This window comes from Rana temporaria, chromosome 2, assembly GCF_905171775.1.
Source record: "Rana temporaria chromosome 2, aRanTem1.1, whole genome shotgun sequence".
NCBI classification, from domain to species: domain Eukaryota; kingdom Metazoa; phylum Chordata; class Amphibia; order Anura; family Ranidae; genus Rana; species Rana temporaria.
Genome location: NC_053490.1, coordinates 117,812,193 through 117,884,281, shown reverse-complemented (window position 1 = coordinate 117,884,281; position 72,089 = coordinate 117,812,193). Strand labels below are relative to the sequence as shown.

Below are 72,089 nucleotides of genomic sequence, written 5' to 3'. Positions count from 1 at the left end.
TGTAAATCGCGGCCCGAAATCGCAAAAAGTAGTACAGGAACTACTTTTTGAAATCGGTGCAGCCCTGCAGATACGGCGTCGCACCGATTAGGACAGTGTCATTGCCGACAATCGCATCTCAAATCGAAGGAAATCGTACCCAGTGTGAACCTGGGCTCAAAGACAGAATTTTCTGTGTTTCAAAGACAGAATTCTGTGTTTCAAAGTCAGAATTCTGAGATTAAAAGTCAAGAATTCCGAGTTTTAAAGTCAGAATTCTAATTTTGAAAGACAGAATTCTGTGTTTCAAAGTCTGAATTCTGTCTTTGAAACACAGAATTCTGTCTTTGAGACACAGAATTCTGTCTTTAAATCTCTGAATTCTGACTTTGAATCTCTGAATTCTGACTTTAATCTCAGAATTCAGACTTTTAATCTCAGAATTCTGTCTTTGAAACACAGAAAATTCTGTCTTTGAAACACAGAAAATTCTGTCTTTGAAACAGAAAATTCTGTCTTTGAAACTCAGAATTCTGGCTTTGAAACACAGAATGCTGACTTTCAAACTCAGAATTCTGACCTTTAATGTCAGAATTCTGACTTTGAAACACAGAATTCTGACTTTGAAACACAGAATTCTGTCTTTGAATTCAATTTTTTTTTTTATGATGGCCCCAGGGCTCTTCCATAGAAATCTCCCCAATGGATAAACAGACATTGGGGAGACACAGACAGGTATAAAAAAAAACACCTAGACAAAAGTTTAAGATCTTCTCCAATAAATTTAAAAGTTTTATTTTTTTGTTTTGTTTTTTTAATCTCTACTTCTAATCTCTATCTCTTTTGAACAATTCTGCTCCCTTCCTATCCTAGAGACTACACAGGAAGTGAGTGGAAACCTATAAAACAGACAGCAGTTTAGACCTGATAGGAGTCCCTACTCCACCATCTGAAAAAACTAAGGCCCGGATTCAGAAAGACTTACGCCGACGTATCTACTGATACGCCGCGTAAGTGCACGGATACACCGTCGTATCTCTGCGCCTGATTCTGCAAGTAAGATATGCCTGAAATTTGGCTTCCTCCGACCGACGTAAGTTTCCTACGCCGTCGTATCTTGGGCGCATATTTACGCTGGCCGCAAGGGACGCTTCCATTGATTTACGCGTCGAAAATGTAAATGACCTAGATATGCCGATTCACGAACGTACTTGCGCCCGTCGCAGTAATCTACGCCGTTTACGTAAGGCGTACGTCCGACGTACAGTTATTCCACATATAAGGAGACACATCCCATGCAAAGTTATGGACGTCCGAACAGCCGTCGTATTTTACGTTGTTTACGTAAGTCGTACGTGAATGGGGCTGGGCGTAGGTTACATTCACGTCGTAGGCATTGAGTCGTCTTATCTTAGGGAGTAAATTTGACGTGATTCTGAGCATGGGCGCGCATGCGCCATTCGTTAGGCCCATCATTTGCATGGGGTCAAGCTTAATTTAAATGGATCACGCTCACTTCCTTCCTACTTTGAATTAGGCAGGCTTACTCCAGACAATTTACGTTACGCCGGCGCAACGTTGGGAGCGAGTGCTTTGTGAATACTGTTCTTGCCTCTCAATGTTACGTCGGCGTAGCGCATATGAGATGCGCTACGCCCGCACAAATATACGCCGCTCTACGTGAATCCGGGCCTATAGATTTGGCTGGAGTTAAACTTTAGCTTAGCACACTAAGCATTTAGCTTTTTTCACATACCTGCCAAGTGCGCAGTATATAATTTGCTACCCAGGTAACATCCTTACTTAGATCGCTGTTTTTTTTAACCACTTCCCGACCCCCGCATGTACATATACGTCCACAATATGGCACGTACAGGCACATGGGCGTACACGTACGTCCTCGCCTATTAGCGGGTGGGGGGTCCGATCGGGACCCCCCCCCGCTACATGCGGAGGTCGGGTCCGCTCGGGGAGCGATCCGGGACCACGGCGCGGCTATTTGTTAATAGCCGCTCCGTCGCGATCGCTCCCCGGAGCTGAAGAACGAGGAGAGCCGTGTGTAAACACGGCTTCCCCGTCCTTCACTATGGCGGCGCATCGATCGCGTCATTCCCTTTATAGGGAAGACACGATCGATGACGTCATTCCTACAGCCACACCCCCAAACAGTTGTAAACACATACTAGGTGCACCCTAACTCCTACAGCGCCACCTGTGGTTAACTCCCAAACTGCAACTGTCATTTTCACAATAAAGAATGCAATTTAAATGCATTTTTTGCTGTGAAAATGACAATGGTCCCAAAAATGTGTCAAAATTGTCCGAAGTGTCCGCCATAATGTCGCAGTCACGAAAAAAATTGCTGATCGCCGCCATTAGTAGTAAAAAAAAAAAAAAAAAAAAAAATGCAATAAAACTATCCCCTATTTTGTAAACACTATAAATTTTGCGCAAACCAATCGATAAACGCTTATTGCGATTTTTTTTACTAAAAATAGGTAGAAGAATACGTATCGGCCTAAACTGAGAAAAAAAAATGTTTTTATATATGTTTTTGGGGGATATTTATTACAGCAAAAAGTAAAAAATATTGCTTTTTTTTCAAAATTGTCGCTCTATTTTTGTTTATAGCGCAAAAACTAAAAACCGCAGATGTGATCAAATACCACCAAAAGAAAGCTCTATTTGTGGGGAAAAAAGGACGCCAATTTTGTTTGGGAGTCACGTCGCACGACCGCGCAATTGTCTGTTAAAGCGACGCAGTCCCGAACTGTAAAAACACCTTGGGTCTTTAGGCTGCATATTGGTCCGGGGCTTAAGTGGTTAAATGCAAGCATTGTAAGTGCAAAATTTACTCTTGTGGTCCCATGTACAGCAGACTGGCAAAATGAGTCAATCGGTTGTCCTGTAGTGCTCATGTGCTAACAAGAATTTTTTTTTTAATGCAGCAAAAAAAAAAATCAGGTTTCCTTTCTTGACAGACAGTGCTGTGCTGTGTGGCAGAGCTGGATAAATCTTAGACCAACTAGATAGACAGAAATACAAATTCTTTGAGTTCAGCTTTAATATTAGTAAAACCAGATGTATTGATGAGTCAAGTTAATATCACCTCTCTGGTGGTGGTTGTGCCTCTTGCTCTCATTACTGTATATTGCATGGCATGTGTTCACGCTGAAGTCTTGTGCAGATCTACAGGACTATGTTAGGTGACATCAAGATTTCTTTGAAACTGAAGCATCAGTTGTATGCCAAAATTCTACATAATGTAGTTATTCTTATTATAAAAATGCTCTGGTTGAGCTTCATGTTGGTAATGGAACTGTTACTGTTTTTAAAAAAAAATATCTGTGTAGCAAATTTTCTTCAGTTCATTTAATTATATATATAATTTTTCTTTATAATTCTCTATATTCAACTAATTAACTCAGTTGGTGGCCTATCCATGCCTACAGTTTGAACCCAATTGGGGTAGGCTGGTTTAGGCTATCAAATACTGTATTTTTATAAGATTAATCTTATGAACCAAGGTAAGTTGGTTACAAATGACTAATGTGACAATGTTAATCTGTATTGTTAAGTAAATACTTTCAATAAAAATCTATTGTTTAAAATGAAATGTGATATTTGAATGGCAAGTTGAAATTTTGCTTTAGATCACATCTGCTTAGTTCTTACCCAGCAGCAACATTGTTGGTATTCCATGAAGCATGAATACGTATTCCGGACACTGAGATCACCTGTTCAGTTCCATCGTTTGCGCTAAGGTTGTGTTCTCCCAACACCACACGATAGGTGGCTACCCTGAACATAGTCAAAGAGAAAGTCTGTTAAATATCATTAAAAATTAAGTATATGCAAATCTGGTTTTACACATAATAACAGATACTGTTTTCTGACACCAGAAGACAAACCTTTACATTTTCAAGACTACCTGCGCCTGGTATCCGTTGCATACCATAATTCAAATGATCCCACATGTGCCTTGGCCTCAGATTCAATCCAGGGAGCCAAAAAAGTACCTTGGCAAAAATACGTAGCCTGCCTTTCTAAAACCAGTAACCAAATTACCACTGTTTGTGGTATTTTAAGGGGGAACAATGGGGTTGATTTACTAAAATTGAAGAGTGCAAAATCTGGTGCAGATGTGCATGGTAGCCAATTAGCTTCTAACTTTTAACTTCAGCTTGTTCAATTAAGCTTTGACAATAAATCCTGGAGGCTGATTGGTTTCTATGCAGAGCTGCACCAGATTTTCTACTTTTTTAGTAAATCAACCTAAATGGCACAGCATATGTGCCAAAAACAATACGGCAGCTATAGGGCAATGTTCTATCCCGATCATGCCCTGCAATAAGCTGTGCAAAACATGACTAAAGCATATGCCAATTAACTAACTTTTGGACAGACCGAAGTAAGATTTAAACTCCTGTTGTTGAATTTTTACTGCTTTTCACATACTGTAGCCCCCAACTTCCTTCTTTGGGAACATCTCCCCTCTGGTTCTCATTCCTTCTCAATTGTCTCTCTTTTTGTTCAGATATATAGAATTCTATAAACAAAATATTTACCTGTGTACACACTCTCGGAAAATCCGATAACAGACCGTTGTTCGCAGAAAATGTTAAAGCCTGCCATCCAACATTTGTTCATGGAAAATCCGACAACAATTGTCTGATGGTGCATACAAATGGTTGGATTTTCCGCCAACAGCCTGTCATCACACAATTCCCGTAAGAAAATCCAATCCTGTGTGAGGCCTTAGAGAAAATGTTTTGACTTGACTAATCACACCCCCAGATACCCCCCCACTCTGATCACACACCCCCAATACCCTCACCTTGTCCACCCCCCCTCAGATACACCCTCCCTGATCACACACCCCCAATACTCCCACCCTGATCACACCCCTCAGATAACCCCACCCTGATCACACTCCCAGATACCCCTCACTCTTATCACACACCCCAGATACCCCCACTCTTATCACACACCCCAAATACCCCCACCCTGATCACACACCCCCAATACTCCCACCCTGATCACACCCCTCAGATACCCCCACCCTGATCACACCCCTCAGATACCACCACCCTGATCACACTCCCAGATACCCCCCACTCTTATCACACACCCCAGATACAACCACTCTTATCACACACCCCAAATACCCCCCACTCTGGCCACACACCCCAAATACCCCACCCTGATCACACACCCCAAATACTCCCACCCTGATCCCACCCACCAGATACCCCCTCACTCTGATCACACCCCCCAGATACCCCCCCAGACTCCTCCACTCTGATCACACCCCCAGATCCACACCAATTTCATTCACTCTGATCACAGCCCCAGATTCTATCCACTCTGATCACAGCCCCAGATTCTCTTCATTCTAAACCCCCCCCCCATCCCTTCACTCTGATCACACTTCCAGATCTCCCCCCGCCCCTCCACTCTAATCACACCCCGGATTCCATCCACTCTAATCATATCCCCAGATTCCCTACATTCTGATCATACCCCCAGATCCCCCCCCCCCATCCATTCACTCTGATCACACCTCCATATCTCTCCCCGCCCCTCCACTCTGATCACACCCCGGATTCCATCAACTCTGATCATGTTCCCAGATTCCCTACATTCTGATCACACCCCCAGATCCCCCCATCCCTTCACTCTGATAACACCTCCAGATCTCCCTCCAGCATTCCACTCTCCTCACACCTCCAGATCCCCCCAGATCCCTCCAATCTGATCACACCGCCCAGATACCCCCTCCCCCATCATGCATGCAATCCCCCCCATTTTAATGATCCTGCAACAGCAGGGATAGGAGGGTTAGCTGTGTCCTGCTCAGGTAGGAGAATATCTCCAGCGGTACTTCTGCTGGCATCTACAGCAACCAGCAGGGAGCCTCCTCCACCCTGACCTCCTCCTTTGCCGACATCCCCACGCGCACAGCGTGGCGCTCACTGCCTGTACACACTCGGAATTGGGATCCGCCCACCACTTTCCCCTTCTCTGCATACTTGGATCTGTTCTCCCTGCTTTTTCAAACAACAGCTAAACAGCAGGTAACTGAAACCTCCATGCTGCACCCTCCATCCTACCGGGTGCAGAGTGGAGGTTTTAGTTTGCCTGCTGCTTAGATAGCCTTATGGTGGCACCGGTCCTGTCTGCGCTCCTCTAAATGTTGCACCCATGGTAACTGCACCGGCTGCCCTCCCATGCTAGGCCATGGCAGTGACTCCTTTTACATTTCATCTAATTGTACATTATCGTATTAGGGTATAATTGTTCTTTTCTACCTAGCTTTTCACATCTTTAGCTCAAACCAACTATTCCTAAAACAATTTTCATCCACTAGATCTTTCTGACCCTACATGTCTGTGACTATTGCTTTGGGTCAATAAGCATGCAGACTGATCAATTTTTTATGACATGACAAAAAAAAATTAAGGGGTTTTATTATTGTTTTATTACAGTGTTTCATGTTTCACTAGGTTGTTTGTTGTGCTCCTAAGACAGTATACAGGTCACCTCATATTATTTCCCAATTCCATTGCGACTTTTATCTAGGTAATACTGACCAATAACCTGTATGTAGCAATGTTTTTGGTTACCTGTCCACGCAGTGAGCAGCAGTCAAGACACGGTTAGCACGGATCAGGGAACCTCCGCAGGTGTGGTACCAGCTGCTTCCAGAGATATATTGGAGAGATACCTAGAGGTGGAAAATAATAATGGAATTTGTGTAAACAATAATACCTTAATATTCTTTTTTTTTTTCCGCTGTACTACCCAAAGCCAGATACAAGTCCAAAGGGGATCGAAGATTTGCAGTCCAAGGACCCCGCCGGTGGAATGCACTACCAACCACCATCCGACTGGAGTCGGACCACTTGGCCTTCAGGAGAAAGATTAAAACCCATCTCTTCTGAGGTCAAGGGGTTCCTTACCCATGAAATGGATACAGCGCCCAGAGGCAATTCAGTTCGCATGTGTTGCGCTTTACAAGTCTCTCTCTCTCTCACTAGAGTGTCCCATCGAATTGGTATTGTACAAAAAAAAGCTTTTAAAAGGAGGACTATAATCTTTTTGTGAAAATATATGCATTAAGGTCTAATAAGGTACACCATCTTGTTTCTATGTATAATATGTAATTAACTATCTACATAAAGCAGCCATGTTGATTCCCTAATCTCGCTGTTAGAAAAGAGTCTGTGATTTGTAACAAGAAATCATGTGATCTAGGTCAGCCTTTTTCAACCAGGGTGCCTTGAGGTTTCTTCAGGAGTGCCTAAAAATTGCCAAAAAATTGTATACAAGTCGGCGTGTGGATGAAGCCTCCCTTTTAGTTACACTAAGCCACAGGTTTTCATTGTGCACCATTACAACCTTTTAGCAATGGCATCATCAGTTGATAAGAAGGATATCAGTTGCCTGCAAAACATCCTTGTTTGACCCTTCTCTACCTTTCTCCCTCAGTTCTGGGGTCACATTAGCTAAGTGATGAAGAAAAACTGAGGGAGAAGAGAAACATTGGGATACTAGTCAGTACCAGTTTTCAAAAGTGTATTTGCTTTGGGAGAATAAATCACCTCTAATGTTCAGTGCCCTACTTGTGTGCTTATTGCTGTGTTATGTACAACTATTAGAATAGTTTTTACATTTTAGAATGGAGTGTCTTAAGTGGAGGTTCACCCAAAAACTTAATTTTTAACATTAGATTGAGGCTCATTTTGTCAAGGGTAATCGGGTGTTTTTTTTTCAAATCGAAGCAGTACTTACCGTTATAGAGATAGATCTTCTACGCTGCTTCCGGGTATGGGCTGCGGGACTGGGCATTCCTATTTGATTGACAGGCTTCCAACAGGCTTCCGACGGTCGCATACATCGCGTCACGATTTATCGAAAGTAGCCGCACCGACGTTCGGCTTCTTTCGGCTACTCGTGACGCGATGTATGCGACCGCCAGAAGCCTGTCGGAAGCCTGTCAATCAAATTGGAATGCCCAGTCCCGAAGACCATACCCGGAAGCGGCGGAGAAGATCTATCTCTAAAACGGTAAGTACTGCTTCGATTTTAAAAAAAAACACCCGATTCCCCTTGACAAAATGAGCCTCAATCTAATGTTAAAAATTGTTTTCCGGGTGAACTCCCGCTTTAAGACTGTCCATAAATTTCCTAGGGTGCCTTGACTGAAAAAAAGGTTGAGAAACACTGATCTATGCTGCCTATGGTGAGAGGTGGGGAAACATCAGATATTTATTCATAGAAACAGATAGAAACCTTTCAGTTTACAATAATATTGTAATTTTCTGACATGCTCTATTGATTTATGTAACCTACTCACCTTACTGATTAATCAAGCTCATGCCCAGTACCACTTGGACTGCCAACGCCAAACACTGTCTGAATATGGGGAGGCTACAGCAGTGTGAACAAGGGGAGCAATCATTTGAGGTCTGTTTTTCAACGGGTAAAGGGGATTATATAGGGGAGCTTGTTTATTTATGCTATAGGCTAATCACATTCAAACATCTGTTAAAAAGCTACATATGACCTTTATTTTTAAACGTTTGTGTTGTTTTAAATGAAGTGGTAGAAATGGTTAGAATCTCTGTCAGGTTTTTATTGCTGTATATTCCTCCATAAATGGGATTCCCCTGCACTTCCTGTCCCAAGAGAAAGCAAGTGAATAGAAAGTTCCCAAAATGGGGAGAATTTACACCTTTATTGTTTCAGGAACAAATTTCCCTACTGAATGATTTATCTTCTACTACTGTTTCAGTGACTAAAGCCCTGTGAGGCAAAAACATGTCAGCCGGATGCTCTGTTTGTTTTAGTGCTATTTCAACGAACTGAAGATTTTTGAAGGATGTGTAAATATACTGAATACTTTTTCTTGCTACACTGTTTCAGTGAGAGATATGCCCCTTTCACACCAGTAGACCGATCGGATCTGCCTGTCCGTTCTTTAGGTGGTTCCGATCAGACCACCCATTGTTCTGTACAGGGCAGCGGATGTCAGCGGACATGTGTGTGTTGACATTTGCCAGCATCCAATCTGATGAAATCTGCTAAAAACAGACAGATGGGGATACGTTCGCCATCAAACCAGTGGATCAGATGACAATCGAATGGAAACGGACATGCAGTCCATTTCCATTCAACCCCCCAATAGAGAACAGTGGGTTGAGTCTGTTCTGCACAGCGGAGCAAACACGGACCTGTCATCCACCTGCTCAGCGGGGATCAGCAGAGAGATCCCCCGCTGAGTAGGCAGATATACTTGGCCAGATTCCACTACGTGTGAAGGGACCTAAAACGTAATATTCCTCCTCTCTTTCTCTTCCTTTCACAACAATCAACCTGATAAATAGTGAGGGAAAATCTCCCCAAACACCAATAAAAACCTTAAATATGTAGCTTGAGGGATGCTGGATAGGAAATTGGTTTAGTTCATCAGTGTGAAGATAAGTCTGTGTTGTAGAGTACAATGGCTTTGGGTAGGTAGCTCTCCAACACAAGGGGGGGTAAAGGCACCTCGGGTCGTTTCTAGAAAGTGTAGGGAAAATAGAAGCACCATATCCGTAGTAATCCACGAGAATGTATTTCATCATAGCAGGCTGAAGACAACAAACCAATGGATTATACAATCAGCTGCTAAAATATGCATTTGGATGAAAGGAGACAGTTTATTCATGACACAAGTCCAATATTTATTTCAAACTAACAGATTATGCCCTGATGATGAAGAAGGGAGACATTTAGCCCCCAAAACAAAGGCACTGGCTTGTTGTCTTTGAACTTCTATGATGAAGTAAATATCTTTGGACCACTAAACCTTTGCTGTTGCACTCTTGCTATTCCTTACCCTACCAATATAAATATAACAGAGGTTCTAACCCTTCCCCATTCTTTCCAAAGCTAGAATTTTTTTTTGCTGGAGTTCTTATAATAACTAAAGATATAATACAACAAAAATAGCTTATTAGTACAGCAAATAGGTCAGTTCTAAAAAACAGTTCCAGTGGCAAAAAGTGGAAGGTACAAGTTTCCAAAACATGAGAATGTGAGATTTTGTAATTACTTAACTTTGTACAGTGCATCTGGAAAGTATTCACAGCGCTTCACTTTTTCCACATTTTGTTATGTTCCAGCCATATTCCAAAATGGATTAAATTCATTATTTTCCTCAAAATTCTACAAACAGTACACCGTAATGACAACGTGTAAGAATTTTATTTGAAATATTTGCAAATTTAATTTTTTTTTAAATTACATTCAGTATTTAGAGCATTTGCTCAATACGTTGCTGAAGCAGCTTTGGCACCATTTAAAGCCTTAAGTTTTTTAAATATGATACTACAAGCTTGCAGGACCTCTCAAGCTCTATCAGGTTGGATGGGGAGTGTCGGTGTATAGCCATTTTCAGATCTCTCCAGATATGTTCATTCAGGTTCAAGTCTGGGCTCTGGCTGGGCCACTCAGGGACATTTACAGCGTTGTCTCATAGCCACTCCTTTGTTATCTTGGCAGTGTGCTTAGGGTTCTTGGCTTGTTGGAAGATGAAGCTTCTCCCTAGTCTGAGATCCATAGTGCTCTGAAGCAGGTTTTCATCAAGGATGATCCTGACTAGTCTCCTAGTTCCTGCCACTGAAAAACATCCCCACAGCATGATGCTGCCACCACCATACTTTACTGTAGGGATGGTATTGGCCAGGTTATAAGAAGTGTGTGGTTTCCTCTAGATATGACTCTTGCCATTCAGGCCAAAGAGTTCAATCTTTGTTTCATCAGACCCGAGAGTCCTTCAGGTGCCTTTTGACAAACTCTAGGCGCGCTGTCATTTGCCCTTTACTAAGGAGTGGCTTCCATCTAGCGGTGGAGTGCAGCAGAGATGTTTTTTCTCTCTCCACAGAGAAACGCTGAAGCTCTGTCAGAGTGAGCATCAGGCTCTTGGTTACCTCCCTGACTAAGTCCCTTCTCCCACGATTGCTCAGTTTGGCTGGGTGGCACGCTCTAGGAAGAGTCTTGGTGGTTCCAAACTTCTTTCATTTACGGAAGATGGAGGCCACTGTGCTCATTGGGACCTTCAATGCTGCAGACAATTTTCTGTATCCTTCCCCGGATTTGTGCCTCGATACAATCCTGTCTGGGAAGTCTGCAGACAATTCCTTGGACTTCATGGCTTGGTTTGTTCTCTGACATGCACTGTTAACTGTGGGACCTTATATAGACAGGTGTGTGTCTCTCCAAATCATGTCCAATAAACTGAAGTTACCACAGGTGGACTCCAATCAAGTTGTAGAAGCGTCTCAAGGATGATCAGTGAAAACAGGATGCACCCAGAGCTCAATTTCGAGTGTCATGATAAAGGCTGTAAAGTCATGTGATTTTTTTTCGGTTTCTATTTTTAATAAATTTGCAAAGATATCAAACAAGCTTCTTTCACGTTCTCATTATGGGGTATTGTTTGTATAATTTTGGTGAAATTATTAATTTCATCCATTTTGGAATATAACAAAATGTGAAAAAAGTGAAGCACTGTGAATACTTTCTTGATGCACTGTATTATTGGAAATGGATCTGACACAATAGTGGGGGTGGGGGAAGCTTAGCCACAAATGTGTGGCCAAGTTTTAAAAGGATAGTTCTTCCCCATTAAGAGCAGTGTCACATACAAACATATTAACACGTTGTTGGTGCATGCATTTTTGCTGCTGCGTTTCAATTACCTTATATTTTTTAAGTGCTCTTTTAATGTCATGTCTGTAATGTGTGCCAACAGGGTGTTTTTTGCAGGTTTAAAATCACAGTTTATTTTAATCTTCTCTATCTTACCTGCCATGGCCATGCATTTTTGGCAGCATTGGTTCCTCCCACTACACGTGCATTCTCCTCAGAATCCTCCATGTACTGAGCACCATCATGGCAATGTCCTTTTGGAAAAAAGAAAACACATTTCATAAAAAGCATTCACCCCAGATCACAGTCATCACATTAGCCCAACAGGTTGGGGGGTAAACTGGCAGAAGGTTGGTGAACATAGGTGAATCCATACATGTAAAGGTGCTGAAAGTTGCTCATCTGTATATTTATAGCATGCACTGCCCCCTTTGCAAAACTGAGACCTTCCAGTGTCATGGATTGTTCTCAATCATCGTCTGGGAAGACCAGGTGATGTCAATCTCAAAGGTTTTAAATGCCCAGACTCATCTGACCTTGCCCCAACAATCAGCACCATGGGTTCTTCTAAGTAGTTGTCTAGAAAACTGAAACTGAAAATAGTTGACCCTCACAAAGCTGGAGAAGGCTATAAGAAGATAGCAAAGCATTTTCAGATGTCAATATCCTCTGTTTGGAATGTAATTAAGAAATGGCAGTCATCAGGAACAGTGGAAGTTAAAGCAAGATCTGGAAGACCAAGAAAAATATCAGACAGAACAGCTCGCAGGATTGTGAGAAAAGCAATTCAAAACCCACGTTTGACTGCACGATCCCTCCAGAAAGATCTGGCAGACACTGGCGTTGTGGTACACTATTCCACTATAAAGAGATACTTGTACAAATATGGTCTTCATGGAAGAGTCATCAGAAGAAAACCTCTTCTACGTCCTCACCACAAAAATCAGCGTTTGAACTTTGCAAATGAACATATAGACAAGCCTGATGCATTTTGGAAACAATCTGTGGACCGATGAGGTTAAAATATAACTTTTTGGCCGGAATGAGCAAAGGTACGTTTGGAGAAGAAAGGGCACAGAATTTAATGAAAATAACCTCTGTCCAACTGTTAAGCATGGGGGTGGATCAATCATGCTTTGGGGTTGTATTGCAGCCAGTGGCACAGGGAACATTTCACGAGTAGAAGGAAAAATGGATTCAATAAAATTTCAGCAAATTTTGGATGGTAACTTGATGCCGTCTGTGAAAAAGCTGAAGTTAAAGAGAGGATGGCTTCTACAAATGGATAATGATCCTGAACACACCTCAAAATCCACGGGGGATTACATCAAGAGGCGTAAACTGAAGGTTTTGCCATGGCCTTCACAATCTCCTGACCTCAACATAATTGAAAATCTATGGATAGACCTTAAAAGAGCAGTGCGTGACAGACAGCCCAGAAATCTCAAAAAACTGGAAGACTTTTGTAAGGAAGAAGGGGCAAAGATACCTCAAACAAGAATTGAAAGACTAATGGCTGGCTAAAATAAAGCGTTTTCAAGCTGTGATACTTGCCAAAGGGGGCAGTACAAGATATTAACTCTGCAGGGTACCCAAACTTTTGCAGACGCCATTTTTTTTTGTTTTCTGTAATTTTGAAAGTGTAAATTATGTAAATAAAATCTAACTTTTTTGACATATTATAAGAATGTCTAATCTATAATTTGATGCCTTTTGGATATTTTTTAATCTTTCCTTGGCTTCGTTATGCACATTAATACAAATTTTTACCTGGGGTGCCCAAACTTTCGATCCCCACTGTATGCTAAAGCAAACCCAAGGAAAAAAATACTTACTGGTACCACTTTCATTTTAGCTTTCCTTTTTCAACATCACAGGATCCCTTAATCCTAAACTGTTCAGAAATATACATATCAATCCAGCATTGTATGTCACAAATCTGAACTCATTCATCCCACCTTACTATTGTCCAATGAGGCCCCTTAAGACAATCATGGACAAATAGTAATGTCTGGGAAGCAGGAGATGTTGGACCTGACCCATTAAGTTGGGTTAATAGTTATGTCAGACCTTGTATTTGGGAATCCTGCAGAGAAAAACTTATGGATATGCAGGTTTTACATCTGCTTCTTATTGACTACAATAATAACAATTTGGAGAATCTATCAAATAGATTGCTTACAAAATCAGGTGACTGGTGCAAATTTAGGTTTCTTGCATTAAACTGTTTTAGGCTCAGTTACCTAAAATGGGTGGGTTATTTTATCAAGTAGTAGAGTTATTTTGACAAGTGTCTGGATTCCCTACAGAAAATATAAAAGTGATAGCTTCTTAAGTCAGACGAAAGGTGACCTAGGGTAGAGCAATTAATATTAATTGAGGAATATAAAAATTCCCCAGCACTCATCAAGCTACCTATAGTGTTGGTAAAGCCAAACAAGATTTTTGTTTTTAACCCCTACATAAGGGCGTAACACAAATATGTGGTGTCCCAGAAATGGGCTTTATTCCTGGGCACCACATATGAATTCTTCTGTTTGTGCTGGAAGCGCACTCGATCACACGCTTCTAGCACTGGGACGGGGCTGTCCATGACAGACCCAGGTCTCCTACTAATGATCGGGACCCGGCAGAACTGGATCCTGATCACATGATTGATGCTGTGATAGCCTCTGATTGGATGTCACAATGATCATTCATTCTGTAGTCTGTGCTTGTGTTGTTTTTCCTCTGTGAAGAGCTGTGCTAGCAAGGAGGAAAAAATACATATCTATTTTTCCTTGCTTAAGGAGATGTCTTTACAAAAGAAAAGTCTGTTGAAGAAAATAAAAATCACCTAGTTCTGAGCTTGACCTAGTTTAGTGAGTGCCATTTAGTGTAATGCCGCGTACACAGGATTGAGAACGGTCTGATGGACCGTTTTCATTGGTCAAAACCGAACATGTGTGGGCGCCATCGGTTATTTAACCATCGGTTAAAAAAAAGCCAATTTGTTTTAAATTTAACCGATGGATTCCTAACCAATGGGGAAAAAACGATCTTTAGTAGGCACAACCATCGGTTAAAAATCCACGCATGCTCAGAATCAAGTCGACACATTGAAGCATTGAACTTCGTTTTTTTCAGCACGTCGTTGTGTTTTACGTCACCGTTTTCTGACACGATCGTTTTTTTAACCGATGGTGTGTAGGCGCGACGGACCATCAGTCAGCTTCATCGGTTAACCGATGAAAACGGTCCATCGTTCCGTTCTCATCGGATGGACTGATCGTGTGTACTTTTGTTGCCTGGCCCTACTACGGGTACAAAGAACAAATTACGCAATTTTTGGTATCACCACAATCGTCAGGAGTAAGAGAATTTATTTAGCATTTTTTTTGGTGGTGGTAAATAGTAATAGCATAAAATATAGGGTTAAAATTTAAAGTATGATTTTTTTTTTACTATTTTGGGCCAGTTTTTCTTTCATACTAAAACAAAATCAGGCAATATCTATGAACATTTTCCACCAAATGAATGCCCAATCTGTTTAAAAAAAACAAAGTGTTATCCATCTGTATATACTAATGCCACGTACTCACGATCGGAGATTATTTCTGACGGAATGTTGGCTCAAACTTGTGTTGCACACACGGTCACACAAATCTTGTCGGAAATGCCGTGATGTACAAGATGTACGACGAGCCGAGATCAATGAAGTTCACTAGGCAGCTCGGCTCTTCTGCTTGATTCTGAGCATGCGTGTTTTTTTGCGTGTCAGAATTGCATACAGACGAGCGGATTTTCCGATAGGAAGTTTTTCCGTCAGAAAAATAGAGAACCTGCTCTCAATCTTTTGTTGGCGGAAATTCCGATAGCAAAAGCCCGATGGAGCATACACACGGTCGGAATTTCCGACCAAAAGCTCTCATCTGACTTTTCTTGTCGGAATTTCTGATCGTGTGTACGCGGCATTAGTAGTTGCAATCATATGTTATGTTAACACAGGCCAAAGTTGCAAAACTGGGTTAGGGTATTCAAGTTTGTGTTATCCTTGGTTGTGAAGGAGTTGATCTTAAAAAACTGGCCAAGAGGTAATATTTCTGTTAAGTTGTATTTCTCTCTATGGCCCTGCAGATAGGATAATCCCTCATTTACTGTCCCTGCTGATAAAATAATCCCTCATTTACTGTTCCTCTGGCAATGACATAAGAAAATGGTATTAGATAATTGAGGAAAGTGAATCTATGGGAGAGGAAAGCTATACGGCAATAAAAACCCTCACTCACAAAGATTTCACATCACTTTACATTCCCCAAAAAGGACCTAGGCAAAAATGAGAAACAGACATGGTTCCAACCCTTCCTTGCTTCATGCAAAATTAAATACTTTTTTTTACCAGAGTGTGGTTTAATAGCCCTCTACTATGAAAGGCCAGATTCTGTGATCTGTCACTGTCAAGCACAGGAGACAGGATACAGAACAATGAAACAAATAGATTGAAAACCACAAAAACAAGGTATGATCAGGATAGTTAAAATTGTTAATTGCTCTAACTTACCACAGAGGACAAATGCAGCAAGTAAAACTAGCTTCAACATTCTGGATGAGTTGTTCCCAAATAGACCAGCAGCTACAGTGGGGTCCTGGTATTTAAAGGACGCGGCTTGGCAGATAAGGAGGGAATATTCCCAGATGTTTCATATGCTGAATTTAGCAGATTTGTTTGTCCTTTCTTATTCAAGGACACTTTGAATGCTAACATAAAGTTTGCTAGGTGGCTTTTTGCCCAAAAATGTACTTTATTTATTTGGCAGGAAAATGGAAGTTGCCCTTTTGCAAACCACCCCAGGGGTGGTTGCTTTTTTTGTGGTATCGCTTGGCATAAACAATATAATGGAAAATTAAAGCTACATTAAAATCATCCTAAAAACATATTTTTTTTGCCATTATGCTTTTAGAACACTGTGGATCAGGGGTGTCAAACTCAATTTCATCGTGGGCCACATCGGCAATATGATTGCCCTCAAAAGGTCTAGTTGTATCTGTGAGATTAAATGTCCAGCGCATCCCCTCTCCTTTACATTAGATGTCAAGAGCCACCTTACCCTCAGAAGTTGAGTCCCACACTCTCCCTTACATCACAATGCACCCCCTTTATGCTGCTGCTGGGAAGAAGCTGGATGCATTGCTTGAAAGCACAAAGTAAGGGTCTGAAGTAGGACCAGAGGAGGGCTGGAGCTCTTCTGCAGCTGCAGGAGAGGTGCGAGGGCCACCTGAAATGGCCTGGAGGGCGAGAGTGTATTGTCACAAATGGGATCATTCACTTTTATTGCCAAATGAACAATTTTCTGATGAAGGTTAATTCTTTATAACTTTTCAGTCATCTACCTACCTTGTTACTGGACAGTTATTATTATCAGAATAAAGCTGTGCTTTCATACAGAGTCCCCTGTCATGCCCCGGCAAGCTGAGACTTCTCCACATACACACAGCAATTGTAACAGTCTGTACCCCACAGTTAGGGGTGTCCTTTAGTCTTAATTCGATCTCTAGGGGTGTCCCTTCCTAGGGAAGGCATACTAGGGGGAAACTGGAAAAGCCTTACTGCTTCATCTTGCTGGTTTCTTCTTGATACAACTCCACCCAGCTGGGCTCTACCCACTATTCATATAGGATCCTGCCAAAAAGTGAAGTGCTATCATATCACTTCCTGGTAAAGTTAAAGGAGGGGTCTAAATTAAAGAGGAAACCCTTGTAGGCAGGTACCTAAATGTTATTTGTGTTTTGCACAAAAAAAGTTAACGTTTGGTGAGGATAATGGGGTGCTGTGGTTGTGCCTTCCTCCTGCATATTTCACTTCCAATTTAGAAGGGCAAACCCTTAGCTGATTAACAATGCTATGTTTCTTCGGGATTGCAATGGAACGTCCCACACTCTGCTTGAGTGCTTCCGTCCTATACCGCTTCCTATCAGTCTGGATATAGATATCAAATATTCCAACTGCTCTCAAGCACACCACGAGACGAGATTTGTTTGTCTGCTGAACATGGAGTGTTTATTAGAACCAAGAATACAACCTTATATACAGTTAAAGAGGAGGTAACGACATCGGAACGACCTTGAATATCTGCGCACAGCTACTAGTTGAGGCACACCTTTCGACCCCACGTTCATACATTAGACCAGTGATAGGACATCCCCGCTTCTCACCGGGTCTGTATGATAAGAAATTTTTAGAATTAAAAGAGGCTGGGCTATACCAGGTATCGCATTTCTGTAGTGGGGGCAAATGGAAGGGGCCCGAGGAACTTATGGACCCCTCGGGTCCCTACGGCCTAGATTATATGAGAGCCCTGCAACTCAGTAATTTTTTGTGTACCATACAACCGCCAGATGAGACATCTCTACCCCTAACGGCGTTTGAGATTTTAAGCACTGAAGCCGGGATACTTCCCCACGCTCTGTCATTAACATATAATATGCTGAATAATCCCTCGGCAGACGGGCAGATTCCTTTTCTCAGTAAATGGGAGAGGGACCTGAACTGCTGTTTCACCAGCAGTATGAGACAACATATATTACTTCTTACCCATAAATCATCCTTGAGTATGCGTACTGCAGGAGACGAATTACAAAATATTAACTAGATGGTACAGGACGCCAGCACTCCTACATAAACTATTCCCTACATCATCGGAATTGTGCTGGCAGTGCGAAGCTGAGAGAGGAACTCTTTTACATGTCGTCCTGCGACAAAATACGGGGTTATTGGCAAGAAGTTCGACGCATTACCCAAATGTTCTCTGACCATCTATTAGAGGATGACCCGGCTTTTTTTTTGCTTCACGTAACAGGTGTTTCGACGCGGGTCTATATGAAATCAGTGGTACACCATTTATTAGACGCAGCTAAGGCCTGCATCCCATTATGTTGGAAATCCCAACACCCTCCAACCATTGCTCAGTGGCTTAGGAAGGTGGACGATACTGGACATATGGAAGATTTGACTCTCACTAGTCAGCAAAGACAGGAGACATATATAGAGACATGGGGAAAATTGAATATTTTTAAATATTCAGATGAAGGAATAGTCCTTAGGGGAGGGTCACTGGATGCTGCCCGGGATAATCGTTAAGAGTTTCCCTCGTTAATGGCGAATAAGACATAAAATAGATACTGTAGAGAGTCGACTCTTCAGTGCCTTATTAGCTTCATGCACGCACCCGCTTTCCACTCAATTTTTTTTTTATTCCTTTTTTTTTTTTTTTTGTGCGAATTGGCTGTATCGGACCCGATTACAAAGGGAAATAAAATAAAGATTATAAGAGTTTTATAATGATAAGGGATAATGATCTACCAGTAAAACCCGGGAAGGGCTTGCTGGAGAACATTGGCAACCCTAAATATTATGTTTTTTTTTTTCTCTTTTTTCTTTGTCTTTTTTCCCCTTTGGGGTATTTAATGGATATACATACCAGTTTAGGTAAGCCATATACATTATAGTATTTTGGTGCAAGGGGCCGTGTGGCCTAGTCCTACTTACTTTGAATAAATAAAGAATCAAGGGATATTAGCAATTTGAACAGTCAGGAGGACAGGCTTTTTAATTTTGTTTTGTTTATTAGTTTAGTTTATTTTTTCCTTATTTTATTTATATATATATATAATTTGGGATGTTTTATGTTTATGTAGCTCTTTATGATATTATGAAAAACATATGTTTTTGTACTTCATTCGACTGTTATGCTAAATCTCAATAAAAATGAAAAAAAAAAAAAAAAGAGGAGGTAACCAGAACATAAATTAACATGCGCTAATTAACGAATCATTTACCCAGACTAGATGACTCATAGATATGACCTTTCAGGGTAGACGTCACGTCTCCTCGCTCACCTGCTATACAATGCACATTATCATAAGTGTAAACACAGGACATCTTCACACAATAGCAGGGTCAATTAGCACAAAGAACAGACAGATGGCTGTAGGTGAGGGCATTAGCATCTCCTTACACTGTATGTCCCAACAGTATCAATCAGTCACTCTAATATGGCATATACAGGGTCCCCAGGCATACAGCTCACAAAGAGCACCGTTCCCCCAAATGCCAGGGCCCATGATCGCAAGGCAAGAGGCTAGCATTCAGTCCCCTCCAAAAGCCTCTGTCCCGGGTGAGTCTGTCACAGGGATGTTGCATTAACAACTAAGGACTCTGTGTACAAGTGATTTACTTCAGTAAAATAAGTTCTGTTTAAGTAACAATGCCTGGTCTGATTTTTGGATGAAAATAGAAAAAGCTTTTACAGTAGTGCATCCTACTAAGCAACTTGGTCCCTATTTTAGGACCCACTGCAGAATGAAACTCTCCTAGGGACTTGGCCTGGAATCATGGTGTGCAAAGCCTTGCAGAGTATGTACAGTGGCTCCCCTCTTTGTCTTCAGGCTCAACACGACAAAGTATAAAATATAAGAAGAGCTGATAGAGACAAATCAGTGTTTGTTTTTTTTTAAACAGAAAAACAAATCAGTGTTTAATGCTATTCCCTTCAAAATGACAGGGTCGGGACAGGTAACACTGACAAGTGTAAAGGACAGTATGTAAGCCCAGTAAAGTATTTTGGCCTCTGGCCATGCAAGGGCCCTGAACCCACATGAATAACCATACCTAAACAACAGCATGCAGTTCTCCCATGCTAACACTTGGCATAGTTAGCAGGATACACTGAGTTGGATAGAATGCAATGTGACCAGGAGAGTGATCATTAGTAGGATCAGCGAGTGAACAGATGAGGTAATTACTTTTGACTGGTGGATGCAACATGGAGAGCTATACAAACTTGCTGAGGTGAGAAAGTGTTTTTAAAATCACATGGTTGGAGCTATATCAGGGGCTACGTCACAAAGATATTTCAGCAGCTCCCTTGACACAGGGCTTCACTTCTGAGCTCACAGAGGTTTTGCTCAATGTTAGACATGTGCATGACAAAAAAATGTGTTTTGTTTCGTTTTAATTCGTTAATCTAGTTATTTTGTTTAGTTAAATTCGGTTGATTCGTTCAATTAGTTTTCGGAATTCGTATTCTGAATTTTTGAATTTTCTTTGAATTTACCGATTTTTCCGATTCAAAACGATCTCATCGATAAATTTTCAAATCGGTTGAAACTAAAATGTTATTTGGTTTTTGATTCTAATGCAGCAAAGTGAACAAACAAAATAACAATTTTCATCAATTGATTACAATAACTCTTTAAATCACATTTGGCTTAACAAAAACAGCATTATTTCAAAATGGTACTCTGATAACACACTCAGTCTTTGATTTCAGCAATACGTGTAGTGGGAATTCAACTAGGGTTCAATGTAAAATTCGATTTGAATTTCAGTCCTAATTTCGTTACGTTATTTGGAGCGTTAAAAAACCCTTTATATTGTAATTTGGGTATTCGGACATATCCTAATCTCCGAATAACGAACAATTTGTCTACTCAATGTCACCTTGGGGACTGGAAAGTGCTGGGCATGATGCACCCATTGTCATTCTCTCCTCTTTGAGGCACAGGAGCTGGTTGACAAACCTGGAGATCTTAATGAGGACAGAGTTGCGAAAGGAGTTCCGGAGAAAATCCTGCCAGGCAGTCTGGAGGTTGCTTCAATGCACCCATTGGAGAAATCTGCCTCTGATCCCCCTTGCCTTGATCGGTTTAGGTCAGTTGGGCTGCACACTGATTCCCTCAAGCTGCAAGAGGTTGAGTCTGTGTGTGTGGGGGATCCAGTGGAAAGAGCGGCTTGTTGGAGCATCCTAAGGATTCCAAGTTCAACCTAAATGAGAAGCCAATACTGACACAGATACAGTACGCTGGAGCCAGGAATCTCAGTGTCTCAGTGTCGAGAGAGATTGTGGTAGTCTCTGCCACCATTATCGCCATGTAGGTTGTACCTTCTACCTGGGATGTGGAACTGAATCCCCTGGCTGTTTTCTTGGTTTCACCTCTGCTACCAATTACTCCTGGAGACTGGTGTTCAACTGATACTTGCGGACAGTAGTGACGACGCCTTTGACTTGTCGGAGGATTCACCGCAGAAAGTACCTAGTGGTGGGACGAGGATTCCAGTTGCCAACTCTGTTGCTGGAAATGGAGATTTGCACCGTTTTATGTTGACAGCGAAATCCCTGTAACCCATATAAAAAAACTTGGTGTGCTGCTCAACGCGCTGCAAAACTTCCCCCTGCAGTCCAAAGCACAGATTGGGTGCCAATGTTCAAACAAGTTCAGACTAGCTGAAACAGATTGTAAGACAGAAGGTAAAACTGCACACCTGAACCCAGCCACTATATAGAGAGGTAGAAAATACGACTTCATCCTATGCTCTGATATGTTTTACCGCCCACCTACAAGGCTTATTCATGCAGATGAGTGGGTAACCGAGACAGCAGGCTTTTATACATCATCAGCCGCATAGTTACATAGTTACATAGTTAGTCAGGTTGAAAAAAGACACAAGTCCATCCAGTTCAACCACAAAAAACAAAATAAAAAAACACAGTAAAATCCTATACACCCAACTTCATACCCACAGTTGATCCAGAGGAAGGCAAAAAACCCCAGCGGAGCATGATCCAATTTGCTACAGCAGGGGAAAAAATTCCTTCCTGATCCCCCGAGAGGCAATCGGATTTACCCCGGATCAACTTTACCTACAAATCTTAGTACTCAGTTATATTCTGTACATTTAGGAAAGAATCCAGACCTTTCTTAAAGCAATCTACTGATCTGGCCAGAACCACCTCTGGAGGGAGTCTGTTCCACATTTTCACAGCTCTTACTGTGAAAAAACCTTTCCGTATTTGGAGGTGAAATCTCTTTTCCTCTAGACGTAAAGAGTGCCCCCTTGTCCTCAGTGATGACCGTAAAGTGAATAACTCAACACCAAGTTCACTGTATGGACCTCTTATATATTTGTACATGTTGATCATATCCCCCCTTATTCTCCTCTTCTCAAGAGTGAATAAATTTAGTTCCTCTAATCTTTCCTCATAGCTGAGCTCCTCCATGCCTCTTATCAATTTGGTTGCTCTTCTCTGCACTTTCTCCAGTTCTCCTATATCCTTTTTGAGAACTGGTGCCCAAAACTGAACTGCATATTCCAGATGAGGTCTTACTAATGATTTGTACAGGGGCAAAATTATATCTCTGTCTCTGGAGTCCATACCTCTCTTAATACAAGAAAGGACTTTGCTCGCTTTGGAAACCGCAGCTTGGCATTGCATGCCATTATTGAGCTTATGATCAACTAAAACCCCCAGATCTTTCTCCACTACAGACCCCCCCAGTTGTACTCCCCCTAGTATGTATGATGCATGCATATTCTTAGCCCCCAAGTGCATAACTTTACATTTATCTACATTAAACCTCATCTGCCACTTAGTCGCCCAATCAGACAGAGCATTGAGGTCGGCTTGTAAATTGGAGACATCCTGCAAGGACGTTATTCCACTGCATAGCTTGGTGTCATCTGCAAAGACAGAAATGTTACTTTTGATCTCAGACCCAATATCATTTATAAATATATTGAAAAGTAAGGGTCCCAGCACTGAACCTTGGGGTACACCACTGATAACATTGGACCATTCAGAGTAAGAATCATTAACCACGACTCTCTGAATTCTGGCTTTCAGCCAGTTTTCTATCCATTTACAAACTGATATATCCAATCCTGTAGACCTTACCTTACACATGAGCTGTGTGTGCGGAACTGTATCGAACGCTTTTGCAAAATCCAAATATATCACGTCCACAGCCACGCCTCTGTCCAGGGTTTTACTTACCTCTTCATAAAAGGAAATCAGGTTTGTCTGACAACTTCTGTCTTTCATGAATCCATGTTGACTGCTGCTTAAATAGTTTTTTTCCAGCAAGAACTCATCCATGTGGTCTTTTATTAAACGTTCCAGTATCTTCCCAACTATAGAAGTTAAACTAACAGGTCTATAGTTACTTGGTAAAGACTTTGTTCCCTTTTTAAATATAGGCACCACATTGGCCCTGCGCCAATCCAGTGGTACTCTTCCTGTCTTTAATGAGTCCCTAAATATTAGATACAGTGGCTTTGAAATGACAGAGCTCAACTCACCTAGGATCCGTGGGTGGATGCCATCAGGTCCAGGTGCTTTATCCACCTTTATTCTGTCTAAATATTTCTGGACCATATCACTTTTGAGCCATTGTGGATTTGGGGCTGTGTCACTCCCACCCCCATTTTGGACATGAGCTCCCCCATGCTCCATTGTATACACAGAGCTGAAGAAAACATTTAATAAATTTGCCTTCTCTTTGTCCCCAGTCACCCACTCTAGATTATTTTGTAAGGGGCCTACATGCTCAGACTTCACCTTTTTACTATTAATATATTTAAAGAATTTTTTGGGGTTTGTCCTACTATCTTTTGCAATCTGTCGTTCGTTTTGAATTTTTGCATCCTTGATTTCCTTTTTGCATATCCTGTTATATTCTTTGTAACATTTAAACAACACTAGTGTTCCTTCATTTTTATATTTTTTAAAAGCTACTTTCTTATTGTTTATAGCTTTTTTAACTTTGACCGTGAGCCACATAGGTTTTATTTTTAGCCTTTTAAACTTATTGCCCATGGGAACATACTTTGCAGTGAGGTTCCACACAGTCTTTTTGAAGAATTCCCATTTCTGTTCTGTGTTCATATGTGCCAATAGTCCCTCGCATGAACAGATATTAACACCTAATCATACAAACAGAAATAGCTGGGCTGGAGCCCAAACAAGGCAAGACATAAATTGTAGAAGGGAAGCTCAGCATTAAAACAAAAAAGAATGTACTGCAATAAAAAAATAAAAATAATATGGATGACAAAGTGCTAAAATGCTGAGTGAAAGAAAAAATCCCATTATTGATTGATTCATTGCCAACCCAGCTAAAAATGATACAAAAATCGAATAAAAGTTTTTGAAAAACAACTAATAGATCATGTTGGTCTTGAAAGCCTGAACCCATGTAAAACAATACATGAATATGTAAAAAAAAGAGAAAGGGAATTTGGATGCGTGGGGGGGGGGGGGGGAGAGGGGAGGGTGGAGAAAGCAAAGGAAAGGGACAAGAGAAGGGAAAGATAGCGGTATAAAGGGGAGGGGAAGGGGGGCTGAGTGGTTGGGGGGAGGGGGGCAGTGAAAGAAGCGGGGGGGAAGAGAGGGCATCACTCAGAACACTCATGATTGAGATCTTTTCAATAATCTGAACTCTAAAGGGCTGTAAACTAGACATGTGCACACTGAAATATTTTGTTTTGGAATTTTGTATTTGTCCGAAAAATACATTTATTTAGTTAATACCGAAATTCCTTTTTATTTATTTTGTTTTGTTAAAAAATGCATTCGTCCGAAAATCCGAATTAATTAAGGTCGAATCTGCCATTGAAGGCTTATGCCGCGTACACACGATCGGTTAAACCGATGAGAATGGTCTGATAGACCATTTTCATCGGTCAAAACCGATCGTGTGTGGGCGCCATTAGTTATTTAACCATCGGTTAAAAAAAAGCCAACTTGTTTTAAATTTAACCGATGGATTCCTAACCAATGGGAAAAAAAACGATCGTTAGTAGGCACAACCACCAGTTAACAATCCACGCATGCTCAGAATCAAGTCGACGCATTCTTGGAAGCATTAAACTTCGTTTTTTTCAGCACGTCGTTGTGTTTTACGTCACCGCGTTCTGACACGATAGTTTTTTTTAACCGATGGTGTGTAGGCGCGACGGACCATCAGTCAGCTTCATCGGTTAACCGATGAAAATGGTCCATCGGTCCGTTCTCATCGGATGGACTGATCGTGTGTACGCGGCATTATGGTGTCTGACGCCGCAATTGTACATTTCCGGTCGTTTTTCGCTGCTTCGTCGAATCTTCATCGTTCATGTCGAATGGTCTAGAGACAGTGTTGAATCTTTTCTCTCCATGTCGAAACTTTACTCTCTATGTAGAATAATCTTGGACTAATAGAGTTAAGGCACATTCAACCGCAGATTCGATAGACACAGTTTGCTATTGTCAGCGTTATGTCGAATCTTCTATCTATATCGAACTGTTGTAGCAACGAAAACGAAAAAATAAAGCATTTTTTTATGTCGGATCTTTCAGATTTCAGATTCTGCGCGTTCGTTTTCGTTTGTTAAAACGATAACGAAAATACCAGGAATTCAAGTGAAAATGCACATGTCTACTGTAAACTGGAGTTGTATACTTGTACAAAGTGTTTGACTATATTTGTATCTTTAGACAGTTGTATCTATATTTGAATCTTTAGGCATTTTAATATTGCAGATATTCTGTCAAAGAGACATCTGGTGGTTTTACCCACATATTGAATATTGAAGGACTTACATGTTATAACATATATAACGTTCTTGGTTTGACAATTGACTAGCTATTTTTTTTTAAAGGAGTTTCCAGTGGAAGATCATGCAATGACATGGGAATCCACTGTGTCTGGACAACACAGCAAGTGTCAGATTGAGCTTCAGCACGGCCTCTAGAGCGTGCAGGACATGGGGGACATCCACTAAGGATTAGAAGGCTCCCACTCTGCCATAATTTGACTATAGGTGGGAGGAAGTTAAAGCTATCCCCAAAAGCCAATTTGTCAGTTAGGAGAAAATTGCTCTTCCATTACTCGTTTTGATCAGGAAGTGCAATCTATAAAACACAGGTTCCTACAACATGGATACAATGCATCATATATTAGAAGAGCATGTTTGAAAGACGGAGATATATGGAGAGAAGATCTCTTAGATGTGGTGCTCCCATATCTAATGCTAGCTACTTGACTGCATTTTTTCCACCTGCTACAGTCCTCAATTTTAGCAGAATAAATGCATTATTTTAAGGTATCTTCCCTTTCTCTATGGGGTCCCTGACTACAGTATAGTACTGGCACATGGTGTTAACTTTGTGGCCAGAAAGGTACACACAGTTGACAATTGGATTTCACCTAGCTTATTCTTGTCTGAGCAACATTCTCAAACTTAGTTGCATACCATGGGTGTCTTTAGGTGTGTGGCTACTAGATGTTCCAGCTGTAGATTTCTAGGAGATTCCCACGTCATTTCATCATCTTCCTCTGGAAATCCCATTAACATAAAACAGCTAGTCAATTGTCAAACCAAGTACATTATATATGTTATAACATGTATTTCCTGCAATATTCAATATGTGGGTAGGACCACCATACATCTCTGCAACAGAAAACAAGATCATATTTTCAAAATTAAAATGTCTAAAGGTAACAAATGTAGCCAAACACTTTGTACAAATCAACAACTCCAGTTTACAGCTTTTTAGAGTTGTGGTCTCCAACCTTTTTGGTACCAATAAAAGAAAGGTTTGTACACACCCTAAAGTGTTAACTATAATAGTATTTTATTGCTTAAAAGCAATATACAAAATGGTTATAAACACAAAACCCTTAATCCCCTATATTTAGACCAGAAGGGAACCCCCTATAATGGGAATTCCCTGAAGGTCTATTCCTCCCCAAGGCTGTCTCCTCAATAGAACAAGCAACTAATGTGAGGCAAGTTCACCCCTCATAGATACCAAAAGGAGAAGGCAAACCACACAGTCCACACACCCGCCCTCCCAGATGTAAAGCACCCCCTATAATACCTAATTGATACCCAAAGCCACCTAAAAACGGGACCCCTGCAATTTATTCCTAAACACAGGACAGTGTACCGTATATACTCAAGTATAAGCCAACCCGAATATAAGGCGAGGTACCTAATTTTACCACAAAAAATTGGAAAACGTATTGACTTGAGTATAAGCCTAGGGTGGGAAATGCAGCAATGTAAATTTAAAAAGTTGGTCACTATTCCTTCCACTGATACTAATGATGGGTAATTTTTCTTTCCACTGGCACCAAAAATCACTGACAACAACCATGGGGTACTATTCCTCCCACTTACACCAATGAAGGGTCACTTTTTTTGTGTGTTTATTGAAACTGCTGAATGTTTATGGTAAGCATTCCTTTTATGTAAAGCATAGGCATACATCCCAAGTTGTGAGATAATACAGAAATCTGCTCTGCCAGCTGACAACATTGTTGCGATACCTCTCAGCCGGTCTTATGATCTGGCCACTCCGCGCCTGCGCCAAGGGACTCCACAGTCACAGTAACTGCCAGGTTTAAGCCGTGGCTACAACAAAATGGCGGCGACTCGTAAACCATGCAGGCCACTGTTAGACCTCTAGAGGTGGATCGTCACACTATTCAGAATCTGAGGCGGTCGCAGTAACAGCACAAAATGGCCCGGGGAGACTAGAGAACACCCACACATACCGGAGCGGCCCCGGAGAGACTGGAGAACACCCACACATACCAGATCAGCCCCTCTTGCTAAGACAAGAATAAGCTAGGTGAAATCCAACTGTCAACTGTGTGTACCTTTCTGGGCACATAGTTAACACCATGTGCCAGTACTGTACTGTAGTAAGGGACCCCATAGAAAAAGGGAAGATATCTTAAAATAATAAGACTAGAGAACACCCACACATACTGGAGCGGCCCCGGAGAGACTAGAGAACACCCACACATACTGGAGCGGCCCCAGAGAGACTGGAGAACACGCACACATACCAGAGTGGCTCCGGAGTAACCAGAGAACAGTATGTGGGGACACTTACTCAAGTATAAGCCGAGGGGGGCATTTTTAACATGAAAAAAAGGGCTGAAAAATTTGGCTTATACTCGAGTATCTACGGTATTCCTGTAAAAATACAGGCAATTAAATCACACTGTCCGGGAATGGAAAAGAGCACTAAAGTGATCACACTGAATATGTCCGTCAAAATACCCTTGTCACAAATCAAGTCAGTCAGTAGGCTGTAACGGGGGCAAGAGAAGGGATCAGTCACAACACAAATGTGGGGAAAACGAATGGTTGCTATCCATAGATGGAGGATTCCAGTACCGATCTGCAGCCTAGGAGTTGGGGATCCCTGCTTTAGAGTCCAGATTATTGAAAATGTCAATAGACCCACTAGAGGTGAGGATCATTTATCTTTTTTATGTAAAAGAGAGGTGTTTTTGATATTTAAATTGGACACTCACGTTCAAAGGGGTCTCAATCATGAGTGGGACACACTCATTATTATGGTGCGACGGTTCCAGGGTTCCAGAGTAGAATTATACACTTACATTCTATTCAATGATAGTCAATTAGATTACATGTAACTATTACTCATGTTTCCAGTCAATTCTAAGGTGCATATAATTGGGGCCCTTGTGACCCTTGGGTGTTTTGAGAGACGTTTTTCTGTTTTTATGCTACGACTTATTTTGGGATATGTCTTTAACTTTTCTGTAATAAAGATATTACTTTTTTTATATATACAATGTGTCTCTGATGCTGAGCCAATAAAGTCAGAATTTAGGAGTTGGGTACTTTTTTTCACAGTATTATGGATGTGGCCATTAAAAGTCAACTTTTTGACATTCATCTAGAGATATCTCTATTAATGACCATATATAACAAGGTATATGTGTACAATTCCACCAGGACTCCTATCAGTCCCTTTACTTATAATACCTGTTTGTACATTGGAAGTATGCATTGTTATTAATCTTGTCTTATGTTAAAGTTTGTATTATTTCTATACTGGTGTATGCCAGTTGCAGAACTTCTTCTGCTGCCAATTACTTTTAGATTACTAATTAATTTCCCAGGAAGGGAATCCCCTCCGTTCTCAAAGGCCCTGCCCTGGGCGAAGGCACTGCCAACTTATTGGCAAACCCACACTTTCACTTAGCAATGGTTTAGGTTCTCTTATCTTTCCTACAGGATTAGCGCAATATCCTATTTGAGGGGGGCCATTTCTCAAAAGCCCTCCAAAAGTGGACTTCGGGTGGTTTTTAACAGGTAAGACCAATGCTCATTCTCTTGTGGGTTGATAATGGCATATTTGTTAACTGTCCCGGATTTGCTGAGTCAGTCAAACTTTTTGGTAAGCTGTCCTGCTATGGCTCAGTCCTGGGCTCCGTCCAGGATCATAATGTGCCTTTAAACTAGCCTTTCTCAACTGGAGTGCCACAGCACCTTTTTATCATGTGAAGAGTTCTCAGGGGTGCCACAGCAAAAGTATAAAACTCTGCTTTTAGTTCCGATGCCACAGTGATAAGCAGAGAGAGACACACTCAAATGTCTCCTTCTTCCTGGGGCTTGCTGCCATACCAGCGGCAGTGTCAGCAGCAGAGTTTGCAGCATTTCATTTCAGCTGGATCGGCTGACTAGAGGAGCCTGCTAGTTAATTAGCCCATTCTGCTCCTGCTCTCTCCTCTATACAGGTCAGCAGCAGTGTTCACAGTTTATAGTCTTTCTATATGTCAGCAGCTACAACAGAGGTTATCAGTCCTCAGCTCTTTAACATTGAATACAAGCTGGTTAACTGTATACGGATACATGTGAATGCGGCTTCACACTGCCTTCTGCTAGGGATCCTGTTAGTTATCCCATTGATTTTGTCAGCTCTATATATAATCATATAATTAGTAGTTACTAAGGCTGGTTATACATGAATCATTTTCTTTCGTTCAACCAGCGTGTTGGACGAAAGAAAATAAATTGATTCCCTCATTCACACATTTGAGTTGGATTGGGGAATCCCTCCCGCTGAGCTATTGTATTCTGACAGGCTTCCCCACTGCCAGAATACACTCCTCAGCACCACCGGCTGTAGCCTGCATCACTGATCGAGTGAACATTTTTGTACTTGTGTCATATGAAGGTACTCTGGATATGTTAGTTATTCATGTGGGTGACAATAACTTGGGCAGTACACCTATGTGGCATCTTATAGGTGCGGTTAGGAGCTGCCATCAGAGCCACCCAGCCAATAAACCTGGGGGGGGGGCTGCTGTCAGGTCAGAGATGAGAGACCCGTGGGGGGGGGGCTGTGAGAGCCGCAAGACCCATGGGGGGAGGAGGGTTGTTGCTGCTGTCAGAGGCGATGTTTTACAAGTTGGGTGCTGAGGTGTATGCCCTGATCTGTATACCCAGAGCGGTATGCCCTGATCTGCAAAGAGGCTGAGCTGAGCTGTATACCCTGATCTCTGATGGTGAGCTGTATACCCTGAGTTGTATACCCTGATCTGTAATTCTTAGCAGTATACCATGATCTGTGATGCTGAGCTGTATACCCTGATCTCTGATGCTGAGCTGTATACCCTGATCTGTAATGCTGAGCTGTATACCCTGAGTTGTATTCCCTGATCTGTAATTCTTAGCAGTATACCCTGATCTGTGATGCTGAGCTGTATACCCTGATCTGTGAGGCTGACCTGTATACGCTAAGCTGTATACCCTGATCAGTAACTATGAGCTGTATACCCTGATCAGTGATGCTTTGCTGTATACACTGATCTGTGAGGCTTAAATGTGTACCCTGATCTGTGATGCTGAGCTGTATACCCTGATCTGTGATGCTGGGCTGTATACCCTGATCTGTGATGCTGAGCTGTATACCCTGATCTGTGATGCTGAGCTGTATACCCTGATCTGTGAGGCAGAACTATATACCCTGATCTCTAAGGCCGAACTGTATACCCCGATCTGTGATGCTGAGCTGTATTTCCTGATCAGTGATGCTGAGCTGTATACCCTGAGCTGTATACCCTGATCTGTGATGCTAAGCTGTATACCCTGATCTGTGATGCTGAGCTGTATAACCTTAGCTGTACACCCTGATCTGTGATGCTATGCTGTATACCCTGAGCTGAATACCCTGATCTGTGATGCTGAGCTTTATACCCTGATCTGTATACCCTCATCTTTGAGGCTGAGCTGTATACCATGATCTGTGATGCTGAGCTGTATACCCTGACCTGTATACCCTGATCGGTGATGCTGAGCTGTATACCCTGATCTGTGATGCTGAGCTGTACATCCTGATCTGTGAGGATGAGCTGCATACCCTGAGCTGTATACCCTGATCTGTGATTCTGAGCTGTATACCCTGATCTGTGATGCCAAGCTGTATACCCTGATCTGTGATGCTGAGCTGTACACCCTGATCTGTGAGGCTGAGCTATATACTCTGTCCTGTGATGCTGGGGCTGCATACTCTGTCCTGTGATGCTGGGGCTGTATACTCTGTCCTGTGATGCTGGGGCTGTATACGCCCAACACTATGGGTGGAAGCAAGTGTCATACAGGGGAAGGAGTGGGTGGATTATATAAAGGGTGGAACTTATTAGAAGTGGAAGGGGCCAAAAGGAACAGTGGGGTCTGGCGCCCCCCCCCCCCCATCCTAAAACTTCACCAGCCACCAATGAACTACTCTGATGAGAGTATGTAAAAAAAATGCAAATACAAAGAAAATGTTAAAAAAAAGGTTGAAAATTTGAATAAAAAAATGCTTTTTTTTATCGTGCGGTCACCAGTCAGTATCCCTGATCACAGCCACACCAGTCATATAATGTCGCTGCACTGCAGTGTGTAAAAAAAAAAAATCTGAAAAAAATTATTATTCAATTGATTTATTTTCCAAAAAATTGCAAAACTTGCCATGCCTCTTACTAAATGCCTCCACACTTATTGGATTTTTTTTTTACCAAAGACATGTAGCAGAATACATGTTGGCTTACATTTTTGACGAAATTTGATTTTATTGGATATGCTTTATAACAAAAAATAGAGCATATAGGTATTTTTTTTTAAATGTCAGAAAGGTGGTAAAACCTTCTGTGGGCTGAGGTAGTTAACCATGACAACTGCAGTTCTCTTATATATGGTTAATTAAAGTATGCCATTGAGTTAAAAAATAGTTGTAGAATGATGCCATATGAAATAAATGCCCCACTTAGAATTAAAGTAATTTTTTGCCTCTAATTGCTTGCTGGATACACACCAAAAAAGGTGTCCCTGGAAGTTTTTTTTTAATGTTGACAACTATATACGGTAACTATATAATTGTAATGCTCTGTGCTTTTTATAAGGGACATGGAAATAGTCCATACAGACAGATTATATAGTTTAAACTCAGGTTTGCCTATGTGTATCTGAATCTGATATGCAGGGGGGGGGGGTTAAGAGGTGCACCATAAACATTAGTAATCAATTGGGTTGCATAAGGAACATTTATCATTCAAAAATCGTTTGCAAAATATGTTAAAAATGTTTAAACTTAGTGACCTAAAACAGGAACAAATATTCCAACTCATCCTTGAATAGTTATATATTAGCAAATTATAGCTTAAATATAACTAATGTAGGTGTCAGAATGTGTAAACTCTTATGCTCAAGGCCAAATTTCATACCAGACCACACATTGGTCGTGGCATAGGGTGATGATTGGCTGCCTATGCTAGTGTAAAAATCAGCCCATGGCCATTTTTAGCCTCATAGAGCTCAGTCCTTTTAGGACATGTGGGTGTATGCCATCTGGTCCAGGTGCTTTATTAACCTTTATCCTGTATAAATATATCTGGACCATATACATTTTGAGCCATAGTGGTTGATTTGTCATTATCATCACAATTATAGTCTCAAGCTCCCCGATACTCCGTTGTATACATAGAGCTGAAGAAGGTATTTAACCACTTAAGGACAGCCCAACGTACATATACTGTGGCAGGACGGTCCATAAGCGCAAAATCACATACCTGTATGTGATTTCTCTTCACGGCTCTGGGGCACGCGCGCCGCAGGAGCACTGATCACTGTATTGGTGTCACTGGTCCCCAAAAAGTTTCACATAGTGTCAGAATTGTCTGCCCCAGGGTAGCAGTCCTGCTAAAAATCGGCATTACTAGTAAAAACAATAAAAAAAAATTAAAAGTCCATAAATCTATCCCATAGTTTGTATAACTTTTGCACAATCAATAAACACTTTTTGGATTTTTTTTTACCAAGACCATGTAGCAGAATACAAATTGGCCTAAACTGATGAAGAAATTCGATTTTTTAAATTTTTTTTATTGGATGTGTTTTATAGCAGAAGGTAAAAATATTGGGCTAGATTCAGCAAGAATTTACGCCAGCATATCTTCTTTCTGTATTCAGAAAGCAAGATACGCCAAAATTAGGCTAAGATCCGACTGGCGTAAGTCTCTTACGCCATCGTATCTTAGGGTGCATATTTATTCAGCCCCCCTGAACTTTGCGACCTTTTGCCACATTTCAGGCTTCAAACATAAAGATATAAAACTATAAAAGATATAAAACTGTATTTTTTTTTTTGAAGAATCAACAAGTGGGACATGATCATTAAGTGGAATGAAATTTATTGGATATTTCAAACTTTAAAAAAAAAAAAACTGAAAAATTGGGAGTGCATAATTATTCAGCCCATTTACTTTCAGTGCAGCAAACTCTCTCCAGAAGTTCAGTGAGGATCTCTGAATGATCCAATGTTGACCTAAATGACTAATGATGATAAATAGAATCCACCTGTGTGTAATCAAGTCTCCGTATAAATGCACCTGCACTGTGATAGTCTCAGAGGTCCGTTTAAAGTTCAGAGAGCATCATGAAGAACAAGGAACACACCAGGCAGGTCCGAGATACTGTTGTGGAGAAGTTTAAAGCCGGATTTGGATACAAAAAGATTTCCCAAGCTTTAAACATCCCAAGGAGCACTGTGCAAGCGATAATATTGAAATGGAAGGAGTATCAGACCACTGCAAATCTACGAAGACCTGGCCGTCCCTCTAAACTTTCAGCTCATACAACGAGAAGACTGATCAGAGATGCAGCCAAGAGGCCCATGATCACTCTGGATGAACTGCAGAGATCTACAGCTGAGGTGGGAGACTCTGTCCATAGGACAACAATCAGTCGTATACTGCACAAATCTGGCCTTTATGGAAGAGTGGCAAGAAGAAAGCCATTTCTTAAAGATATCCATTAAAAGTGTTGTTTAAAGTTTGCCACAAGCCACCTGGGAGACACACCAAACATGTGGAAGAAGGTGCTCTGGTCATATGAAACCAAAATCGAACTTTTTGGCAACAATGCAAAACGTTATGTTTGGAGTAAAAGCAACACAGCTCATCACCCTGAACACACCATCCCCACTGTCAAACATGGTGGTGGCAGCATCATGGTTTGGGCCTGCTTTTCTTCAGCAGGGACAGGGAAGATGGTTAAAATTGATGGGAAGATGGATGGAGCCAAATACAAGACCATTCTGGAAGAAAACCTGATGGAGTCTGCAAAAGACCTGAGACTGGGACGGAGATTTGTCTTCCAACAAGACAATGATCCAAAACATAAAGCAAAATCTACAATGGAATGGTTCACAAATAAACATATCCAGGTGTTATAATGGCCAAGTCAAAGTCCAGACCTGAATCCAATTGAGAATCTGTGGAAAGAACTGAAAACTGCTGTTCACAAACGCTCTCCATCCAACCTCACTGAGCTCGAGCTGTTTTGCAAAGAGGAATGGGCAAAATTTTCAGTCTCTCGATGTGCAAAACTAATAGAGACATACCCCAAGCGACTTACAGCTGTAATCGCAGCAAAAGGTGGCGCTACAAAGTATTAACTTAAGGGGGCAGAATCATTTTGCATGCCCAATTTTTCAGTTTTTTTTTTTTTTTAAAGTTTGAAATATCCAATAAATTTCGTTCCACTTCATGATTGTGTCCCACTTGTTGTTGATTCTTCAAAAAAAATTACAGTTTTATATCTTTATGTTTGAAGCCTGAAATGTGGCAAAAGGTCGCAAAGTTCAAGGGGGCCGAATACTTCCGCAAGGCATTGTAATTGTGAAGTGGAAGGAAAGTGAAGTCTTTGCAAAATAGCTTAAGACTTGTCAGATTGGATAGCATCTGTGAACAGCAATTTTCAAGTTTTGCCACATATTCTCAATTGGATTTAGGTCTGAACTTTGACTGGGACATTCTAACACATGAATATGCTTTGATTTAAACAATTCCATTGAAGCTGTGGCTGTATATTTAGGGTTGTTGCCCTGCTGGAAGGTGAACCTCCGCCCCAGTCTCAAGTCTTTTGCAGACTCTAAGGCCCCGTACACACGACCGAGTTTCTCGGCAGAATTCAGCCAGAAACTCGATCGGAGCCGTATTCTGCCAAGAAACCCGGTCATGTGTACACTTTTGGCCGAGGAAACCGACGAGGATCTCGTCGGGCCAAATAGAGAACATGTTCTCTATTTCCTTGTTAGTCAATGAGGAGACTTGGCTCGCCGAGATCCTCGGCAGCTTCACAAGGAACTTGACGAGCAAAACGATGTGTTTTGCTCGTCGAGTTTCTCGGACGTGTGTACGGGGCCTAACAGGTTTTCTTCTAAGATTGGCCTGTATTTGGCTCCATTCATTTTCCCATCAACTCTGACCAGCATCTCTGTCCCTGCTGAAGAAAAGCATCCCCACAATATGATGCTGCCACCACCATGTTTCACGGTGGAGATGGTGGGCCAGATTCAGAAAGGAGATACGACGGCGTATCTCCGGATACGCCGTCGTAACTCTGAGTTGTGGGGTCGTATCTATGCGACCGATTCATGGAATCAGTTACGCATAGATTTCCCTAAGATCCGACTGGTGTAAGTGTCTTACACCTTCGTATCTTAGGCTGCATATTTACACTGGCCGCTAGGTGGCGCTTACGTATATTTCCGTGAGGAATATGCAAATTAGGTAGTTACGCAGATTCAGAAACGTACGTCCGCCCGATGCAATTTTTTTCGTCGTTTACGTTAGGCTTTTTCCGGCGTAAAGTTACCCCTGCTATATGAGGCATATACTATGTTAAGTATGGACGTCGTTCCCGCGTAGAATTTAGAAAATTTTACGTCGTTTGCGTAAGTCGTTCGCGAATAGGGCTGTACGTAAGTTACGTTCACGTCTAAAGCAATGACGATTTGCGGCGTCATTTCGAGCATGCGCACTGGGATTTTTTCACGAACGCCGCATGCGCCGTTCGTAAAAAACGTAAAATACACGGGGTCACCATTCATTTAAATAAAACATGCCCACATCATCCCCATTTGAATTAGGCGGGCTTACGCCGGACAACATACGTTACGCCGCCGTAACTTAGAGCGCAAGGTTATTCTGAATACAGAACTTGCGCCCTAATTTACGGCGGCGTAACGTATCTGCGATACGTTACGCCCGCCCATAGATAGACAATTCTATCTGAATCCGGGCCGGTGTGTTCAGGGTAATGCGCGGTGTTAGTTTTCCGCCACACATAGGGCCAGATCCACAAAGAACTTACGGCGGCGTATCTATTGATACGCCGTGTAAGTTCTACGATGCGCCATCGTATCTTTGTTTTGTATCCACAAAACAAGATACGCCTTAGTACGCCGTCGGATCTTAGGTGCATATTTACGCTGGCCGCTAGGTGGCGCTTCCGTCGATTTCCGCGTAGAGTATGCAAATTAGCTAGATACGCAGATTCTCAAACGTACGTCCGCCCGCCGCATTTTTTTACGTCGTTTACGTAAGGCTTTTTTTGGCGTAACGTTACCCCTGCCTCTATGAGGTGTACGCAATGTTAGGTATGGACGTCGGGACAGCGTAAAATTTTTCTTTGTTTACGTTGTTTGCGTAAAACGTTTGCGAATAGGGCTTTGCGTAAATTACGTTCACGTCGAAAGCATTGACTATTTGCGACGTGATTTCGAGCATGCAAACAGGGATACCCCCACGGACGGCGCATGCGCCGTTAAAAAAAAACGTCATTTACGTGGGGTCAAGATGAATTAACATAAAACACGCCCAGATCTTAGTCATTTGAATGTCGCACCCTTACGCCGACACATTTACACTACGCCGCCGTAACTTACGGCGCAAATTCTTTCTGGATAAGGAACCTCCGCTCTAAGTTACGGCGGCGTAGTGTATCTGAGATACGCTACGCCTACCTAAAGATAGGCAGTTCTTTGTGGATCTGGCCCATAGCGTTTTGTTTTTGAGCCAAAAAGTTCAATTTTAATCTCATCTGACCAGAGCACCTTCTTCCACATGTTTGTTGTGTCCCCACATGGCTTCTCGCAAACTGAAAACAAGACTTCTTATGGCTTTCTTTCAACAACAGCTTTCCTCTTCCCACGCTTCCATAAAGGCCAGATTTTTGCACGGCTAAGGCCTTGTACTCACGGCAGGACATGTCCGATGAAAACGGTCTGCAGACCGTTTCCATCGGACATGTCTGGCCGGGGACTGCCCGGGGACTTCTGTTCGATGGCTATACACACCATCGAACAGAAGTCCGCGCGTAAACAATACGCGGGGCGTGTCCGCGGTGTCGACGCGTCGATGACGCGGTGTCACCGCGGCGACGTGGGCGGCCTGCCTTTAAAATGCTTCCACGCATGCGTCGAAGTCATTCGACGCATGCGAGGGATGGCTGGCGGCAGGACATGTCGGTAGGTCTGTACAGACGACCGTACATGTCCGGGCGGACAGGTTTCCAGCGGACTGTTTTAAAGCAAGTCCGGGAAACAGTTGTCTGCTCAGAAACGGTCTGTCAGACAATTGTTTGCTGGAATCCTGTCCGCGCGGCTGTACACACGACGGAACATGTCTGCTGAAACTGGTCTGCGGACCAGTTTCAGCAGACATGTTTGGTCGTGAGTACGGGGCCTCATAGTTGTCCCGTGGATAGATTCTCCCACCTGAGCTGTGGATCGCTGCAGCTTCTCCAGAGTTACCATGGCTTACCTTGACTGTTTCTCCGATTAATGCTCTACTTGCCCAGCCTGTGAGTTTAGATAGACGATCATGTCTTGGTAGGTTTGCAGTTGTGCAGTAGTCAGTGGAACATGAGTGATCGTTTGGACCAATCAGTGGAAGTAAAAGCTGACGCGTTTCGGGGGCGTACCCCTTTCCTCAGAGCTGACGTGGTCTGCAGTGCTCCCTTGCCGTGGTGATTGTGGGACTAAATATACATACACACTCACAAATGCACATAGCCACACACCCACAAGTGGGCAGGTATACCTAAGATGATAGGTTGCTGTCTAGGTGTGCTCCTCCCAGATAGGGGGGAGGGGGGAAAGATGTCATTGGGGTAGATGGAAGACGCCACACGATTAAACAGTTCATTAATTGCGGAATTGCCTTTGTGATATACGGCATCATATGCCCATGTGGCCTACTATATGTGGGACGTACATCACGTCAATTGAGAACTAGGATGAACGAGCACAGGAGTAGTATTCAAACAAAAAAAGACAAAGGCTCTATACCAAAACACTTTAGAGAAGCCCATGGTAGTGAAGTGGATGGCCTTAAGGTGTTTGGCATAGAAGCCATCCAAAATGGTCTGGACAGTGGAAAGAAATACCAGATCCTCTGTAAAAGAGAGGCCTACTGGATCTTCACCCTGGGCAGTATGGTCCCGAATGGGTTAAATGAAGAGATTGAACTGCATACTGTGACATGAGGATCTAGACACTAGTGAGACAACAATGAAAGAGGTTGACCTGTTCCAAGCTCACCCACTATCACAGCACATCCTTCATGCACTTCTTGTTTCCACCACTAGGGTTTCCTCTCCCTTTCGGTTCTGATGCATATGATTATACATCACAAACCCTATTAAACAATAGCATGAATAGTTAGATTTTGTAAGTCAATTAACAACTTATCATGTAAAATAAATTTAAGTTTAGCAGTTCTAGATATAAAACAGCAAACATCATGTTGGGCACTAATGTAACATCATTGAGGGTTTTTTTGTCATCATCTTTTATTTTGTATGTTGCATCTTATCAATGTGTAGAAATCCTGATGGTCTGCAGTCCCCCCTATGTCAACCACCTTGTGATATGTGGGTGTCTGTGCATGGGCACGGACAGGTACATCACTACTTATACAGTGCTTCAACTGTATACTTTCCTATGCACGCAGCCCCTTTCAAGCTCCTGGGGTTTGACCAAAAGCACTCATCTGGAAAACTAATGTGTGTTTAACATTGTTTTTCCCCCCTCCAACCACTAGAGGGTGGTCATGAAGATAATGTCCCCTTAGGATCCCATTAGTATGGAGCACTACGGTTTTTTGCACCCTCCACCACTAGAGGGCGGACATTGAGGTCCACTATCTAACATTCTGCCACCATAGAGTCGCAGTGACGTCACAGCCCCTACGTTGCAGAGTTTGGAGCATGTTGTCTCCAGTCTGCACATAGGGAATACATCCACTGACAGTCTGCGCGGCGTGCGCTGCGTCGCGAACGCGGGGCGCGCGCGGCGCGCGCGCGCCGCGAACAGCACGGCGCGCGCATGCGCACAAATCGCTGGAACGCACGGCTGTCCTAATTGGCTGGCGTGCGTTCCAACTGACTCACATGGAGCTGTAACACTGATCGAATGGGGACAAGTGCAAAGGGGCAGTCAGGTAAGCCCACATTTACTCTTCATTTGGAGACTTTTCATAAGAGCACTCCTCTACATGTTTGGCATATAACTAACTGAAAAACAACTAACTAAATAAACAGTTTAGCCAAAGTCAGTGCACATGTATAATGACAGTCTCAATATAAATAATAAAAACAACATACACTACATTACTGTTCTGAGACCACCCTCTTATAAGAGACTGGGGTTCAGAAGATATATAGGTGTGGCCCCTGATAAAATAGCCCCCCCCCCCCTCCCCCCTATCTGGGAGGAGCACACCTAGACAGCAACCTATCATCTTAGGTATACCTGCCCACTTGTGGGTGTGTGGCTATGTGCATTTGTGAGTGTGTATGTATATTTAGTCCCACAATCACCACGGCAAGGGAGCACTGCAGACCACGTCAGCTCTGAGGAAAGGGGTACGCCCCCGAAACGCGTCAGCTTTTACTTCCACTGATTGGTCCAAACGATCACTCATGTTCCACTGACGATGCTGGAGACCTGCTGTATTCATTTTTAAAGCCTGTTTTTAACTCCTAATGTGTGAGTATAACCATTGATTTTATTATTCAAATAAATATTTTTTTATCAGTATCACACGAGGTCGGTGCGCCCTCCGCTCTTTTTCTTCTCTTTTATAGTTTTATGAATACCCACGATTCTGAGGAGAGCTGCAAGACTCTAGATGATAACTTTTAATCGAACTGCACCACTGCATAGCATTTCCTTTTGAAATATCAGAGCGCAGGAGACTTGTTCTTGTATATGTTGTGCAGTAGTGCCATACTCTTTCCATTTTCGCATGATGGATTGAACAGTGCTTCATGAGATGTTCAAAGCTCGGGATATATTTTTTTTAGAACCCAGCCCTGCTTTTAACTTCTCCAGAACTTTATCCCTGACCTGCCAGGTGTGTTCTTTGGCCTTCATGATGCTGTTTGTTCACTAAGGTTCTCTAACAAACCTGAGAGCTTTACAAAACAGCTGTATTTATACTGAGATTAAATTACACAGGTGGGCTCTACTTATTAGGTCACTTCTGAAGGCAATTGGCTCCATGAGATTTTATTTAGGAATATTAGCATAAATACGATTGAATATAAATGTACGCCACACTTTTCAGATATTTATTATGAATGCTATAAAACGCACTGTGCAACGTTCTAAGTAATCTGTACATAGTAAGCAAAGTATGTTAAAGCGGGGTTTCCATTACAATTTGCAATTTTTACAAATATGACCTTTCATCTTCCGTTCTATCCCTCTATGTAGTATCACTTTTTTGGTATAAAAGGCCCGCCGTACCGCCGAGTTATTTGAAAAGAAGAAATTAGATTTCTGTCTCCCGATCGTTCCCATTTTGCTTGTGGGCAATGTGAAGCCAACAAGCGATTTCTTCCGGGTATTGTGTGGATGCGCAGCGCAGCAACGTAAATCACTATGGTTGCCATCACAACGAGCGGCGGAGGCGGAAGTGCACGCCGTTGTGATGGCAACACATATCAACAACAAGCCGGGACGATCATACAGATCTGTCCAATACAGGATTGCCATTTCCTCCTTGTTGGTCACGATGCGTTGGTCACGATGGGTTAAACAACAGAGCGCTCTCCCTTCACTGCAGGCTGGTGTGATCAAAGAAAATAAACAAGGGGCTCTGCCAGGTTTGGAAATGGCGCCGAGATCACTTCCTGCCTAGCAATAATGAGATTCTTGTACAGGGGAGGTGCACGGCTGAATGACTCATCATTTCCCAGGAGCATTAGCGCTGTTAGGAGACGAGGTAGCTGACGTCAAGATCCTAGGTGGATAGGAAGGCAGATTTCGTGGGACCGCATAGCAACAGGCATTTCAAGGTGGGTAAAATTATTATTTTTTAGGTGTAATCTACAGTTTAAAGCAAAATTCTTTTTTTTGATGGAACCTCCACTTTAAGTATCAACATATATAACAACTTAAAAATAATATTCATATGTTGTCCCTAGGAAGGAAGAAAATGGACAAAATGTGTCTATAGCATTTTAAAAAAAAACACATTTCCAAGCATGGGCCAAGATAAAAAAAAACAACAACCCTAAATCCCTTTCTGAGATGTACAGAGAAATAATAAAAATAAAAGGGGGAAAGAACAAGTCAAAATTGTAACTCATAGTAGAAATTAAATGAAAGAGACGGATGAAGAAGAAAAGAAAGAAGATTTGCCACCGATCTTCACGCTCCAGAACACCAGCCCCTCCCCCTATGGGGACTGGAGATATCTAATCCAGGGGTTCCAAACCTTTTCAAAATGATGTTGTTGGTCACGGAGGATACCGGCTAATTTTTCTTTAATCATAATCCAAGAGATTTTGTTTTTTACTATTGCTGTTTATCACAGGAGTTTTTCAAGCTCTTGCTATGGTGATCTTGGCTGCCAGAAAAATAAAAAAGGTAAGAGTCCTAAGATTTTTGGGTAACTCACTCGATAGGTCAGAAAATAGCGCTGTCTTAACATTTTTAGGAATATTCAACCCGGTCACTGAATATACCAGGTTAAATATTCTTATTCAGTACCGCTTTACTTTTGGGCATGTCCACCAAATGTGGAGCATGCTTCCTTCATGACCACAACCCCTGAAACAGAGAGGGGATGCATCCGGGTAGATTTTTGCCAACCTCGTGGGTACAAAGTACCATCGTGACGATACCTTATAATTAGCCTCCACTAGGGAAGTGTTTAAAATTCCCCTGTGCACCATGGTCGACCACCGGAACCATACATCCTCATCTACAGTCTCCCCCAGATCTGACTCCCAGGCTAGTTGGTAATAGAGTTTTGAACCCTGATCTGCGAACAGAGTATACAGCTCTGATATACTACCGCATGTCCTAGGGCCGCTCAAACATTTATTTTCATAATAAGTTTGTGCAGTGATGTCACCCTGATCTCGACATGTCGCCTGTAAAAAGTGAATAATTTGGCGGAGTCTAAGTGCCTCCGATTGGCTCTTCAAAAAATATGGGGATTTTCTAATTCCTTTATGGTCTAAAAAAAAAAAAATGTGGGTTTCTGAAAATGGGGGCATCCCTTTAACGTCTCACAAAGGCTATGTGGATAGATTATGGAAGAATTTACAAAAGGCCTATGGAGCATGCTTCTACTAGGGAATCAAGGAATAAACACAACTTTGATTTCAAAGTACAAATACAGGACTTACAATCGGGAGACCAGTGCCATCTTAAGAGCATTATAGGCCCCCGGGCAATACAGTGCACTGGGGCCCTGTCTACACAATCACGCACAAGAATTTACTGACAAAAATCATGAAATTTACTGGCAGAACTACATTTTTTTTTACCGGCACTGCAAAAAAGTACCTAAAATTACAGTTTTACAAATTTCCTCATTGACATGAAGGTTAGGTTACTATAACCCAGCCTGCTCAGAGTTTCCTCTTACATCAGAGTCTGCAGGATTCCCCCTTACAGTGAAAGGGAACTCTTATGTAAAGGGGAACGCTGCAGATCATGATGTAAGGGGGAACTCTGATGTGGAGGGGGGCTCTGGTGACCAGAGACCACCTTATATCAGAGTCCACTGCTTTCTCTTTACATCAGAGTTCCCACTTACATCAGGGTCCTCAGACTGAGTTCCTCCTTGCACTGTAAGGGGGAATCCTGCAGACTTTGATGAAAAGGGGAACACCAGGAACTCTGATGTGTGGGGCACTCTGGTGACCAGAGACCACCTTCCGTAGAGTAAATACAATAAGGTGAAGGGGGGGTCACTAATATTTTTGTATTCACTCCCCCCTTACATCAGCAACCACCCGCCCCTTAGACTGGCTTGGTGGCGCTATCACTAAGCTCCTCTCAGGTGCACCATGCAAGGCTCAGTCAGATGGCTCCATCTTGGCTGCTCTGGTTTTATCCTACAGTCTCCTCATGTCTGAATTCTCCCGTGACCCCCATCCTGGCGGCGCTCCCACTCTTGACTCCTCTCCAGACTCTTCCTCAGAGACTGTAGACACGATACAGTTCTGACCCGCCGCTCTCCACCATTTTTTACTGGGGTCCCTGGGCAGCCAATGGGGGCCCCCCAGGCAAGTGGGGCCCCCGGGCAACTGCCCGGCGTGCCCAATGGAAAAGACAGCCCTGCGGGAGACCGAGTGTTACTGAAAAATCTAGAGGTACCAGGGAAACATAAGTTGGCAGATCGATGGAGGCCGCAGCCCTATGTTGTTTGTAGGCAGCTAGCTCCCTGGATTACCAGTGTATCAAATCAGACCTGATAGAGAAAAGGGGCTGTTGAAAATGTGGCATAGAAATCATTTGTTGCCATTATCTGATGCGGTGAGAGTGCCTCAAGTACCTCAAGTGCAGTCTTTTTCAAAACCAACTCCACCCAGCACACGCTCACAAAAGAAAGTTCCAACTCCAGCTGTTCTGACGGATGAAGAAGATGGGGAATTTGGGGAAGACTGTGTGTTTCCACAAGTTCCTAGCCCTGTGCCATCATCAGCAAAGAGGAGGAAAGAGGAGGATTGAAAGGGAGGAAGAGGAGGAGGATATAGTGACTGTGCCTTTTTGGTTGTGGCTTGCAGAAAATGACCCAGAGTCTAGCCTTTTGAAAGAGAAAGAGAAAGGAGAGGTAGCTACCAAAGTGTCACCAAGACAGCCAACCCAAACAACTAGGATGGTACGCTGGTCCCTTGTCCTGGAATTGGAGAAGCTGCTGCCCTTCAAGGGAACTGATGGAATTAAAACGGAATGAGTTACCCCTGAGAGAGAAACTAGGGATTTGATAGACTTTTCTGGTGAACCATTGCCCGCTCCTGAAACAAGCTGCTCTACTGGAGTAGAAGGCCTTGGTTGAGAAGGGGAGAAGATAGATTGTCAAGATAACTCCTCTATTCTCCTGGAGGGGGTTAATGTTCCATGTCCCACATTGAGCCCTGAACCTGTAAGTGAGGACTCTTCATTGGAGCTTGGTGTGCAAAACAGTGCCAAAAAAACAGCCGAAGACTCAATAGAGATTGCTGGAAAATACTTCCCAGTGCCGCTGAGATGAAATGTGCATCCTCCCAAGAGACTCACTTATGACACATTGGGAGAGAGCTCTGAAGAACTTATTTATACCATTCGCAGTTCAGCTCCTAATTCTACACCCCCTACTGTTAATTCAGTGGGGGGGGGGGGACTCTGCTCTAACCTCTGACACCAAAGGGTGGAACATGGTAATTGCCCTGGCCTGTTCAAAAACTACGTTTTAATTAACTGAAAACATGTATACAGGCATACCCCACTTTAAAGTACACAATGGGACCAGAGCATGTATGTAAAATGAAAATGTACTTAAAGTGAAACAATACCTTTTTTCACTTATAGGGTGTAGTGGGGGGGTCAGGGGGTGTAGTTGAGGTCTCAGGGGCTGTAGTGGGGGTGTCAGGGGCACACTAGAACAGGGCGGGCTATGCTCTCTGAGCTTCAGCTCCTTCTACTGCGGCTGCAAAATGTCTGTAAATTGCTTGTAAGGCACTTTACATACACTCGTGGGTATGTCCTTACTCGCGAGTGTATGTAAAGTGAGTGTACTTAAAGCGGGGTATGCCTGTAGATGGTTCCAGAAGAATCCAGAATGTGTCAATATCTGTTAAACCTAGATTGTGGTTGATATTGTTATGAAAATCACTAATGATTCCTTTCTCCCTTTCAACCAAGTTTAAAATGGATTTCGCCATGTCTTTCGGGACCAAAGAGTTCAAGTGGGGGAAGTGTGTAGCCAAGGGTTGCTACTGTAGTTATTATTAAGGAACAGTTTGTTGTATTCATGTATGCAGACTGGGGGAGAGGGGGTTGTGCAGACTGGGGGAAGGGGGATTGTGCAGACTCGGGGAGGGGGGGTTGTGCAGACTGGGGGAAGGGGGGGAGTAATTGTGCAGACTTGGGGGGAAAGGGGGTGATTGTGCAGACTGGGGGAAGGGGGGTAATTTTGCAGACTGGGGGAAGGGGGGGTTGTGCAGACTGAGGGAAAGGGGGTTGTGAAGACTGGGGGAAGGGGTGAGTAGTTGTGCAGACTGGGGGGAAAGGGGGCGATTGTGCAGACTGGGGGGAAAGGGGGTGATTGTGCAGACTGGGGAAAGGGGGGTTGTGCAGACTGGGGGAAGGGGGGATTGTGCAGACTGGGGGAAGGGGGGGATTGTGCAGACTGGGGGAAGGGGGGTTGTGCAGACTGGGGGAAGGGGGGGAGTAATTGTGCAGACTGGGGGGGTGGGCTTGTGCGAACTAGGGGGTAAGAGGGATTGAACAGACTAGGGGGAGTTGTGCAGAATGGAAGGGGGTGGAGAACTGAGGGCAGCGCAGAGGAAACTCCCGGAGTCTTGGAGGCAGGCAGAGGCAGAGCACACCAGGGAGTCGTGATGCACGTGACTGGCTCAGGTTGTGGGGCTAGACGCTGGTTTGCAACAACTTTACCCCAGGACCAGAAGCATTAGCCCCTCCCCCCCAGGAGGCCGTGCAAGGACCTGCTGAGCTGCCATCGCTGAGGTGAGAGACCCTGACACAGCTGACCCCCCACATCAGGCTGCATTGATGGGCACTGGTGAGGCTGCATTGATGGGCACTGATCGGGCAGTCTCCCACCATTTCTTGTATCATGTCTGCAGTCTTTGACCATCTCCTGTAGTATGTTTGCAGTCTCTGACCATCTCCTGTATTATGTCTGCAGTCTCTGACCATCTCTTGTACTATGTCTGCAGTCTCTGATCATCTCTGTACCATGTCTGCAGTCTCTGACCATCTCTTGTACTATGTCTGCAGTCTCTGACCATCTCCTGTAGTATGTTTGCAGTCTCTGACCATCTCTTGTACTATGTCTGCAGTCTCTGACCATCTCCTGTAGTATGTTTGCAGACTCTGACCATCTATTGTACCTTGTCTGCAGTCTCCGACCATTTCTTGTACTATGTTTGCAGTCTCTGACCATTTCTTGTATCATATGTGTAGCCTCTGACCATCTTCTGTAGTATGTTTAGTCTCTGACCATCTCTTGTATCATGTCTGCAGTCTCTGACCATCTTATGTAGTATGTCTGCAGTCTCTGACCATCTCCTGTAGTATGTTTGCACTCTCTGACCATTTCTTGTATCATATCTGCAGTCTCTGACCCTCTCGTTTTGTTTATTGTTAAGATATCATGGGAGGATTCCAGGGTAACAAAGACTTCTTAGGGGAGTCGTTGCCATATAAACATTTGCAAAGGGGAGGAGTTAGTAAGATGACCACGCCCACGCGGGGGCGCCCAAATAATTTCTGCACCCAGGAGCCTGTGACCCTAGGATCGGCCCTGATCTGAGTGATTCAGTGATACTGTGTGAGTTTCTCATTACTAACGCAACATTTCAGAATGGAAGCCAAAGTGTCAGAGGTAAGAGAGGATTTGCAGAGTCAAGGTAACGATTGGGGTATAGAGTCTATCAGCAGCCCCCAAGGGGGTACTGCTACTCCCTTTTTTAATGCATGACAGTATTTTGATAAGCTTTGTTAGCTGTGGCTTGGCATTGCATGCTATTGCTAAGTCTGTGATCTACAAAGCCCCTAGATCCCTTTCGATCATTGATTCTCCCACTGGAGCCCTTCCAAATGTGTAATTTGCTTATACTGTAATATAAAAAGCCATATATAAATGTATAAGAAATGGACTAGACAGTAATCCTTGTGACAAACAATCTTTAATCACATTTTTAACACTTTTAATATTTCCATTGATATTAATAGAATTGATTCCAAAAACTGCCTTGCTTTCCGTGGTCTTGGTTTAGATGTTCTGAAATAAAATGAAACATATATAATACATTTAAATCAATTATAATTCGTTTTGTTAAAAACAATTGGCATACAATACATTATTGCATTTAAAGTAGGCACATGTATCCTTATTTTAGATGTAATTTACTTCTATGAGAAAACACACCTTGGGAACCATGTGTTCTTTACTGCGCCATTTCATAAAAGTCACTTGTTGCATACAGGGAAAGGGGACTGAGATGTGTTTGTGAGTGGACTGATGGGGAGCAAGTTGTAGGGAAAGCCATAGTAGTAGGGTTGCCACCTGTCTGAGATTCACCCGTACAGTCTGGGTTTTGAATTGTGTGTCCGAGTTTCACCTAAAACCCAGTCACAATATTCAGAATAGACTGTGGTTCTCCAAGTAACCAAGTACCACAACTTCCAAGTGCATAGGTGTCCTCATGGGCCCCACCCCCCATACATGGACAGGAGAGGAGAAAGGGCTTGATCTGCTCCTCCTCCACCCACCCTTCTCCTCTGTCTGCCCATCCACACTCCAATCCCTGGCATCCTGTGCCTCAGGAAGGGGATGTGTGGGATGGAATTTTGAAGATCAGCAACTGGCCGATATATTGTGGATGAAAGATGTTGATGCCTGACTCTCCATCCTCAGTTGAGTGAGCTCACCATCCACTGTCGGTGGTCAGCTAAAGTGTTCGGGTTTTGCTTGAGGAAAAGGTGGCAACCCTACATGGTAGTGACCTGTGAAACCTGGTAGAAACTTGTTTCTATGCTGTTTCTACGTTGTATTCTACCTGGATACTGCTGATATGCTAAATCTCAGTTTAACATGTATGGCCCAGATCCACGTAGCGCGGCGCATTTGTAAGTCCGGCGTAGTGTATCTCAGATACACTACGCCGCCGTAACTTACAGCGTATTTCCCATATCTACAAAGAATTTGCCCCGTAAGTTACGGCCGCGTAGTGTAAATGTGTCGGCGTAAGGGCGCGCAATTCAAATCACTAAGTTGTGGGCGTGTTTTATGTCAATACGTCTTGACCCCACGTAAATGACGTTTTTTTTGCGCCGTCCGTGGGGGTATCCCAGTGCGCATGCTCCAAATTAACCCGCAACAAGCGAATGCTTTAGACGTGAACGTAATTCTACGCAAAGCCCTATTCGCAAACGTTTTACGCAAACAACGGAAAATTTGATGCTGGCCCGACGTCCATACTTAACATTGGCTACGCCTCATATAGCAGGGGTAACTTTACGCCGGAAAAAAAGCCTTACGGAAACGATGTAAAAAAATGCGCAGGCCGGACGTACGTTTGTGGATTGGCGTATGTAGCTAATTTACATACTCAACGCGGAAATCGACGGAAGCACCACCTAACGGCCAGCGTAAATATGCACCTTAGATCCGACGGCGTACTAAGACGTACGCCAGTCGGATCTAGCCCAGCTTCAGGCGTATCTTGTTTTGTGGATACAAAACAAAGATACGCCGGAGCAACCTAGAAGTTACGCGGCGTATAAATAGATACGCCAGCGTAACTGCTTCGTGGATCTGGCCCTATGTGTTTGGGGAGTCAGATCGACAGCAGGCACCTTTTTAACAATTGTTTATCTTGGTCAATAAGTCCCCAGTTTGGGTGTACTTGCACCAACAGAGAGATCTGAGTTTACGTCATGTGGGGCTACTTAAACTGAACTTTTGGGCTCATCCTACCTTGTAAAATCTCCCCATGTCTAAGAAGGAGGCACGTTCAGATCACCCAAAAATCCTGGAGATCTGGGGCCGGATTCAGAAAAAGATACAACGGCGTATCTCCTGATACGCCGTCGTATCTCTGAGTGTGGTCGGTCGTATCTATGCGACTGATTCATAGAATCAGTTACGCATAGATATCCCTAAGATCCGACAGGTGTAAGTGTCTTACACCGTCGGATCTTAGGTTGCATATTTACGCTGGCTGCTAGGTGGCGCTTCCGTTTGTTTACGCGAGGAATATGCAAATTACTATTTACGTCGAATTCAGAAACTTGCTTTCTGTTTCCTGCCCAAGAATTCCTATTGGTCAGTAATGCTTTATATCCCCATAGCAAGGGGAGCCTTCTGCTACTTGCTGCATTCTCTTTTACATTAAAGGAGTTGTAAAGGAAAAACATTTAAAATTAATGTCTGCAAGGTAGACAGACAGAATAGTGTAATGATTCTGTTAAAAAACGTGTAAATACCTAATACATTCCTTCATCTATATCACCTCCAGCGTTCTAGTTTCTGTTCTCTCATTCACTTCCTGGTTTGCGGCGCTCGTTCATGTAAGAACTACATTTCCCAGTATGCATTGCGGCACGCCCAGTAATTCACACCTCCTTGAAATCTCTAACACCTAGAGAGAGCATCCTGCTACACAGATGTAGTTCCCAGAAGGGGGCGAGCACGTTACTGACCACCGCAGTAAAGCCTCCCTTCGCGGTGGTGAGTAACAATCAGACAAGCAGGAAATGAAAAGAACAGAGAAGAAATAGAGCAACCTCTGAGCAAAAACGAACAATGAGGAAGTGAAAAGAGGAATGTCTGCAGGTAAAGGATGCTTATGAAAAAAATGTTTTCCTTTACAGCCCCTTTAACTACTAGCCGACCAGCCACCGTCATTATACGGCGGCAGGTCGGCTCTTCTGGGCGAGAGCCCGTAGCTATACGTCCGCTCCTCGAGCGCCCCCCCGCGCGCCCCCGACTCCCGTGCGTGTGCCCGGCGGGCTCGATCGCCGCCGGGCACCCGCGATTGCTCGTTACAGAGCGGGGACCGGGAGCTGTGTGTGTAAACACACAGCTCTCGGTCCTGTCAGCAGGGGAAATGCTGATCTTCTGTTCATACAATGTATGAACAGAGGATCAGTGTTTCCCCTAGTGAGGCCACTCCCCCCCCCACAGTAAGAACACACAGGGACATACTTAGCCCCTTCCCCGCCCCCTAGTGTTAACCCCTTCACTGCCAGTGGCATTTTTATAGTAATCCAATGCATTTTTATAGCACTGATCGCTATAAAAATGCCAATGGTCCCAAAAATGTGTCAAAAGTGTCCGCCATAATGTTGCAGTACCGAAAAAAATCGCTGATCGCCGCCATTACTAGTAAAAAAAATATATTAATAAAAATGCCATAAAAATACCCCCTATTTTGTAAACGCTATAACTTTTGCGCAAACCAATCAATAAACGCTTATTGCGATTTTTTTTTACGAAAAATAGGTAGAAGAATACGTATCGGCCTAAACTGAGGGAAAAAAATGTTTTTTTATATATTTTTGGGGGATATTTATTACAGCAAAAAGTAAAAAATATTATTTTTTTTCAAAATTGTCGCTCTATTTTTGTTTATAGCGCAAAAAATAAAAACCGCAGAGGTGATAAAATACCACCAAAAGAAAGCTCTATTTGTGGGAAAAAAAGGACGCCAATTTTGTTTGGGAGCCACGACGCACGACCGCGCAATTGTCAGTTAAAGCGGCGCAGTCCCGAATCGCAAAAAGTGCTCTGGTCTTTGACCAGCAATATGGTCCGGGGGTTAAGTGGTTAAGCTAATTTTAACTGGGAGAGGAAGCCCAGTTGCTAATGGCACCAACAAGTAGGAGATGCTGAGAATCAACCATTTCAGTTCTTCATAGATATGTTTTGGTGACTTTCTATAACTGTATGTAACTAAGAAAGCTAGTCCTAGATGGGACAACATTTGGCCAGTTTGGTAGGGACCAGCAAAATTCTGATCCATGGTGTGGCTGATCTAACAATCAACTTCTGATGAACGGACTTGTTGGATATTAATTTTGATCAGCCACTGATCAGTGTATTCTGTCAGAATACAATATCTCAAAAGGGAGGATCCCTCTATACACCTCAATTGTGTAGAATGAAAGAAATTGTTCTTTTTTTGTTTGGCCGGCTGGCTAAATGAAAATAAAAAAAATCCACCTATGGCCAGTTTAAACCTGAAATAATTGTTTTTGGGTAAAAAAAAAACGTACAAAAAGTTTCAAAGCACCTAGCGGATTGGAGCAAAGCCTGGTCTAATACTGCGAAATGCTTCTTTAACACGGCTACCCTAGAGGCAGTCTATAAGGTACTCTTCCGTTGGTATTGGGTTACATATCCGTATCGCCAAATCAAACCCATCCGGTAGCTGTGGTCAGTGTGGAGATGGACTTCATATCTGGTGGTCCTGCCCATGCCTGATGGGATTCTGGACAATGGTATTTGGTCTTCTGTCAACTCTCTTCCATATATCCCTCTGCAAAGATTCCAAATTGGCCTTACTCCACTGCCCGATCCCGGGCCTCTTTTTCTATCAGCAGAAGTTGGCCACCTATTTGTTTATGGCTGCAAATCGTACAATAGCAAAGGCCTGGAAGAAGTCGGTTGTCTTGTTTGCAGAGGTGAAGAGCATCGTAACGACTCTCATGATTAAAGGGGTTGTAAAGGTTTGTTTTTTATTTTCTAAATAGGTTACTTTAAGCTAGTGCATTGTTGGTTCACTTACCTTTTCCTTCAATTTCCCTTCTAAATGTTTTTTTTTCTTTGTCTGAATTTCTCACTTCCTGTTCCTCCTCAGTAATGTGTTCAGTAAGCTGTTCTGACTGACTTTCCACCACTTGGATGATGGTGAAAAGCTTACTGAGGAGGAACAGGAAGTGAGAAATTCAAACAAAGAAAAAAAACATTTAGAAGGGAAATCAAAGGAAAAGGTAAGTGAACCAACAATGCACTAGCTTAAAGGAACCAATTTAGAAAATAAAAAAGACGAACCTTTACAACCCCTTTAATGAGAAGATGTCTAGTATTCTCCATGACTCCCACGCCAAGTTCCTCAAGGTTTGGGGTTTGTGGTGGTCCTACGATCTTCCCACTTTGCATCCGACTAGCCTAGGCCTCGCAAATTGACAATCTCTACCCTCCCAACCTGGGGGTACCCCTTTTCCTACCCAATCTTCCTGTTCTGCACCCCTTATCCTCCTCCGTCTTTCCTTCTCATCTCTGGTGTCCCCCCTTCACCACCAAGAAGTGAGATTAAATCCATCCAAAGTGAGGGGAATTCCTGGTAGTCATCAGGGTCACCAAGACTAGTGTCCTTATCCATCCAAAGTGAGGGCAATTCCTGGTAGTCATCAGGGTCACCAAGACTAGTGTCCTTATCCATCCAAAGTGAGGGCAATTCCTGGTAGTCACCAGGGTCACCAAGACTAGTGTCCCTATTCAAAAATGTCCACTCTATCTCTGTTCTGACAAACACTCAAAATTTGGGATTTTCTTTTAGTCATTACAGTCAACATGACAAAAGATTTGGTGACTCTCCCTAACAGTGAGGCCCCGTACACACGACCGGTTTTCTCGGCAGAATTTAGCAAGAAACTCGATGGGAGATGTATTCTGCCGAGAAAACCGGTCGTGTGTGCACTTTTCGCCGAGAAACCCGTCGGGAAACTCTTTGAGCCAAAAAGAGAGCATATTCTCTATTTCCTCGTTGGGCAATAGGAACATTTGACTCGACGAGTTTTCTGACAGCCAAATAAGGAACTCGACGAGCAAAACGATGTGTTTTGCCTGTCGAGTTTCTCGGCCGTGTGTACTCGGCCTCAGAGTCAGTAATAAAAACCTGACAGGTGTTCTAATCCACTCATCTAAATCCAAAAAAAAAAAAAAGTTTTGCCTACAAATTTATATATAAGCTTTCATTACATTTATTTGCTAATGTTAAACAATATTCTTGCCCTAAAAATCTACAGTTGTGAATAAAATACTTACGCTGTTAATCCAGGGGATGTAAGCGGACACTCTGGTGAACACTGTGGGCTTCAGGTAAGCATTGCAACCAAGGGAGGAAACAAAGCTAGCAATACCATGCACCTCGTACACTCCACTGACTGGGCAGTTCAGAGGTCCACCAGAATCACCCTATGAATATAAAAAAGCGATAAGTATTACTTTATAAAGAAAAAAAATTAAAATAATATTACAAAAAAACATATAGAGATAAAACTCACATTGCAACCAGCCTGGACTCCGTTGCCACCAGCGCACACCATGGTTGTCTTCACAGTGCTGCCCCAATAGGAGCTGGTAGAGCAGGTTGCGTGTGCAACAACGGGCAGGGGAGCCTGCTGGAGGATGGAAGGCAGAGATCCACCAGCTGTTGGTTAAACAAATGATTTTATTTATTTTAAATAAAGATACGCGTTTAAGAACGCGGTGACATACAACACTAAGAGGAGGCGAGAAAAATAAGTTCAATGCTTCTGAGCATGTGAAAAGCATGCATGTTTTTTTTCCCATCAGAATTGCATACAGACTAACCGATTTTCCAATAGGAATTTTTTCCTGTTGGAAAAATTAAGAACCTGCTCTCAAACTTTCCCTGACGGAAATTGCACCAGCAAAAATCTGATGGAGCATACACACGGTCGGAATTTCCGATGAAAAGCTCACATCAGGCTTTTGCTGGCGGAAATTCTGCTCGTGTGTATGGGGCATACGTGTATGATTTAATACTAGACCGCACACAAAATATGACTTGACAGCAATAGGCTTCATGGAAAACATGGATTACAGGGAAATATCTGCGATGTGCACTGGAGTCAGAATCTCCATTTTATTTTCAAACCTGTAAAAATCTGTAACCTGATTGCTAACAGCAGTACCATCTTTAATGTTGTTTGGACACTGGGCAAACATTTTCTTGCCCCCCCCCCCCCCCCATGCAATTTTGCTCTCTGCCTGCTCTGAGACGTACATCAGCTATAGCAATAGCAATATCAGCTATTTACATAAGAATGCCGCCGCTATTTACATATTAATGCTCCAGTTATTTACATATGGCTGACGGTTATTTACATGTAAACACATGGGGCCAGATTCAAAAAGCATTTACGTTGGCGTATCTCCAGATACGCCGCCGTAATTTCAAATGTGCGCCGTCGCATCTTTGCGCCGATTCACAAAGCAAGATACGTCCAAAAACATGGCTTCAGCCATCCGACGTAACTTGCCTACGCCGGCGTATCGTGGGTGCATAGTTACGCTGGACGCATTCAGCGTTCCCATTATAAATATGCAAATGACCTATATACGCCGATTCACGAACGTACTTGCGCCCGCTATGCCGTTTATGTAAGGTTTACGTCCGGCGTAAAGTTACCACTGCTATATGAGGCGCAGGTAATGCAAGCGTATGTTTTTACGTCGTTTACGTAAGTCGTACGTGAATGGGGCTGGGCGTAAGTGAGGTTTCACGTCGTACGCATTGTGACGTCGTATTGTAGGGAGTATTTGCGACATGATTCTGAGCATGCGCGCGAATGCGCCGTTCGTTAGGCAATGCGTTCACATGGGGTCACGATTCATTTCAATACAACACGCCCACTACCAGCCTACTTTGAATTACGCAGGCTTACGCCGGCCCATTTACGCTACACCGCCGTAACTTAGGGAGCAAGTGCTTTGTGAATACAGTACTTGCCTCACTAAGTTACGTTGGCGTAGCGCATATGAGATGCGCTACGCCCGACTAAAGATACGCCGATGTACGTGAATCTGGCCCCTTGTCTGCAGGTGAGTCATATGTACACAACAATAGGGCAGATCTGGGCAGCATTAGTAACATCACTTCACACTGAGATATCAGGACACAGCACATGACTAAAACTTCAAGGGACAAGGGAATTTAAACTGGGATTGTTGCCAAGTATAAGGCAGCTGCTTTGGGCCCCACAACAATGACAGGGCCCAGGGCACCTTTTGCCCTGCCTTAAAGACAGCCCTGGCTAACAGCATCAAAATCAAAGGTTTTTCTAATCATCAGTTATAACTGTACATGTGATTCTGTTGCAGAAATACTTACTGGTGGTTCTTCCCCATCCAGTAATTGTGCAGCTGTAGTTGTTGGCCAGGATACTGCCATCAGCTGGCAGAGAAGCCACTTTAACAGCGTTATTCAGAGTGGCACTGGCAGCCAGATGGAGGATGGCAATATCAGAACTAAAAAAGAGACCACATGATATACAATAATTAGCAAACACAAATGCCAAGTAGTAGTGTGTATACCCCAATTCCAAAAAAGTTGGGATGCTGTGTAAAATCTACGTAAAAAAAAATACAATGATTTACAAATCTCATAAACAGATATTCTATTCACAATAGATAATACAAAACATATCAAATGCTTACACTGAGAAAATGTACCATTTTAAACTCTTCTCCTTAGGTGGACGTCATATGACATCCTGGAGTTTAAGTGGTTAATCATTCAGATATCTTCTTTTTCTGCCGGCGATTCCCTGTCATGTGAAAACAATTATAGCGGAGGGGACGTGCGATCGGCGAGCCAGAGAAGGAATCCGCCGGTGGCAGAAGTTTACTATAAAGTTGACCGGGGACCAGATAGTTCCCGGTCATCTCTATGACTCTTGGAGGCTGGCGGATGGTAGACGTTATGACGTCACGTCCGGCTCCGGTAGATGTAAACACTGCCATGTATTTAGCAGGAGAGCCCGAGATCGTTTTTTTTATTTGATCTCAGGATTTCCAGCCTTGAGGAGAACTCTGGGGACTTATAGACCCCACGTCTCTCCATAAAGAGGACCTGTCATGCCTTAATCCTATTACAAGGGAGGTTCACATTCTTTGCAATATGAATAAAAGTGATAAAAAAAAAAAAAATTAAAATAAACAAAAAAATGTAAATGGCGGTTAAACCACACATGTGAGGTTTTGCTGCGAACGTTAGAGCGGCAGCAATAATTATAGCCCAAAACCTCCTTTGTAACTCCAAACAGGTAACCTGTGTCCCTATGGAGATTTTGAAGTACCGTAGTTTGGCACCATTCCACAAGCGAGCGTAAATTTAAAGCGTGATATGTAAGGTATCTATTTACTAGACGTAACATCATCTTTCACATTATACACAAAAATTGGGCTAAATTTGGTGTTTTTTTTTTTTAATTCATGAAATGTTCTAAAAATGGCTACGCAAATTACCACGTGACATAAAAAGTTGCATTAACCACCATTTTATTCCATAGGGTCTTTGCTAAAGTAAACATATACAATGTTTGGGGGTTCTGAGTAATTTTGTAGCAAAAAAAATATGTTTTTACATGTAGGAGAGGCATGCCAAAATAGGCCCGGCATGGCGTTTTGGGAGCGGTATACTGTCCCATTCTTGCTTGATATAGGATTCTAACTGCTCGAAAATCCTGAGTCTTCTTTGCTGTATCTTTTGTTTCAAAATGCACCAAATATTTTTAGTTGGTAAAAGGTCTGGACTGCAGGCAGGCCAGTTAAGCAACCTACTCTTCTACTAGAAAGCCATGCTTCTGTCATAGATGCAGCATGCTGTTTAGTATTGTACTGTTGAAAAATTCTCTGAAAAAGACATTGGGGGGTTATTTACGAAAGGCAAATCCACTTTGCACTACAAGTGAAAATTGCACTGAAAGTGCACTTGGAAGTGCAGTTGCTGTAAATCTGAGGGGTAGATCTGAAATGAGGTGAAGCTCTACTGATTTTATTATCCAATCATGTGCAGAGTAACATGCTGTTTTATATTTTCCTTGCATGTCCCCCTCGGATCTACAGTGACTGCACTTTCAGTGCAATTTCAAGTGCAATTTGCACTTGTAGTGCAAAGTGAATTTTCCTTTCTGAAATAACCCCCATTGTCTGATGCATATGCCACTCTGAAACCTGGATATATCTTTCAGCATTGATGGTGCCTTTCCAGATGTGCAAGTTGGCCATTCCTATACGCACTAATGCACCCCCCGTACCATCAGAGATGAGGGTTTTTGAACGGTGTGCTGATAACAAGCTGGAAGGTTCTTCTCCTCTTTAGTCCAGAGGATGCGGCATCCATGGTTCCCAAAAGAAAATGTAAATTTTCTTTTCATCTGACCACAGAACAGTTTTCCACTTTGCAACAGAGCATTACAAATGAGCTTAGGCCCAGAGAAGATGGCAATGTTTCTGGATCATGTTCAGATATGGCTTCTTCGTTGATAGAGCTTTCCCTGGCATTTTTGGATGGCACAGCAAACGATGTTCACAGACTGATTTTTTAAACTAATTTTTGAGGGTATTCTGAGCCCATGCAGTGACGACCATCACTGAATCATGCCCGTTTTTAATGTATTGCCGTCTGAGGGCCCGAAGATCATGGGCATTGTATATTGCATTTCAGCCTTGTCCCTTGCACACAGGTATTTCTCCATATGCTCGGAATCTTCTGATGATCATATGCACTGTACATGATGATATAAATAAAGTCTATGCAATTTTACGTTGAGGAACATTATTCTGAAATTGTTTGACAATTTTAGTAATATGCAGCTTTTGGTGAACCTCTGCCCATCTTTACCTCTGATGCCGCGTACACACGATCAGTCCATCCGATGAGAACGGACCGATGGACCGCTTTCATCGGTTAACCGATTAAGCTGACTGATGGTCCGTCGCGCCTACACACCATCGGTTAAAAACCCGATCATTTCAGAACGCGGTGACGTAAAACACAACGACGTGCTGAAAAAAGCGAAGTTCAATGCTTCCAAGCATGCGTCGACTTGATTCTGAGCATGCGTGGAATTTTTAACCGATGGTCGTGCCTACTAACGATCGGTTTTGTCCTATCGGTTAGTAATACATCGGTTAATTTTAAAACAAGTTGCCTTTTTTTTAACCGATGGTTAACTAACTGATGGCGCCCACACACGATCGGTTTTGACCAATGAAAATGGTCCATCAGAACATTCTCATCGGTTGAACCGATCGTGTGTACACGGCATGAGACACTCTGGCTCTTCCTTATTAGTAAAATTTTAGAGACGCGTCGCTGCCATCAATTTTAAAGTTACCTTATTTTTTTGGTACATTTTCTCAGTTTAATGTCTTACCCAGCAGCTACGTTGTTAGGATTCCAGCCGGCATGCTTTCTGATGCTGGACACAGCGATGATCTGTTCAGTTCCCTCATTTATACTAAGGTTGTGATCACCAAGAGCCACACGGAAGGAGACAACTCTGTAAAAGAGAAATAAAGAGAAATAAAGAATCCCGTCTCCATGTGTAACCTGTTAACAGGATGGCTCTAAAGGCTAAGTTCACATTTTCAGGCAGAATCTCACTTTTTATAATAAATTCAAGCCTTTTTGAATGTATTTTCTACTCAAGTCATCCCAATGTGCCTATCTCTCACTTAGCTAGTAGTCCATGAAAGCTTTGAATAGATTGTCAGCTTTGAGGCTGCATTCACTCCTGAGCGCATCGTTTTGAGGCGTTTTTTAGTGCGTTTTTTTGGGGGTGTTTGGGGGAATTTTTGCAGCGTTTTTGTACAGGTGTTTTGAGGTCCGAAGTCACCTATGTAAAAAGCAGTAAAATGTCTGTAATCTGCCCAAAAAGAAGCTCATGTACTTTTTTTTAAACTTCAGGCGTTTTGCTTCAGGCAACAGAATGCTCAGATGTGAACATGGGCCATTTTAATGAATGGGATTTTGCTTGAACTTTTGAGATGAGCATTTTACGAGCTGAAAACAATTAGGTGTGAATGCAGTCTTAATAGATTGTTCTAGGAAATTGTACAGAGAGATTGCATAGTGTATGGCCAGCTTCACACAAGTACATGGGAGGGAGTGGATACAGACACTCAGCTGTCATTGCTCTAGTGTAAACACACCAACTTCACATTCAGGCCCCATTCACACCTAGCGTATCGGGAATGCATTTTTTAACACATTTTTCCCACAACATGCATGGGGCCAATGGGCTGCCTTACATGCAGCAAAGTAGCTCATGGGATATTTTGCTACAGTAAAACGTTGGTTTGCGAGCATAATTCGTTCCAGAAACATGCTTGTAATCCAAAGCACTTGTATATCAAAGCATTTGTTTTTTACAGATTATAAAAGAAAAGAGAGGCACCTCTAAGTGTAGCAATAAGTCGCTAAATGTTGTACCTTCATTAAATGTAACCATATTGCTACACTTAGAGGCTCCTTTTCTTTTTTTAAACTTAGTTGTGACATGACGCTACTCTTATATCAAGACATCGCTTGTATATCAATATCAGTATTAAAACATTTTGCTTGTCTTGCAAAACGCTCTCAAACCAAGTTACTCTCAATCCAAGGTTTTACTTGTATGTTGCAGTTTGCATGTTTTTTTACTGCACGTTTTGTTTTCGCATGTTTTGTCACAAAGTAAAATGCATGTTTGCATCTGTATTTGGGGTGCCATTCACAATTAATGGCCCCAAAAGTGCAACAAGTTCATTTTAGGTGTCTAATGGTGCCCACAACACTATACAATCTGATTTGTAAAATGTTTTGTACAATCTCCTTTAGAATTACCAAAACAATATAATAGGAGGACATGCCTATTTCTACAATCACTCTGTATCCAATCAGGCAGGCCTTTGTACTGCATAGTTGATGGTAGATATAAAGAAGATTATACAATCAGATTGTATAGTCTATGGTGAACTTAAAGATTTCCAGGGAAAAAAACATTGATCAGCAAGGGAAGACACTGGCTGTGTGTTCAAGGAGAATGGTGCTCATTAACAATGATTTAATGTGGCTGCATAGGTGGGTAGAAGCAATCGCCTAGAGGGGGAGGGCAGGGGCAAGGTGTGTATTCATGAGGTCAGCTACTGAAGTACTTCCTCAGTATTTTCTTATTTCACCAAGAGTGCTTTCACACCCGCAACGCCCAGGCATTGGCGGTAAAGCGACACTATTTTTTGCTAGACACAAGATTTACTAAAACTGGAGAGTGCAAAATCTGGTGCAGCTCTGCATAGAAACCAATCAGCTTCCATTTTTTTTTTTTGTAAAAGCTTGATTGAAGAAGCTAAAGATAGAAGCTGATTGGCTACCATGCACAGTTGCCCCAGATTTTTCGCACTGTCGTGTTAGTAAATCAACCCCATGGGGTTTCCAATTATGCCAAAGGATATAAAAGTTTCAGTATATTCATAGTAAAATCTAGATTTTTTGGAGAGCCACAATTGCACTTTAACCTCTTGGCGCCAAGTGGGCAATAGTGCCAATAGAGCTGTACCGAGAGGGTGCACCCTGTGCTCCCGACACAGTTACCAATGGCCAACGACAAAGCTCCCATTTGTTGCTTGCGATCTGGAGCTTTCCAATCATGTGACCACATGACCATAAGCACTACCCTGCCTACTGGCATTCTAAAGCCCTTAAAGGGCCGACAGGCGTCGGCTCTAAAGGGTTAATATAAAAAGGTCTTGTAAATGTTCATGAGATGTATGTATTGCATATCCTGATTCTCTATATATTAATGAGGGTAGGTGCAATTCTGGTATAAATAGTGCAAGGTCAGCATTAGCTTCAGTTATATAATCTGTTTATACAAATCTGACTTCCATGTGCTCTTGGCAAATACCCCCTGATGACCCCGTTTCCCGTTCTTTAAAATTTTCACCACAAAAAAGGAATATTTCTACCTGTACACAGTGCAAACTTTATTACCTGTCCACGCAGTGAGCAGCAGTCAAAACACGGTCAGCACGGATCAGGGAACCTCCGCAGGTGTGGTACCAGCTGCTGCCAGAGAGATACTGCAGAGAGATCTGGATAAAGAAAATATGCCCATTATAATCATATAAAATAATTATTTTTAGGTTACAGAGCAGCAATGCTATCAAACTTTTTCCATTATGGCATCTATTTAAAAGTTATCACTTTTTTTTTAAATATGTATACTAGTGTTTGACTAAATGCATAAGAAAATTAAAAAAACACAAAACAATCCATTTTTATTTCATATATTCAGGAAAAAGGCCCTATATAAGGGACTAAGTTATACACATAATGAAAAAACGATATAATTAAAAAGTACATGAAGAAAGTTACACAGTATATTGCATTAACCCTTCATAATAATATCTGCCGTGATGCTTTTACATGAATTTCACTCACAGCATTTTGATTGTATCCTTCAATGCAATTCGCAGGGCAAAGCCTACTTCTTCATGTGGAATTCTTTACTGAATATATGAAAAAAAATGTATTAACTACTTTGGGTCCGCCCCATAGGAGTTTTACTGCTACTGGGTGGCACCTGTGCGCCGTATCACGTATGTGTATATGATCTGGCTCTTCCGGGTAGAGGGAAAGCATGCATGGTATCACTGTCTCGATGTCTGCCGCTATGCGTCAATAATCGAGCAGAGAGGCAGAACGGCCTGCCTATGTAAACATGGTAGATCGCCGTTCTGAAAGGAGGAAAGGCATGGATCCTGTGTATCTGCAAAGCAGGGACCAGGATCCATGTCTTCCCCTAGTAAAAGCACCTCCCACACTGTAATAAAACACTGGCTAGGCACACAGTTAACCTTTTGATCGGCCCTGACGTTATCCCTTTCCCAGTCAGTGTCATTAGTACATTGACCGTGTATGTTTGTTTTTAAGCACTGATCACTGTATTATTGTCATTGGTCCCAAAAAAGTGTCAAAAGTGTCAGTTAGTGTACAAAAGTTTGTTGCAATATTGAAGTCCTAGAATAAGTGTTGGTGATGAGCGCAAATGAATGCACTGAACGATGGGCAATAAGTAAATAGAAAATAGCAAACAAACAAAAGGAATCAATGTGCAAGCCATGACTCAAAATAAGTGAATGAAATTAAATAAACCGTGCATTGAAGATTGGCACTGAAATGCCAAAAATAAATAAATGCAATATCAAGTGTAAGTAATGATAAACAAAAGACCACTCCAGATAACCGTCAGATTCATTTGCGCTCATCACCCACGCTTATTCTAATTCACTAATTTTGTCGTTAGCACAATTTAGATTTGAGCAGCAGTTGGCTTTATTGCACTTTTATTTAATATTTCTTATTTTGTATTCACTATTGACCAGCGCTTAAGACACACATTTTATTCTTAATATTGAAGTCTTGTCATAAGTCGCTGATCACTGCCATTACCAGTAAAAAATAATAAATAAAAATATCCCATAGTTTGTAGACATTATGCTAACGTTTGTGCAAACCAATGACGCTTATTGGTCTTTTTTTTTTTTTACCAAAAACATGTAGCAGAATACATACTGGCATAAATTTATGAAGAAATTTGATTTTACATTTTTTCATTGGATAGATTTTATAGCTGAAAGTAAAATATATATATATTTTTTATTCTGGATAGGGGTTTATAACCCTTGTCAGTTATGTCCCATATCCAAACAGGAACTGAGAGGAAATCCCTTTAAAATTAGGGAACTTCTGGTTGTTACCAAAACTAAGGTCTCCACTGAAAGATTTCCATCTATTCTTGTTCTGGTGACAACCCAAAATGTGTGATTTTCTTTAACTTTCACTCTCATTAATAGCACTAAACAAAACAAAAAGTGTGTGAATCCCCCTAAAAAGCACACAGACAACAAAAAAAAAAAAAAGAAAAGAAAAAGAACACATATGTGAATGCAGCCTGCCACTCCTGTACAATTATGGTTTCCAGATCTCAGGGTTAGGTCTTACCTGCCAGGGCCATGCATTAGGAGCAGCGTCGGTACCTCCTACAACTTTTGCATTGTCCTCAATGAATCTGAGTTTTTCATCAGCAGCATATCCTGTGAGAAGAAAAGCAGGGCTTTAAACAGCTCAAGACCTGAAGTCTGAAGGTTTATACCTAAATTGGGATGGGTATATTGTTGCCTGGTAGAAAATCAGAGTAGCCAATGGGACAGTATGACAATTAAAACATAACAACATAACACACAAGATAAAAAACAAAAAAAGGAATACACAGCTCATATTTGGAGTGCAGTTCAGTCTACTGAGCTAACCATTGGCTGGACCTGCTAGCTCTGTGTTCTGTTGCAGCAGTTCTGATCTAATGAAGCAGTCATTTAGGAGGAAGAGCCTAAACTCTCCCCAACTGCAGTAAAGCCAAAAGACGGCTACAGACCAGCTCTCCAGTTCTAGGAGGGCATCCATGCATGTCCTCCCCCTTGCTCCCCTGTGGCGCACATCAGATCGCGGTAAAGGACCAATCACTGTGGCCCTTTATCATGTGATCAGCTGTGTGCAATTTACAGCTAGTCACATGTAAACAGACTTACTGGTCATCGGCATTCCTTTTCTCACATGCTATCTCTGTGTGAGGAAAGGAGAGCCGATAACTGGCAAGACTAATAGGGTACAGTGAGTACATTGTTTACACTGATAATCAGGATAGCTCCATCAGTGCAGCTTATTAGTGCTGCCTATCAGTGCCACCTATCAGGAGCACCATCAGTGCAGCCTCATCAGTGCAGCCTATCAGTGCCGCCTATTAGTGTCCATCAGCACAGCCTCATCAGTGCTCATCAATATCGCCTCATCAGTGCTGCCTCATCAGCGCACATCAGTAAAGAGGAAAACTACTTATTTGCAAAATGTTATATTAGAAACTAAGATTTTTTTTTAAAGTACATTTTCTGTCTTTTTTCTAGTAAAAAATCCAAAACTCAGTGGTGATTAAATACCACCAAAAGAAAGCTCCATCCGTCTCAAAAAAATGGGTATGTTATTATAATTTGTACACTTCTAATGCATATTAAAAATTGACAGTTCCAGTAAACCCAAATCAGGATTCATAACTCCAACATGTGTGATTAACATTACTATGCTACCTGATGTTAATATAGGACTGCGAGCGGCTTGGTGGCTTTGAATGGCAATGAGAGAACTTACCACAAAGGACCAGAGCAGCGAGTACAAGGAGCCTCAGCATTGTGAATTGGTTGTCCAGATATGTCCAGCACAACTCTGTACCTGCGCACTGGTGTTTTATAGTCAGGCCACAGGCTCTGGGAATCATTCCACATGTGAAACGTGCTTGTTTTTCAGTTGTGGAAAATTACTATTATTGGTATAGGAAGGACAAAGTGGATAAATTTAGACATTTGAAGAGTAAAGTTCATTACCTTTTAGCCTATAAAAAACTATCAGGAGGCATGCTGTTTTGGCATTCCCCCTTATTTAGAAATGTAGAAGTTAAAGTGGAGGTTCACCCTAAAACAATTTTCTAACATTACATCCAGCATACTGACGACATGTACAGTATGCTGGTATTTACCTTTTTTTCGCCGTATGTACCGTTTAATTTTTATTTTCACCCCGGCTTCCGGGTTCTGATTCCCGCGGGACTGGGCGTTCCTAATGAGAGCTTAGATGATTGATGTGTTGTAAAAAACTTCCCATGGCGCATAAAGCGCGTCACCAGTTTTCCGTAAATAGTCGACTTGCGAGTCTGCGCTATACGGCGCCTGCGCCGTGTAGAGCTGACTGTGCAGGTGCCATATAGAGCCGACTCGCAGGTCGGCTATTTACGGAAAACTGGTGACGCGCTTTATGCGCCATGGGAAGTTTTGCATAACACGTCAATCATCTAAGCTCTCATTAGGAACGCCCAGTCCCGCGGGAATCAGAACCCGGAAGCCGGGGTGAAAATAACAATTAAACGGTACGTACGGCGAAAAAAAAAAAATACCAGCATACTGTACATGTCGTCAGTATGCTGGATGTAATGTTAGAAAATTGTTTTAGGGTGAACCTCCACTTTAAGGTTCAACTAAAGGCAGAAGTTTTTCTTTTGCAGATTTGGATAGAGCAAAGAGGGTAGAGGATATTGAAAATCAGTAAGATTTTTATTGCTGTCTGTGTCCCCATTAGGGAGCTTCACCATCTCTATTTTCCAGTTTACTATGATCACCAAGAGTGAAAATGAAGGGAAATACCAATTTTTGGGTTGTTATCAGCATGAGAACAGAGGGGAAATCTTTCAATGGGGACACCAGTACTGGTGATCTTGGTGAAAACTGGGGTTCCCCTAACTTTGGAGGGATTTTCTCTCACTTCCTGTTTTGGCTATGGACAGGAAGTGAAGGGAAATTTCCCCACATGGCAAAAAAAAACAAAAAAAAAAAAAACACTGACGAGGTTATGACCCTCCAATACTGTATACGTAATACATAATATAATGCTTGGCATAAGCCCTAAGAGTAACCTTTAAAGTGTATCTAAACATGTTGCACATGTTCCTAAAATATTTTAAAAAGCCTTTTTCAAAGGACAAGTTCACCTTTTGTAACATGTTACAGACATATTCAGGGTGTAACCTGCAACAGGGTGTCATCCATTCACAGTGTTCTGTGAATGGGAAAACAACAAGGTCAGACAACCTTTGTGGCTGTCGGCTTGTAGTTCTCAATGAAGAACCACAGTGCTGTTGAGTGCATTGAAGCAGAGCTCCACCCAAAACGAGAAGCTTCCACTTGTTTGCTTCCTCCCCCCGTTGATGCCACATTTGGCACCTTTCAGGGGGAGGGGGTACCTGTTCTTGACAGGTACCCTTCCTGGGCGCCTGTGCACCCTGCCTAGCACGAGTAGTGTCCCGCCGCAGCCACCAAGTAGTAGATTACAGGCCTGTAGAACCCATAGTAGTTGATTTACTAAAGGAAAATCCACTTTGCACTGCAAGTGCACTTGAAAGTATACTTGGAAGTGCAGTCGCTTTAGATTGGAAAGGAAAATGAGAGAGAGAGAGAGAGAGAGAGAGAGAGAGAGAGAGAGAGAAGAGAGAGAGAAGAGAGAGAGAAGAGAGAGAGAAGAGAGAGAGAAGAGAGAGAAGAGAGAGAAGAGAGAGAAGAGAGAATGAATAGATACAAAGAAAGATAAAGATAGATAGATAGATAAAGATAGATAGATAAAGAAATAAAGAAAGAAGGGAAGATAGATAGATAGAGAAAGAAGGGAAGATAGATAGATAGATAGAGATAGAAATAAAGAAAGAAGGGAAGATAGATAGATAAAGATAGAAAAAGATAGATAGATAGATAGATAGATAGATAGATAGATAGATAGATAGAGATAGAAATAAAGAAAGAAGGGAAGATAGATAGATAAAGATAGATAGAAAAAGATAGATAGATAATAGGGAGAGAGAAAGAAAGAAAGGTGAAGAGAGAGAGAGAAGGGAATGAAGGGCACCCCTACATCAGTGTACAGTACTCACAGTACTCACTCAGAGGCAGAAGTAACTGGATGGATGGATATCAGACTCCATCTTTCCTTTCTGTTTGGCTTTAGCTTGAATCTTCCCGCCCACATCCCTTAGGCAGCAGAACAGTGGGGTAGATTCACGTAGGGGCGCGCAATGATACGGCGGCGCAGCGTATCATATTTACGCTACGCCGCCGTAACTTACAGGAGCAAGTGCTGTATTCACAAAGCACTTGCTCCGTAAGTCGCGGGGGCGTAGCGTAAATGGGGCCGGCGTAAGCGCGCGTAATTCAAATGTGGAATGGGGTCGTATTTTATATGCGCCGTCCATGTACATATCCCAGTGTGCATTGCTTCCATGTACGGCGCAACAACGTATTGGTTTCGACGTGAACGTAAATTACGTCCAGCCCTATTCGCGAACGACTTACGCAAACGATGTAAAAAATTCAAATTTCGAAGCAGGAATGACGTCCATACTTAACATTAGCTGCACTTCCTAATAGCAGGAACAACCTTACGCCGAAAAAGCCTAACGTAAACAACGTAAATACATTGCGACGGGCGTACGTACGCTTGTGATTCGGCGTATCTAGGTAATTAGCATATTCTACGCCGACAGCAACGGAAGCGTCCCTAGCGGCCAGCGGCAGAATGCACTCTAAGATACAACGGCGTAAGAGACTTATGCCAGTCGTATCTTAGGCAAATGTCGGCGTATCTAGCTTTCTGAATACAGAAAGTAGATACGCCGGCGCAGATTTGAATTTACGTGGCATATCTATGGATACGCTGGCGTAAATTCTATCTGAATCTACCCCAGTGTCTGTCGGGGAGAGTGGGCGGGGGAGATACAGGAGGAGAGGAGGGGAGGAGTAGAAGCAGCTCCTCTCCTCTAACTGGTCATGTGGGCAGCAGGGGGAGGGGAGAAATGTCAGAGCTGGCTGTGATACACCAAGCTCATCTCTCCATGGGGGATCTCTGCTATTAAGTAAACTGGGCGTCCCCTCTCGGCCTGCAACCCCTTGGTACACCCCTGGGGAGACGTGACATACGGCCCGCCGAGGGCCGCAACCGGCACGCAGGCCACCGGGCATATGCCCGGTTTTCCCTATGGCCAGAGCGGGCCTGCCTACAATCAAGCATTGTGGTGGGAGTGCTGCTGGCACTGGGGGGCTACAGTTTATTGAGTGAACCATGAATGCCAAACATATACTATGACATACTGAAGCAAAGCATGATCTTCTCCCTTCGGAGACTGGGCCGCAGGGCAGTATTCCAACATGATAACGACCCCAAACACACCTCCAAGACGACCACTGCCTTGCTAAAGAAGCTGAAGGTAAAGGTGATGGGCTGGCCAAGCATGTCCCCAGATCTAAACCCTATTGAGCATCTGTGGGGCATCTTTAAATGGAAGGTGGAGGAGCGCAAGGTCTCTAACATCCACCAGCTCGGTGATGTCATCATGGAGGAGTGGAAGAGGACTCCAGTGGCAACCAGTGAAGCTCTGGGGAACTCCATGCCCAAAAGGGTTAAGGCAGTGCTGGAAAAAAATTGTGGTGACACAAAATATTGACACTTTGGACCCAATTTGGACATTTTCACTTAGGGGTGTACTCACTTTTGTTTTCAGCGGTTTAGACATTAATGGCTGTGTGTTGAGTTATATTGAGGGGACAGCAAATTTACACTGTTATACAAGCTGTACACGCACTACTTTACATTGTAGCAAAGTGTAATTTCTTCAGTGTTGTCACATGAAAAGATATAATAAAATATTTTCAAAAATGTCAGGGGTGTACTCACTTTTGTGAGATACTGTATGTAATAAGAACACTTTGGTACATTCCTCTGGGAAGCATAGAGCAGGTAAACAGATACACCTGTTGGCATGTATTTTAAGAGCAAGGCCATTAGGTATTGCATTTACCAGTGATTCAGCATATTCCACAGAACACACAAAGAATAAATGTTCAGAAATACTGCTTCACTATTGCAGGTACCATATGTTTATTAAAATACCACAGTTTTGTTGAGGTTCAGTTGCTAACCAAAAGGTACCCCCCTAACAAACAGGGGAGGGGGGAATGGCGTAGAAGTATATGGTTGGCCTCAGGTTATTAATTTCACCCCTGGCACTCGCCTAAATGTCAGACTGTGACAGCCACAAAGACAAAATACTGTCAACGCTTAACTTTTTTGTTTTGGACCAGTGAGGGATTGGGACCCGAAATTAGAAGGGTTCATTTTGTCAGATTGTTTCTGACAAACCTTATATGTACACTTTTGCTTGGGTCGCCCACTTATTCAAATGGCAACCACCTACAGCACACAATTGTGCTCATTTTAAGGGGGGTTTCCCTTTAACATATGTAGCAGGTACTTCTCCAGACTGATCTAATCTATAAGGGGACAGCTGTCTGCTGCAGCAGTGTGGGCTTTTTACCCCCCTTTCTCTCTTCACACACACACACTCAGAACTGCTTGTTTGTAAACTCCATATTGTAAGTTGTCTGTAAACTTTCTATTGGAAGAGCGTGAGCCAATCATCAGGCAGCAGCAAAGGACTGTGGGGGAGGAGATAAAAAGCCAACTAGGCCAGAGCCTCTTCTTGCCTGCACCCCATCAGGAGAGCACCTCCTGCACTCTATGTGTGTGTGGAATCGCGGCCTACCAATCCTGCAACTCTAGCCCAGAGGAACAGATTGTTCATGCAGCTCCAGCCCAGAGGAACAGACTGTCCATGCTAAAGAAGGACACCCTGCAACAGCTTAAGAACTGAATGCCACTGTGACACACCTGCATCTAAGATCGATTGATCGCTCAGGGGAGGACCACTGACTGTGTACAGGATTTGGTGAGGGGGCTTTGCCCAGGAACCTTTTCTGAGATACGGGCGCCGCCGTAACTTAGTGAGGCTGGGGCTGGATTCACAAAGAACCTGCGCCCTAAGTTACGGCGGTGTAGTGTACATCTGCCGGCGTAAGCGCGCCGAATTCAAATTCTGAAGAGGTGGGCGTGTTTTATGTAAATAAAACATGACCCCATGTAAATGAAGTTTCTCACGAACGGCGCATGCGCCGTCCATGAACGTATCCCAGTGCGCATGCTTCTAATCACGTCGCAAATAGTCAATGCTTTCGACGTGGACGTAATTTACGCAAAGCCCTATTCGCGAACGACTTACGCAAACGACGCAAAATTCGACGCTGGCCCGACATCTATACTTAACATTGGCTATGCCTCATATAGCAGGAGCAACGTTACGCCGGAAAAAGCCTTACGCAAACGACGTAAAAAAATCCGCCGGGCGCACGTACGTTTCTGAATCGGCGTATTCAGCTCATTTGCATATTCTACGCTGAAATCTTCGGAAGCGCCACCTAGCGGCCAGTGTAAATATGCAACTAAGATACGACGGCGTAAGAGACTTACGCCAGTCGGATCTTGACCCAATTTCGGCGTATCTTGCTTTCTGAATACAGAAGATACGCCGGTGCAGCTTTGAATTTACGCGGCGTATCAATAGATACGCCGGCGTAAAATTCTTGCTGAATCTAGCCCTAGATGTGTACTTAACCACTTAAGACCCGGACCATTATGCAGGTAAAGGACACGGGCAGTTTTTGCGATTCTGCACTGCGTCGATTTAACTAACAATTGCGCGGTCGTGCGATGTGGCTCACAAACAAAATTGGCGTCCTTTTTTCCCACAAATAGAGCTTTTGGTGGTATTTGATCACCTCTGCGGTTTTTATTTTTTGCGCTATAAACAAAAATAGAGCGACAATTTTGAAAAAAATTCTATATTTTTAACTTTTTGCTATAATAAAACATCCCCAAAAAAGATATAAAAAAATGTTTCTCAGTTTAGGCCGATACGTATTCTTTTACCTATTTTTGGTAAAAAAGAAAAACAAATAATCGCAATAAGCGTTTATCGATTGGTTTGCGCAAAATTTATAGCGTTTACAAAAAAGGGGATAGTTTTATGGCATTTTTATTAATATTTTTTTTTTTTTACTACTAATGGCGGCGATCAGCGATTTTTTTCATGACTGCGACATTATGGCGGACACATCGGACAATTTTGACACATTTTTGGGACCATTGTCATTTTCACAGCGAAAAGTGCTATAAAAATGCACTGATTACTGTGAAAATGCAGTTTAGGAGTTAACCACTAGGGGGCACTGTAGGGGTTAAGTGTGACCTCATGTGTGTTTCTAACTGTAGGGGGGTGGGGCTGGACGTGTGACGTCAGTGATCGTCGTTCCCTATATCAGACAATCACTGACATTGCCACAGCGAAGAGCGGGGAAGGTTTGTTTACACACACCTTTCCCCGTTCTTCAGCTCCTGTGACCGATCGCGGGACACCGCCGGCAATCAGTGCTCGGGTCCCACGGGCGCAGAGCTTCGGACCCACGGCTGGGCTCTTAAAGGGGACGTATATATACGTCCATGTGCCCAGCCGTGCCATTCTGCCGACGTAATTCAGCGTTAGGCAGTCCTTAAGTGGTTAAGACATTAAAGGGGTTGTAAAGGTTTGTTTTTTACTTTCTAAATAGGTTCCTTGTTGGTTCACTTACCTTTTCCTTCGATTTCCCTTCTAAATGTTTTTTTTCTTTGTCTGAATTTCTCACTTCCTGTTCCTCCTCAGTAAGCTGTTCTGGCTGATTAACCCCCAGCCAGAACGGCTCAGATGATGGGGGCAAGCTTACTGAGGAGGAACAGGAAGTGAGAAATTCGGACAAAGAAAAAAAACATTTAGAAGGGAAATCGAAGGAAAAGGTAAGTGAACCAACAATCCACTAGATTAAAGGAACCTATTTAGAAAAAAAAAAAAAAAAAATATTTACAACCCCTTTAATGGACTCTCTCTAATCCAAGCAGGCAGGTTACAAATTAATTGTGAACAGCTGGTTTTATTCTATTTAAAATTTTAATTTCGGAAGGCAGTTATTGTATATTCTAGTGTTTTATTTTCTATTTTATTCTTTTCTATTCAGTTTTTTTTAAATTTCAAATTTTGGAAGAGGGCTATATTCCATGTTATTCTATTAAAGCGGATCTCCCACGTTTTTTTCTGAATGGCTATTTGAAACTTAAATTACCGTAATTTCTGCAACTGACGTGTCCTGTCTCCGCCGGCCGCTCCGCTGCTTTACAGTGTGAA

The 72,089-nt window shown here is 42.6% G+C and overlaps 2 protein-coding genes across 2 annotated transcripts in view; both read right to left on the bottom strand.

Annotated features, from left to right (window-relative positions):
- The window catches only part of LOC120929416 (chymotrypsin-like elastase family member 1), a 24,183-nt gene extending 7,860 nt beyond the window's left edge, over nucleotides 1-16,323 (bottom strand). Inside the window, exons 1-4 of the mRNA XM_040340831.1 lie at nucleotides 16,217-16,323; nucleotides 11,833-11,930; nucleotides 6,606-6,706; nucleotides 3,655-3,780 (exon numbers count right to left, since the gene is read on the bottom strand). Of these exons, the coding sequence (XP_040196765.1) occupies nucleotides 3,655-3,780; nucleotides 6,606-6,706; nucleotides 11,833-11,930; nucleotides 16,217-16,256 (365 nt within the window). The 5' untranslated portion in view covers nucleotides 16,257-16,323. The remainder of the gene's footprint in view (nucleotides 1-3,654; nucleotides 3,781-6,605; nucleotides 6,707-11,832; nucleotides 11,931-16,216) is intronic.
- Nucleotides 16,324-47,763: 31,440 nt separating this feature from the next.
- On the bottom strand, nucleotides 47,764-64,705 carry LOC120929415 (chymotrypsin-like elastase family member 1). Its single transcript, XM_040340830.1, has 8 exons — nucleotides 64,598-64,705; nucleotides 63,401-63,492; nucleotides 61,388-61,488; nucleotides 58,791-58,916; nucleotides 55,742-55,878; nucleotides 53,889-54,034; nucleotides 53,650-53,799; nucleotides 47,764-47,877 (listed from the first exon to the last, which is right to left on the bottom strand). The coding sequence occupies exons 1-8, from the start codon at nucleotides 64,635-64,637 to the stop codon at nucleotides 47,869-47,871; spliced, it is 801 nt and encodes a 266-aa protein (XP_040196764.1). The 5' UTR covers nucleotides 64,638-64,705; the 3' UTR covers nucleotides 47,764-47,868.
- Nucleotides 64,706-72,089: the final 7,384 nt, after the last annotated feature.

Excerpts from the sequence above, each read along its gene's own strand:
- LOC120929415 (XM_040340830.1), bottom strand. The coding sequence starts at position 64,637 with ATGCTGAGGCTCCTTGTACTCGCTGCTCTGGTCCTTTGTG. Across the intron at positions 61,489-63,400 it reads CTAATGCATGGCCCTGGCAG|ATCTCTCTGCAGTATCTCTC; the intron begins GTAAGACCTAAC and ends TTCTTTATCCAG. Across the intron at positions 53,800-53,888 it reads GAGTCCAGGCTGGTTGCAAT|GGTGATTCTGGTGGACCTCT; the intron begins GTGAGTTTTATC and ends TTATATTCATAG.